Source organism: Dermacentor albipictus, chromosome 7 (assembly GCF_038994185.2).
Source record: "Dermacentor albipictus isolate Rhodes 1998 colony chromosome 7, USDA_Dalb.pri_finalv2, whole genome shotgun sequence".
Taxonomy (NCBI): domain Eukaryota; kingdom Metazoa; phylum Arthropoda; class Arachnida; order Ixodida; family Ixodidae; genus Dermacentor; species Dermacentor albipictus.
Window position 1 is genome coordinate 44879113 of NC_091827.1, and position 60948 is coordinate 44940060.

Sequence of the window (60948 nt, forward strand, 5' to 3'; positions counted from 1 at the left end):
AGGGACCCATGACCGCGTTTACAATCTCGTGTTTGCTGGCAGTAATTTCGCAAGTATGCTGTCGTCGACGATTGAGGAAGACTCTTATATCCACCCCACGGGATAGACAATGCAGAAATTTCACAGGGCCGCACATCGAGCAAAAGCGACGTGAAAAAAAATATATATATGCGTAATTCGACTGCCCTGCCAGGCTGTTTTTTTTTTTTCGTCCAGAACTTGTTACATTTATCCATCTTCCGTATTGCTTCGTCTTGCCGCTTTGCTTTCGAAATTACGAAAGGCTGTGTATGGTCGTTTATTATTAAAGGCCACCTTTATTTTACATACATATTTCCGGCCGACTTCTCTGCCTTTTCCAGTCAATGAATTTCTTCTTCCGGCCTTATAGTATATACGCATATCCTCCTCGGACCCGAAAACAGCTTGGGGGCATAGACGCTGTTCCAGTTGGTTTTTATAACCGACTGGCGTGTTACTAACGTGAAGAAAATTTTTTTTTTATAGGAGCTCCTACCTATATGCATGCCTGAGAACGGAGAAATCGATTTTTTTCTCGGCAACCACACCATGTTTGTTACGTTTAAGCGAAGTAGTTATTAATCCATTAACGGTAAGGAGTACGTTTTCAATTTATTTCATCGTTGTTTTGTTTTGTTCTTTTTAGCAATATTCCTGAAAACTGCAAAGCTTCTAAAAACAATATTAGCAAGTTTGCTGCTCTGCAACACATGAATAAATGAAGGCATCACAATGCTGTAAACTGCACCTCATAATAAATCTACAGCGGTAAAAAAAAATTATGCATTGCAAGCCGCTTTGAGGTATACCCCTAATTTGTGAGTAGGGTCTTTTGTGAAATTCTCTTAAACATTGTAACGCAAGCAGCATATTCATACATCACACTTGTCCATCTGAGATACTTTTACAGTTGAGGCTTATACAAAATTCCGGCATATGTTTTCAGTGCATATTTTCGGAGCAGTAAACTGCGTGGTCCTATTTTTATTTATTTTGCGACTTTCCTTCTTTCGAAAATTTTCGTAAAATATTCGAGGTTAAAAATTAAAATTATACTTCCTAGAGTCGCTGGAATTCCGCCATCTCTCTCAGGTGCAACAAGCTGCATTCAAATCGCTCAACCGGTTGTATCATGAACTGCGTTTTTACATCTACTTGAGTAGGTAAATCGGAGTTGACCTCGAGCTGGAGCTTCCTCCTAAATATCTAGGCTTGACGCTGAAGGGCTCATTCGCACCGGCGACTTGAGGAGGTCGCGCGACCGTTTGCGACTCGCAATCAAAAAGCGACCGAAGGCGACTGATGTTCACACCGGCAAGCCCGGCTGAGCGCGACCCGCAAATCCCAATCCCGGAGATTATCGTACTCAGCGAGAACTCTCGGAATCTACGCGGAATTTGAATGCGACGCCGGAGGAGGCCGGATGTACACACACGAAAGATCACTTCCGGTGCGCCGCTGATAGGTTTATCAGTTTTGCGACCACGGTCGCGCGACTGAAGAATCGCGCAGAAAGCGACTGGCCCAAAATGGTCGCTTTTCGAGAAAGGCGACCGTTTGCAACCATTTGCGACTGGTCGCAAAGCGACCAACTTGGTCGCGCGACCACTGTCAGTCGCCGGTGTGAATGAGCCCTTAGTGTCCATTAGCATCCTTCGTGATCTTTCGTGATCACAAAGTGATCCTTCGTGTGTCTACATCCGGCCTCCTCCGGCGTCGCGTTCAAATTCCGCGTAAGATTCCGAGAGTTCTCGCCGAGAACGATAATCTCCGGGATTGCGACTTGCGGGTCCCGCTCAGCCGGGCTTGCCGGTGTGAACATCAGTCGCCTTCGGTGGCTTTTTGATTGCGAGTCGCAAATGGTCGCGCGACCTCCTCAAGTCGCTGTGTGAATGTGCCCTAAGTGCCTGGCTAGCAGCTTCGCTGTAAAGAAGAAAACAGAGAGAGAGAAATTAGCATAATCAGTGACAATCGATGACGTGGATAGGCATTTTTGTGCATTCGATTGGGCGACATATATATTCTCCATATAGTTTCTGAAAAGTAAACAGCTGACAGCTCGCGCTCGGTGTCCCGTGTTCCTGTACTCGCTCCAGTCCGGTGTGGCTGATGCTCCAGTGCACGAACCCGGTATCATATTCGACTTGTTACACGAGAACTGACCTGAAGAACGGGCCGTAATATTCGAGCTCGTTTGCTAAAAAGACGATGCAAGTTAGAGGCGGACTGCAACACGTTATAGTCGAGTGCTCGTCCCCCATCAAAAGAATAATAAAAAGAAAGTTTAAATGTACCGTTTGTGTAGGGCATGGATTCTTCTTAACGTGCAATAGCATTATAAGCGTACTGCTCGCGCAAACTCTGGAGACATCCGTATGACGAAAGCTGCGGGCCGATCCCGAAGACAGTGCAGTCAAAGACGGCCTCTCAAAGCGCCAACTATCACGAGGGAAGAATGCGACCAACTGGCACGTGACGCTCCTGCCATCTTTCACTTCCCACTCCCTCTCCCCTGAGGACGCTTCGCCGCGCTCCCTCACGGGTTGCAGAATCAAACGTCTTTCCTTTCTTTAGATAGCTATCATCATCAGACGTTTCCAAGTTGGCGTGGGCACGAGAGAGAAGTGTGAGTGCGGCACTGGCCCAGTGTTTAGAGCGTCGGACGGGCAGTAATGGACGAGGAAAACAACTCAAATGGAGCAATTGCGCGACAGTGATTGAAACCAGACGCGTCGGCACTACGTGTGATCAACACGTCAGAGCGCGCGGTATGGTTTACAGAGCTCCCGCTCCGCAGGCAGAGCTACGACAGGTCGGCCCCCACGGAGGAAGGAAACTAAGGATAGGCCCTCACGTCACTCTTTGTGAAGCTAAAGTGAAGCCGGAAGTTGGCGTTGCTCATGGCGTTGCTCCGCCTATCGGGCTAGCTCCCCTCTCTTGTTTACATTTCTCGCGAAACCACGCCGCGCTGCGCGCAACCGTGGTGCTCGGACGCGCGCGCTCCGCAGCAATACTAAACAATCGTTAGCACGTTAGCATGATGCCGCGATAGAGGGCAACATTTCCCGCGGACATAATTCCTTCGTCCGTAGCCATTGCCGTGGCGCGGTACGTTGCGTACAGCGTTGCATGCGCGTTCATTTCACGAACCTTAGTTCCTCCTGTCCCACCTGGCCACAGCAACACCCGGTAGAGCACGGTCCAGATAACGCAGCGCAACAAAACACGGAGACCAACGCAAATCTGCCCGCACACCGCCTTTGCCACAGTACGAAACTTACGGAGCAACACGAGTGAGCGCACAGAACTCGCACATAACCATAACAAAGCCGCCATTGTGGCCCGAAAGGCGTGGTCGCTACAGCAAAGAAATAAAAAAAACAGCAAAAAAGAGTAGAACCTACTACGTCATTTCCTGCACACTTTTCTCTATATAGCGCGCGGAGGGGGTAGGGCCTCTCCTCAGTTTCCTTCCTCCATGGCTATGGTAGCCACCATATCCATGGCGGCCCCGAACAAGTGCGCATCGGTTAAACACTACCGGGAACCAAACATTCCTGGCCAATACGCTAAGTCTCTGAGGTCACGTGTTGGACTATCAACACAGCGAGGGTAAAAAAAACGAAGGGAATGGCTTAACACAGTGTTCGTTTACCGAGGCTGGTCTGGTCACAGAAGAACTTCAGTTTGGTCTAGTTGGTGTTTACTGCATATCATATTGACCGCAAATAAAGACCGTCCCCGCCGTTATTTGCGGTCAATATGATATGTGGTCTGGTTACGTTTAATGCTCTCTCGTTCCTATAGTTTATTTTCTTCCAGCATGGCTGCTGTCAGAGGTTAGATCCCACCGGCGGCCACGCGTTCCTTTTTGTCGAAGAGGTCCGACAGTAGCCTATGCCAATCCACATAACGCAAAGTGCCTGGAAAGAAGCGAAGAATGCTTCGCATTAAAGAAACAGTATCAGATTACTAGAAACCGCATAGATTGTGAGACATCCATGACGCGGACGAAACTGGTGTACCACTAATTTGTGGGAAGGGCTTTTGCGAAATCCGCGTAATCGATGTAACCAGTTGCAGGTATAAACTGGAAACGCGTTTCAAAGATTTTCCGCGTCAGATATTTATAATAGATGCAGTTTGCATAATTGCGATATCGATTTTCTTACGGTTTTGTAAACATTGTCGTCATTATTATTTTTATTATTATTATTGTTATTATTATTATTATTATTATTATTAGTAGTAGTAGTAGTAGTAGTAGTAGTAGTAGTAGTAGTAGTAGTAGTAGTAGTAGTAGTAGTAGTAGTAGTAGTAGTAGTAAATGTCTTGCTAGTCTTTGTATACATTTGGACATATTACAGAAGTACACAGAAAGATGCCCCAGACCGCATTACTGAAATGGGACCTCGATCTTGGTATTACTGTATAGGTGAAACCAGGGTGTCTACCAACCAGGAAAACCTGGAAAACCGGGAATTCTCAGGGAATTTGAACAGTCTGGAAAAACTCAGGGAAAACTCAGGGAATTTGTGCTTCTATCAGGGAAAATTAGCTGTAACTTTATTGAAAGGGAACGAAAGTCGTGTTAATGCTGGCTCCAGTAACAGAGGAATCGCAACGAATCGTCATTGACGCCGTGTCATCGGTACGATGTATTGCCAGAGTAGTTAACGACCGATTTTCTAGACGCCCGATTTTTCGGACCATGCCCGATATTTTGCACGGTTTTGCGGCACCACCACGTACTCCATATAGTCAATGTATATTGCCCTGACTGCAGGTATGAAATGGCATTTATCAATGCCGCCACCGCCGCTATATTGATTATCTCGCCGCCTCGAACCGGCACTCTCGCAGGCAGATCCGCTGGCAGCCGTAAACACCACCGCGGCAACGTTAGGCCTAGCTGCTTCTATGTTCGCTATGAAGCTTCTTGCCGTGCGGTGCCGTGTTTTTCATTGAAAGAATTCGCCGCTGTCACCAATGGCACCGACTCCGCCTTTGTAAACCTCGCGATTGGCTTTGAAGCTCGCAGAGCACAGCGCGTTGTGTAATGCCAGTCTCCGAAAGTTAGCTTCGCCTCAGTACAATATTGTTAGTCGGCGAAGCATAACAAGCGTTGGAAGGGGGCAATTGTCACGGGACTCAGTATGTATTCCTTAATTACACATGCGTGCACCCCGTCTCCTGTCACAGTACAAGCCCTGATATGCCTAGTAAGCGCACTGGCAGGCCTTCAGAGCTTTTTCAGACGTGCCTGTGGTAATTTTATCCCTTACAGACAGTTAAAGACATGCATTAATTTTTTTCAGACTGTCCGTTCTTTTTCAATTTCTTGCGGCCCCTCGGAAGGCCGAAAAATCAAATGTTGACTGTACAACTGACCAAGAGGATGCTTCAGATGATCCATGTGGTGAAAGCGTGGTAGAAGGAGGATGAGAACAGAAAGGTCCGACGCACTGAGGAATTAACGGGAAAGGAAGGGTGCCGCCGCCTTTTTGAAGGAGCTTGAGCTAAAAAAAACTAAGTGTTGACTGACGCTGAGACACAGGTGGCCCTCATCCAAACCAAAATAAATTGTTTAAGCAGTGAAACCCAACACTGAGATGTTTTGTACGGGCTGAGAGTATGTCAGGACAGTTGAGGTTGACTTCCCAGCTGCTGAGAGAGAACCTTAGTTGTGACAAAGTTCAGGACCTCATACAGATGAGCTTGCTATCAGTTGATAGAAATAGGTGATATTAAAAAATATTTACTTATGTATGCATCTCCTTTTCATTCGTATTTTAAAATGTTCGACTCAATTTGGAATGGGCTTTACCATTTCTTTCGCTGTGCATTTCACTAACACCTTCCTTCTGTTTTCTTTTTAAATAGAATAGATATTACTCCTTACTATACAAACTGGATTAAGTGATTTTTTGTTTCAGCATGCTTACTAGACAGTGACAGCATCGGGCAACATGGTGTCAGCCTGTCTTGACATAAAACAAAGTTCTGGCTCATTCAGGGAATTTCGCAAAGGTGCTCAGGGAAAACCTGGAAAACTCAGGGAATTTGGAAATGTTAACTTAGTAGACACCCTGTGAAACGTGTGAATATGATTAGCATGCGAGCAGTTGCACTAACATTGACAGAAAATTAGTTATAGATAAGTGTAGTGAAAGAAAGTCAGACCAGTGATGCGTAAGAACGTGTCGCTTATATATATGATATATCTATAAACGAAATACACTCGCAAAGCGGCGACATCCATTTAATATGTCCTCAGCTCCAATCCGGAAACACCGACAGGCTGCTCTCCAAAGCGGTTGTGGGCTATAGGAGATAACACATTCTAAATTAAAGCAAATCCTATATCATTTGCGTCGACTACGTATATATTCCGTCCAATAAAAGAACCGTAGACTAGGGTCATATGTCACGCAAGAAGTTATAGTAGAAATATTGTTTGTAAAAGAGTTATTTTATGGGTGTTGAAAACCAGGAAGCGGAGCCGAAGTAGAGAACGTCTTCTTTATTCGACGCTTGCTAAAAACAACTAAAAAAATGCAGGTGCGCGCTCGGCTCCACGCTCGCTTTTCACTTCGTCTTCTTCTCTTCTTTTTCGGAGCATAATATTTAACAGCTCCCGGCCGAACAATTAGCGAGTGCTTGTTTCTTTTCGAGATGGAGCTTATCCAGCAGATTCTAGGTGGTACAGCATCTGTACCGGTCTCCGCAACGTGTTGCCACTAGAAGTGCGCACTTTGCATGAGCGAACTTTGCCGTCGGCAAAGCCGTCGGCACCATGAGCACTTTGTGTTCGTGGTGGAACCATTGCTGGCATGTCTTCCTGATGGGCGTAGGTGCCGCAGTGGAAGTCGTCGCAGCCACCATTGCTGAAGTGCTGCTGCTGCATGCGTCGGGTGTTATGTGACTGGCCTGCCCTGGCCCCGGCCCAGACAGCATTCCTAGCCCTCCAGGGGTTAAAGGTGGTGGCTGCTGGGGTGAAGGTAATTCCTTTTCAAGGCCTGGCGAGGTGTTGCGGGCGGCCATGGCTTGAGGCTGTCGTGGAAGTCGCATTCGCTCCACCTGGACAACGGGGGCCAGCGTGTGGTCGTTGCGTTTTAGCCTTTCCACCGTACTGCTGTGCCTCCCTGACAGTGAGGACCCAGATGGAGCCTTTTCTGTTGACGACGGGCGCCAGGCAAGTCCGCTCGAGTGTCGCAGGGCGGAAGGCGATAACGTTGAAGGCGACGATGAGGACGACGATGACATGGAGCTGTGCCCCGAGGACTTCCTTCCACCGGCCGGTTGGAGCACGGACGTGTCAGCAGTGTCGTCACCCCTACCAAAGGTGTCGGTGCTCCCATGCCGCTGCTCCAAGTGATTTCGCAGAGCGTGTGGTTTTGTGACTTGGTTACATATTTCACACATAACTAAATAGAAATCATCCCACGCTAGACAAAATCCGAAAAGTCCCATATCCTCTTCTCTTAATTTCATGGCATCGCTTTCTCTTTCCTCTGTCTCTGCCTCTGTATCGGCTTCTTCGTTTTCTGGACTCCTGAAGCAGATAGGTTCGGCCCAAGAATTCCATGACTGCCCTTGAGAAGCCGACGCACTATTGGTGGCCGCCTTTCTGTGAAGACCTTTCAATAGTTGGGCAGTAGAAGGGTATTTGTCTTCTACCAGTTGCAAGTGGTGTCGCAGAGTTGCAGCCAGGAGAAATGGACTGCTGCAGGCAACAAAAGGAACCCTTGTCATGCGCAGTTCTTCAGTATTGGCAGACCCTTCTTCAAACCAGAAGTAACGAAACGCGTCTCGGTCGTATTCCGCCAGGCATACTTGAAGAAACGCTTTTTCGATGTCGGCATAAATTCCAATCTTGAAGCTGCGAAACTTCATCAGTAAGTCGAGGATGTTGGGGCTCGAATTCGGCCCTGCACACAAGACGTCGTTGAGTGAAGGTGACTCCGTAGCATGAGAAGAGGCGTCGTATACCACCCGTACGTCAGTCCTAGTTCTGCCGCGTCGCACTACTGCTCGGTGTGGCATATAATACGTGATATGTTCAGTCATACTGTCCATTGGGACCTTCTCAGCGCAGTCTTTGTTACAGTAGCTCCTAATGGCAGTGTCATATTCCTTCGGAAACTCTGGTTCTTGATGTAGTGTTCTCTGCACGGACTCCAGCCTCTTTAACGTGATATCCCGGTTATTTTTAGGCTGGGAACAATTGCTGCGCCAGGGCAGTTCAACTTTATCGCAACCATTGTGTCTAATAGTTGTTTCCACGACGTTCTTCAGGACGTGTTCGTCATCTTTCGAAAGTCTGTCTTCGTTAGTCAGCCGCAGATGTTCTATTTCCCAGGAAGACCTCAGTTGCTGGGAAACATTGTCTTCCGTTAGGCATATGTTGAAATTCCTTACGGTTTCCTGCTTGTAGAACTTAGGTGGACTTCTGGTATCTCCATGAAGTGTCCATCCTATGACAGTTTCGATGGCGGTCAAGGAGTCGTCCAGTCGATGAATTCTTCCGCTGACAAGCTTCCAGTAATAGTCGGTACCTATAAGGATGCTTATTCCAGGCTCAGGCGAGACCTGAACTGCGTTGACGTCAGCCAAACGTAGGTTCTTGCTTTTCAACCTTGAAAGTACATTTGTATCTGTCAATGCTGACAAGTCATTGCATATTTCTGGAACTTCTATCGCCTCAACTTCGAGTGAGTTTGAGTCGTACTGGCTATGCAGCGTGACTCGTACTCTTCGATAATATTTTCGTGGTGCTGAAACGTTTCCAAATCCCGAGATGATGAGCTGCTCTTCGGCTAACACAGTGGCTTTCAGCTTCCTAGATAATTCTTCCGTAATAAAGCTGCGTTGACTGCCACCATCGATCAACATTCTTACAAAGCATCTGCTTCCAGTGCCCACAGCCCAAACTTGTGCGGTCTGCAGAAGAACTCTGTACTTTAGCGAGTCCGTCGATGAGCTGGAAACAGTTGTCTGCGATTCTGTATTCTTCTGCTTCCATTTTGGGTCACACATCGTGGTGATATGTCGTCCTTTGCATTTCGCACAGCTTAGTCTCTTCCAGCTTCGGCATTCCTTAGCTTTGTGAAATTGTCTAGCGCAGCGGAAACAGCATCCTAATTTCTGTAGTTTCTGCTTTTTCTGGTCTAATGTCAGTTCTGTTGGGCAGACATCCACCGAGTGCTCTTTGTCTCCGCATAATATACAACTCTCTGTAGTCAGTTTCACGGTTAGCATAGATGCAGAACTTTGGAAATGCTCATTAGATTGTCGTTTTGCCGTTGAGGCTTGCTCTCTCTTGTCAGAAGTCATCATTATAGTCTGTTCCCTGCTTCTTACTTCAAGGCTCAAGAAGTCTAGAAGAACAGACATTTCATTTAGCCTGTCACTAGTAACTCCTGTATTTGTCGAAGACAAGATGCGCTGATTATAACGGAGTACCATTTGTTGCGGAAGATTTTGTATTATAGCAGTTTTCAGTAGCACTCCATATTCTTTTTCTTCGACACCAAGGTTATGCAGGGATCTCACGCGAGTCTGCACTTCTTCATGCAATCTTTGAAGCCCTTCGAAATCTTCGCAAGAACGAACTTTACGTAGGTTTAGAAGGCGACGCATGTGGTCGTTAACAATCAGTGACTTCTGACCGAATCTTTCTTTGAGAAGTTCTATAGCTGTGCTATAGCTCTCGTTAGTTGTCGACAGGCCGCTGATGACACCTTCCGCTTTACCCCTCAAGTAGCTCCGAAGATATTTCAATTTGTCAACGTCGGTAATATATCGGTTCTGGTGAATAGTAGACTCAAATTGATCCCAGAATTCCGGCCATTTAATGGGGTCACCATGAAACTTCGGCACATCGAGCTTCGGCAGCTTAACGTGTGTGCGTGCTTGACGAAAGTCATCGTGAGATTCGCGCGTAGTCGTTGTTTGCTGATCGGATAAAATGCGTTCAGCGCGGGACTTCGCGAGGACGATAGATTCTTGATACTGTCCGACGCTGAGAAGCTCGTCCTCAAGGTTATCATCGGTAACCTGCTCTTCTACTTGGTTATCAAGGTCCGTAAGCATAATTTCCTTTATCTTCAATAGGTTAAGATGGTCGGTCAGCTCCCCATATGGCGTTGGTTCCGTCTGCATAAGAGTTGTCATCTCGTTGATGATCCTGGTGACCGCCGCTCGAACGGTAGCACGCTTCCGTCGTATTCTTTCCATGTCGTCACGTCGGGAGTGGTAGGCCTCGTGATGACGTGGATCGTTCTTCGCTTCTGTCGCAGCGTGGTCGCGTTGATCGCGTCGGTAGGTCGTCCTCTTCAGGTAGGTCGCTTCATCGTTAGGGGTCTTCAACTGTAGGTCTGATATCCTGGTCACGGCACCATGTGTTGAAAACCAGGAAGCGGAGCCGAAGTAGAGAAAGTCTTCTTTATTCGACGCTTGCTAAAAACAACTAAAAAAATGCAGGTGCGCGCTCGGCTCCACGCTCGCTTTTCACTTCGTCTTCTTCTCTTCTTTTTCGGAGCATAATATTTAACAATGGGTAATATATATAAACTTGTAGAAAATTGGGCTCATGCGTGCATTAAAACAATAAACTGTAATAACATGAAATTCCCGATCTTGAACCAGCTGAAGAGGAGTTAATGATAACATTAGGTAAGGCCCCAAGACGATATGCTGTAAATAATGTGGCTCTGTAATGTGTGCTCCCTTAAAATATTAATGTCGCCTTTAACTGCTACGCTAAAATGACACCAAGGTGCACTCATTCGTAGTCAAATAGGAAACGAGGTAAAATATATTGGAGAAATGTTAGTTCTCTTCCTATAGCCCGGAGAAAACACCCTGCGCTTTGTTTTGCTGGGATTTCATCATTACATTATTTGCTTCGCACCATGAATATTAGAGTTCGACAATATTATCAATGAGCTCGTTTGTAAGTTTGCTTATGTCATAGGCGAAAGAGAACATGGTGGGGACGTTCGCTATTCTCGAAGTTGCGAGTTAGGCAAGACACTAAAGCAAATTGAAAACAATATCGAGCCGAGAATTCAACCTTTCTTAACGCCGATATATTGTTTGGTGTCAGACATTATTCCCGATATGCATGCCTGTTTCGAACGTAACTTCGTGTATTTATTTCTAAAGGGGTGGGGGGAGGGTGCGGCAATTTCGTAAAGGAGTACGTGAGCTTACTCATCACATGATTATTTGAGTCGAACACTTTAGTGAAATTAATAAAAACCGATTCAACTACAGAAGCGTACGCATTTGGGATGGTTGGTTCATGACTTGAGTTATTTGATTCAACTAATTTCCCATCTTCAATGTCAGTTTTAATGCTGTCATCACGGCGGTAGTTCTTGAGTGTTCATTACGAAAACCACGCTGTCTTGTCATTAGCGAATGGAAATTTTCCAAGTAATGTTAAAGATACGGGATTCAATAAGCTTTTATGCAACTTACTTTCTTTTTAATGAGAGGGTTATAAAGATGGGCCTATAGTTAGGCCTTTCATTCTCAGCAAGTATCTGTAAAGTAGTTATGCGTGTAAAAAATGCAAACAGTTTTTAGTGATTACTCCTTTCTTGTATGTTTCTCTTTTCCAAGAATATGTTCAATTCAATTCTGTTCACTACTCCCAACTTTTTTGAAGAATAGGATGCTATTGCTTCCTTCAAGTGGCCCTGCGGAAACAGCGCTCCTAAATATCAAATTAATTATGTAATCTATATACATATACCAAGTATTTCTGCTACCACTATAAGCATTTATTTTAAAGATCATCTGTAGTTGATAGCACAATTTTACTTCGTGAGATGGTCCTCTCGAAGAGGCAAACACTACTTGCATAATAAATAGGAATGCCTAATCGTCGAATTAAAAAGAAGTCACATAAGATTTTAACTGATTACCTCACGGCACACGTAGCAATTTACAATTTGTAGCCGGCTAGACCGCAAGGCATAACCACTCGAAAATAATTACGTTGGCGACACCATTTCGAGCTGTACACCATCATACTTGCGGTAAAAATGCAATGTCGTTTCAATTACTTTATTTAACAAAACAGCGTTCGATACATTGAAGCACAAAAGTAACTGAACCGCCAATGTATTTCTTCGCGAAGTTCGGGGATTTAGGTAATATCTAAAGACTAATGTCATCCTACGAATTCTTTGCAAGTGAATGACCCTTAAGAACTATCCGGCTACAATTTGTAAATTACGCTATGTGCCGCACGGTAGTTAAATCTGAATCAGTCATTGTTTGGTAATTATTGAATTATGCGTTTTGATTTTTTTTTCGTGCAAATAATGTCCGCCTGTTTGAGTAATCCAGTTCGAGGATTATAATCGTGCTATCTGCCACGTGTGATCTAAAAAAAAAAAAATTGGTTAAAGGTTTTCGCAGAAACGCCTAGTACCGACTTTAACTCAGTGCGTAATATCATCAGGACTCGCGCATTTGTGATCAGGAATTGTATTGTGCACCTTGCTTGGTGAAATAAGGACATTTTTGTCAATGACCAGTCATTGCTAGGCCTAATGCGGACGACTCAGGGAGAGGGCGACAGTGTTGAAAACCTCACTATTGTTCTGCTCCCACGTGACCATTTTCTCGGTAATTGCGTCACTGCACATACGCCTCCCGTAAGAATGCTATTACACCAAAATATTTGTGGCGCTCCGTGGCTTTCCAGCAATAGAGACATTTAGCTTCTACGCTATTCCGCTAAACGGGAGCGGTTTGGGCGGATTACCAGATGATCGGGGCGTAAACGTGAGCGGTGAAGCCGCCTGGTGTTGTAGAGCTCAACCAGGCAAACGCATAGCTAAAGCTGCAGTAGCTCACCATATCCTGCTTCGCCACTCGTGCAAATTTTTGGCAGCGGCGTAATTGTGAACACGATTACGCCACTGTCGAAAATTTACCCCAGCAGCTAAGCAGAATACAGTAATTAGCTGTGTGTTTGTGTGGTTGAGCTTTGCGCCACCAGCTGGCGCCACCAATCTGCCCGCTCACGTTGACGCCCCCGCTAAACCGGAAAACCGCCCGCGCTTGCCCGAATACCAGACACGCTAAAAGACTCTAATATTTCTTTGAGTGTTTCGGGAGCGTTTATTCAAAGCCCATACAAGTCGATGACGTCATGTCGGTACGGCTTTAGCGTATCGACGTACACCACGCCATCCCGTGGTTACGAGTGTAAACTAACCGGCGCCTCCCTCTCTCTCTCTCAGGTGGCTCACCCTTGCGACCTCTTGACAACCAACATGGCGTCTCCACCGGCAACAGCAGCAGCCGACGGAACGCGGGTGCCCCGGGCCAAGTACAGCCGCAGCCAGCTGGACAGACTGGAACAGGTGTTCGGCCGCCAGCAGTACATCGACTGTCAGGAGGTTGAGAAACTCGCCGACGAACTGGGCATCACCACCAAGCAGACCAGGGTAAGCGGCAGTTTGCGTCGAGTCGCGATGTCTATAGGAGAACTGACGTAACAGGATTCACAATAGGCAAACAGTTTCTATCGTTGCCTGAATCGAAGTATATCAGCGACATATTGCGGCACACTGTTCCGAGCAAGAAGCTCTCAATGCGATGACATTATCGGCGGGCCTCAAACGCCTTGAAGGTGTACGCCTGACGGAAAGAGGCCAGTCCCCTCAAGGCAGCGCAGTCTAACATGAAGTGCAAGTGATGACAAGTGATAACATGAAGTACAAGTGGAGTACAAGTACAAGTGCAACGCCGAGCTGCTGCCACCTGAGCTATGCCTCGCAGGTTCCGATATTGAGGGGCCGCCGACGCGAAGACCGCCAGGCTGCCAAGAACGAGCGCTTAGCGCCGCTGACACGTCAGCATGTACGTCACAAGCGGTTGCCGCCCATCCATTGGTCACACGCAGCACAACTGCGAGAACTCCCACCACGTGGGCCTGCGCAGCTGCCACACAGGACCGGTCTTTGGCTCACTGCTGCCTCGGCGAGTCACTCACTGCTGAGACGGTGAGCGGGTTCAGTGCCTGTGAGCAACTTGTTACGTCTCGACACCACCAAGGGTGTCAATTGAACGTGTGCCACGTATCAAACCGCCGCACCTCCTGATCAGAAGTCAGCGCAGCGTGGACAACGACTAAAAGCGCTCAGCCCACCATCGCCTGGAAACCGGAGAAAAGGATGAACGGGAGAGATCGAACCACGACAACGAATGGATAGGCGCAATTAATCAGACGAGTCAAATCACCACCCATCCCTCGGCACTTATCCAGCCGTCAAGACAGCGTGTAAACCGGCTGTTGCAGGGTTCCACGAAAGGTCCTCAGCCCGTCCTTCACCTTGCAGACTGAGCGAAGAACGGGGTGGGAAACGACGAACGAACCAGGTGTCGCCGGATGATTTCTTTCTACAGATTCCAAACCAGTTCCTTTGAAGCGGAGTAACTGCGAGTTATGGATAGCAAGAGCTTGGTTCACGACTGAGTCAACGATGGTAATTTGCTGCTGGACAGTTTTCAGGTTCCCCAGTCGGATCGCCTAGGGAAGACGATGGGATTAAAAGCAGATACTTTTCAAAAGTGAGGACACAGGGTCCTGATGTGAACTGAGACGTTAACTTGCTCCTGCATGGAGTGGGCTTTTGCACTAACTAAGTTAAATAAACCATTTTCCTTCCTTTTCTACAACTTGACGTCGTAGTCGATGGGCTGGGTGGGTTCCACGCGCTGAACGCCACCCTAACCGCAACAATCTCAAGATCAGGAAGAACGGGAAAACCATGCCGATCAAAAATTACAACGTCGTTGTGAAACCTGAGCTAATCCAAGAATACTTAGGAGGAAGCTTTAGCTCGGGCCCAACTCCGACGCGGCCTATTCAAATACATGTAAAACGCAAAAACGTTTTTATGAGATAACCCCTGGACCGATTTTGATGAACTTTGCTGCAGTTGAAAAAAAAACGTTAAATTCTAGTGACTGATGGAAGCGGAATTTCGATTTAAGGCTTGATTTTTCTTTTAACGATTTTCAAATATTTGACCATTTGAAAAAAATAGAAGCACGAAGTTTACAAATTCATAGCTCTGCATCAAGAACTGACATCGCGGTTCTGTAAACGGCGCCCATTAGATCATTCAAAGCGCACAAACTCAATATGTCAGTTTACATATTACGTGAATTTGTTACGTTGGTTACGACGGTTTTGCAAAAGTAGTATTTTCCGATGATTAATTTTTTTATACTCATGTGTAACATATCAATTTTGTCCGCTTTAGATGTACTATTAATGCAATTCACAGAATTGTATTATCACTTTTAGTGGTTGAGCTGCAGATCTCTAAGCTTGATAGTTTCGTTTTCTGAGAATTATCGATTTTTGCCACTTCTTAATAAAAATTCACGAGCTAACTCGAAAATTCGAAACCAACAGTCACTAGATATTAAGTTTGTCTTTTAAATTCAACAAACCTCGTCAAATTTGGTGCAGTGGTTGCCGAGAAAAACGAATTCTCCATTTACATGTATTTAGATAGGAGCACTCGAGCTAAAGCTTCCTCTTAAGCACTTGTTATGAGTTGTGAATGCGACAATATTAATGTCCAAATGAACGCTGTTTGCGCTGCGAACGATGTGCCATAGCGGTGCGTGCTGGCCGAGAAAGCAAGCAGCGGCAGCCTGCGTTGCCAACGCCGCATGCCGCCGACGTCCAGCGCGACGAGAGACAGAGGAAGCAGCAGCGGCCATCAAGGCCGGCAGGTACGCGCAGCAGCTAAGCTCAGCGCAGTGCCGGCTATCGAGAGCGAGGGTGACGTGGCGTCGCGGCGGTGCCCTCTCCCCTCGCGCGACACCTGGCGCTCTGCGGCTGCATAGGTGTTTCCGTTCGCCCGCTCTGCTCCGTCGAGGTGCGCTTACATTGTGACGTGGCGTCGCAGCCAATGGTAATTTAGGGGCCGCTTCGCTGCTACAGACGCCGGCTTTTTCGCTCCGTGGGCCATTTGCTGTTTTCGCATCAAAAACAAACTTCACTGTACGTAGATTGCACACAATCAAAAGCCGTTGACTGAAATGGCCGGTACAATATCGCACTGCCACTGTAACACTCGCTCTCTATTCGTATCTGCTTTCTTCTGTCGCCTTTGTACCCTTCGTACTCTCCTAACAACGCATCCACACCAAATCGCCCATTTTTTCTAATCTTTGCATCCCATTGCCCTCCTAACCCTAACGTGGCGGCGGCTATTGCAGACGTGGTTCCAGAACAAGCGTGCCATGCTCCGGCGGCGAGCAATCAGGATTATCGGTGACAGCTACGTACACAACCTACAGCCACCGCCAGGGTGCCCCAACACGCACCCGTCACCATTGGCTTCCCCACGAGACACAGGGGACAGCCGCCAGTGGGCATCGCCTGCGGTTGTGCCACCTGCGACCACGGTCGTCTGTCCCGGACTCCCGGTGCAGTCACAGACTCTCGCGGGAAACGAGACCCAACCGCAGCAGAGCCTGCCATCGCTTGGTTCTTTTCACACAGGACACGACTTCCTCGCGATTCCGCAGCCACGATGGGACGGCAGAGTGTAAGTACTGTATATTGCTACGAGGATGCTCCCGTATATATACAATCCTTCGCAATTTACAAGCAGCTGCACAGATTCAAGCAGAAGGCAAGACGGCATCTTATAACCCGAGCGAAGCCTTTTATACACTCCTCGACGCTGGAAGGCGCTCGATATTTAAACCCCAGAAAAAAATACAAACGAGCCTCAGAGGGCACTAAACAACTTAATAGCTTTTCTACAGCCAGTTCCGGCTTCGTTTACCAGGAGGTAACATCATGGGGTGGTCACGGGAGAGCAGGACATCGTGACGTTTACCTGTGCAGTAGGCGATCGCGCGAGACGGTTTGCGAGTGCTGTAACGTCGCTCCCACGTGACCCCCCTACGCGTCATGACGTCAGGACACAGTCATCTCCCGGCAAACGAAGCCGGAACTGGCTGTAGAAAAGCTATATAACTATAATATTTAGCGCGCTCTGAGGCCTGCCACTATATTCCCCAATGGTTTCGACGTCCCGCACTTTCATCGAACGCAAAAAAAAAGTGGCGAATCGAATGTATCATGTCAGTACTGCTTTAAACCAAGTTTTCAGAGTATATCAAACGTCTATGCAGACCTCAAGTATATGTTTCGTCACTTCCTTACAAACTTCACCTGTCTACAGGTAATGTGTGCAGTTGCCACACGGTACCAAGTGGCGTAGAGACACTGCTTGTTTCGAGCACTATATAGGGCGGCGGTATACTATATATCGAGCCACCGCGAATTATTGGCGCAACTAGAAGGGCCGCCAATGGCACGAATTCCGCGCTTGGCATGTGAAGTGTGTATAGACGACTCTCCATAGGACCGGCAACACGGGACCTTCGTTTGGCTACCGTCTTCTTCACAGGCTACGGACGATCGAGATCTCTCCCACAGGTGGCGCTGCTCAATGAAGCGCGGTATGAGAGTGCATGCGGGCTGGACCGCAGACTATACGAAAGGGGCTGTGTTTGGAACCTCTAATATTGAACAAAATATCTAAGGTCGCAGGCTTTTTGCAGACATGTTATAGGCTCCATATAACACATCTACGAACCTTCGTATAGTTTCTCTGAATCTGCTTTTATTTCGTGTAAGGGCACGATTCTTTGCACTGTCCATATATCGTCCTTCCCGACACAAGTCGCGTAAGACTGCCGCAATTCGATGCCACGGACTAGAAGAGAAACTTGCGCGACTTGGTGGTGGGGCGAAATGTGAGTCAGCGCCGGTGTTGTGTTCTTCTTTTCCTTCGTCCCTGCCTGTTTCGCGCCGTTAATTTCCGTTGCCACGGTGCAGGTCTCGCGCGGTACCGTCATCCGCGTTTCCCGCGCTGAGCAGCGGCGACGAGCGAGTCCTGTCCGCGTCGGTGCAACTTAGGCCTAACGTGGCGGCACCCTGGAACCGACAGTACGGCAGCTTCGAGTCGCTGTATCCGACCAGGCCGCCACCGCCTCCGCTCAACTCGTCCCTCAGCCACTCTGCGCCGTGCGTGTCATTCGGCGGGGGCCAATCAGACCGCGACTACGTCCAGTACCAACAGTCCGGCGTCGCTGCTCGTGAGTACATGCCACGTGTCCCTACGTAACTCGTGCCATAATTGAAAAAAAGAAATAATGCCGTTGCCACGTAGTTGGAGAGACTGTAACGTTGTTTGCCACCGCTTGGAGCAAGTCGGACTTTTTTGCGTTTCGCCTAATTACATTATTAGTCATTATTAATTGAGGCTTTTCTTTGGCTTCGTTCGTTGTTGCCTCTGGTCGAGATTCTAAAGAAATCGAGGCTCTCAGTTTCGCTTTTTATCGTTCACACACACACATGAGCGCGCGCCCGTGTGTGTGTGGGGGGGGGGGGGGGGGCAGCACTTCCTTTTGATTTAATATCTATAGTCTCTCTTAGCTGCGCCAAATTCTTAAAAACTGCCTGTGGCGAAAGCACAATTCTAACCCTTGATATAAATTATTTGATGAGGCGGCCATTGCTTGTACGAGAAATCAAAAGCCTTAGCTTTATAATTAACAAATTACGGTAACTAACTTTTCTTAACTTAATTACTTTGCGCATATATTTCTATCTACGAATTGTAGCCGGTGAGTTCACAAGGCATATCCACTTGGAACGAATTCTCAGGGCTACACCAATTTGGAGATAATAATTTTCAAAGTTTCCGACGAAATGCATTGGCGTACCAGTTACTTTTGTGCTTCAATGCACGAAACATATCTTTATCGCAACTTTGACGGCGCATGTCTCGAGACGTCAAGCTAAACCTACAGATCTAATCATTTCGTTGGGCGCTGACAAAACGCCGACGGCTCTCTTTCGGCATGCACCATCGAGTTTAGTTAATGCAGGTGCATTAGAGTTTAGTAAAGTCCATTATAGAGGGACCTTAGAGTTTAGACGTCTGCAACGCCACTGGCGGCGGTCGTCGTCACTAAGCCGCCGTTGTGAGACGCCCGGCATAGCTGCCGGGGCACTGTCTCTGCAGCGCAGACGCGTTTGCATCGCGTACTGCGTGCTGCGCCAACGCGTCAACCCCCCGTGTATCGGTACACGGAACACCGTCCGAGGAGTTCGAACCACGAACTTAAAAGCGTCGCTATCGCTTTCTACGCTTCGGACCTTCAGGGCGAAACTGCCAATTTCATCTTTTGTCTTCTTTTGTCTCGTTTGCATTTTAGCTGCGAGCACGTCGTGGCAAGGACAACCGCAGTGGCCGCAAGTGCAGCTTCCTCAGGGACCACCGGCGAGCGACGTCCAACAGCAGGACTGGTGGTCGCCGGCGACCGTTGCGGCAGGCGGGGCCTCGGCTGACGTCCATGGCGATGCCCGCGAGCCGTCATCTTGGCAGACGGGCGGCGCTGGTCCCAGCACGTCCTCCGGAGGGAGCGACGAGTCCGTGCCCAGCATGAGCAGCCTGATGTCTCTCGTGCTGGAGATGGAAGATCCAGACATCGAGATAGAGCGGTCCCGGCACTGGATGAACGCTGCGGACGCCTGACCAAACATCGTGACGTGCGATCGGACTTGCGAGTTGTCTCACAAAAGGCCGTCGTACGCGTGAACCCGGAAGCTTTACGGACAGACAGAGAAGCGCGACTGTACTTTTCCACAATCCAACGATCCCTGTGTAGGATGTCGTAACGTTTTGCAGCCCATATCCGGCATTGAGAAGCATACCTTCGATTCGTTGCCAAAAACTCCACTGTGATTTTAAAAAAGAGATTGATCCCTACATTTTGTCGTTCAGACACATGTAATACAACATTTTCACTGTATTTAATACATTTGGACAAGGAACGGATAAGGGCTCGTTAAAAAAAAAGAACTGTACCATAATAACTCATTTTTGTGCTCAATATAGTTAACATGGTTAGAACACAAAAAAAATGCATGTCTGGCAAGTAGTGTAGACACCGTAATTCGATAAAAGCGATAACAATAGAATGTCTACCGCTGCAGCCACACGCTGAAAAAGAAAGAAACGTCGTTTGCTGTGCACGAAAGAAGTTCAGCAATTGTCAAAGTAACAGTGACGAAATGCCAAAAAGTGACACTTGCTACTGACGAACTGAGGCTGTGCATGATGCCTTCAGGGATTAAACCGGCCGTGTAGAAAATACACGCAAAGATACACTGCGATGCTCTTATCTACCTCATGTCACACATTATTTGTGATGCATTGTCAATAAACGTGCCAGAGCTACACAATTTTGTTCCAAGACGTACGCAGACTCCACAAAAAGAAAGTCATGGTGATATGGCGACCTCTTGCAGTTGTTGTAGCGAATGGCCTTACTTACTGAGTATTTAAATGTCAATCTCCATCTGTACATTCTTGTCACCCTTCATTTTTTCATTTTGAATAAAGACATTTGATCACTCCCTCATTTGTTGCTCAGTTATTCGTGTCACGCTTTTTTTATTAAGAGACAAATCATCGGCTGAAAGGACACGCACAATAATTGACTGCATGCATTACAAGTAAAATGTATTGCCTTTTTCATTCAGTTAACCACGCTGCATTGCAAGCAGAATGATCGATTGCCAGCCAAGTCGCCTTAGTCCAGTTTTCCCTGAAAAGTATCTTACAGGGATTGCGCTCTTTCAAAGACGACTGCGAATGGCGCAGGAGTCAAATGGGAACACGCATTTTACAACTGTTTACATGTTTTACAACGAAGCAGCCTACGGCGAGTCGTGGATTCTGTCGTACCTCGGATTCTATTGTACTTCTTGTGATAAGCTATAGATGACCAGCCGTCGGATCGTCGTGAAAGCCTCCCAGAACCTGCAGAGAACGCGGTATGACGGTGACCCATTTGTTCTCCCCGATGAGATAAATGTAGCAATACGAAATTCCACTGCGGAGCTTGAGCTAAGCTGTCTACGAAGTATACGGCGTTCGGGAATAAAGGAGAATTTTCCAGGCATTCGACAACAGTGCGGCATGCAGCATGCGTCGGCACCTTGGTGGGAAACAAGGATAGATGGGCGGTCGGGGACTATAGTCCAATAGCCTTGCGACGGTTAAAGACAGTGGAGACGACTCAGTGTGTAAGCTGGCGCGGATAGGTGATGGTGAGTGATCGGGGATCGGGAGTGCGCAGCGAGAAAGGGCGTCTGCGTCCTGGTGCTTCTTTCCAGACCTGTAGGTGACATTGAAGTCGTATTCCTGCAAGCGAAGCCCCTGCATGCGGTGACCCGATAAGTTCTTCAGCGGTGAAAGCCAGCACAATGCAGGGTCGTCGTTTAAAGCGGCGGTCATGTAGTCATAACCACTGTTCAAGTTGGTTTTTGTTCCCGACTGGCGTGTGACTAAGGTCAACATAATTTTTTTTTGTCCGAACTCTTACTCTACAAACCCACAAGGAGAGGTCGTAAAACTCTGCGCGAAGAGGAACGGGAATATTCCAAAATACGCATTACATTGGCAGATGGTACTCCCGTACCGCACGTAGAGAAAATTAGAATCCTAGGGTTACACCTGCAGGCAAACGGCCATAACGGAGAGACGGTGCGAATACTTCGTCGTTCGGTAGATGACACGATCCGACTCTTGCTTCGCATCACGAATAGACGCAATGGTATGCGTGAAGAGTGCGCGATCCGTCTCGTGCAGGCGTACGCGATAAGCCGCATAACGTACGTTGCCCCCTACCTGAGCTGGATCGGGTCCGAAAAAAACAGTCGAATTCATGATCCGAAAGGCTTTCAAGAGGGCGGTCGGCGTTCCACTCAACGCGAGCACCGACAAGTTTCTAGAGCTCGGAGTTCACAACTCCCTTAACGAGTTAATCGAGGCGCACGGCATTGCACAATACGAACGATTATCGAGGTCAAAGGCAGGTCGATGCATCCTCGAGTCGCTCAGCATCGCGTACCACACCCAGCATGGAGAAAAGACGGCGGTTCCCGCCTCTGTTCGCGACCGCCTGGTCATCCCGCCGCTTCCCAAGAACATGCACCCTACGCACCACGCCGGGAGACGCAAGAAACGAGCAAGCGACCTACAGTAGAAGTTTGGTAACAGCAACGAGGCGGCATACGTAGACGCGGCTCCATATGGAGGAGGGAGAAGCGCACACGCGATAGCGGTTGTAGACCGCTCGGGTAAGTGCCTCGCGAGCGCCACGGTGACCACGGGACACACGGAGGCGGCCGAAGAAGCCGCGATAGCCCTAGCAATCGTCGCGGTGCCGAACGCTGCGATCGTGATCAGCGACTCGCAGGCGGCAATCCGCGGCTTCGCGCGCGGTCGTGTCTTCCGGGAAGCGGCCCGCATGCTCCAAATTTCTGACGACGGCGACTCGTCATCGCCCTCGCAACGCCAAAATTCTACGGTCTTCCTCCTCTGGACCCCGGCACATACCGATGTTCCGCTCGCGGGCAACGAGGCGGCCCACGCCACGGCTCGAGGTCTCACACGCCGAGCCGCCGCTGATTATGTGGCCGCCTCCGCCCCTGAGAACGGGGCATCGGATATGCCGGATAGGGACACTACAACAGAAACACAGCAACAAGAATCACAATGGGCGTGGGGCGTTCGCCTAACCACGTTCAGAGACCTCACCAACACTACAGACTCGAAAGACGCACATTCCCGCCACTGCACGACAAATTGAACAGGAACGAGGCCGTAACTTTGCGCTTGTTCCAGACACACACCTACCCTAGCCCCGCTATCTTACACCACTGCTATCCGCGTTTATATTCAACAGACGCATGTAAAACATGCGGATAGAGAGCAACGCTGCGACACATGCTCTGGGAGTGTGCCGGCAACAACGGTAATCAAACCAGCTCCGTTGGCGACGCGTCCATAATCGCGGCCGTGGCCAGCGTAGGAGAAGGCTCGAGCTCGCTTCTTCCCGACGCCGCCCCGGATTCGGGAGCCGCCGGGGACCTTCTCCGTAGGCGTCGCCGCCGCTGGGAGGCGGCTATCAGAAGTTCAGAGCTGGCAGACCAGCTCTGGGCCGTCCGGCAAGCCGAAGATGCCGCTCGAGTCTAAGGACTTCGAGCCGTCACCTGAGGCCACCACAGCAAGAACTGCCGGACTATTCTTTATTAAAGTTTCTTCTTCTTCTTTGCTATAGGGGGAAGCTAAATTTATGTCACTAGCTTCTACACACACACACACACACACATATATATGCATGAGAACGGAGAAATCGTTTTTTCCCGCCGACCACTGCACCGATGGTTTGTTACGTTTAAGCGAAGTAGTTATTAATCCATCAACGGTAAGAAGTATGTTTTGAATTTATGCCATCGGTTTTCTTTTACAGGAATATTCCTGAATATTGCAAAATTTCAAAAAGCAAGACGAGCAAGTTTGCTGCCCTGCAACACATCAATAAATAAAGGTATCACGATGCTGTAAACTGCACCTCATAATAAATCTAAAGCGGTAAAAAATTCTGCATTGCAAGCCGCTTTTAGGTATGCGGCTAAATTATGAGTAGGTCCTTCTGTGAGTGGGGCCTCCAAGCGACGGCAGACAACATTGCTTTAGTTCTGTCCAGCTACGTGCTCCATGGCACTTCCATATATATATATATATATATATATATATATATATATATATATATATATATATATATATATATATATATATATATAAGCTCCCTGCATGATAGTTGGCACACCCCGTATGTACTTGGCTGTTACTGATACTCTGTCTTTTGTATAGTTATTCTGTGACAGAATGACGTTTTCTCGTCTGATGAAATAACAAGCCAAGGCTATCATGACGTCGTGCACTTTACGTATTTCTTGCCGCAATTTACTTTGAAAACTTCAGCCTTGCCACTTAGGCCTAGCGGAAAGGCCTATTAGAAGAACGAGGCGCACATTGCAACAACGCGATCGCTCGCTCGCGTTTGCATTCGCGCGAATTTCGGTATTGTTGAAATAAAAACTGTTACAGCGCAAACACATGCAACCACAAGTATCAAGGACGGGACACAAGCGCTGACTGTCAACTAAATTTTATTGACAGAAGACGGATACCTTATATAAGGGGAAAGGCAGAAGTGAAGGGGGATGGGAGTGATACAATCGGGGATAATGACATTGCGCATGGATTCTGCATTCTACCCGAATTCAATCCGTGAAAAAGCGTCTGCTCCGAACGGGGCAAAATTAACTTCCCACGCAATTCATACGCAGCATGTCCCGATCATGTCCCCCATGTGTACATGCGAGGAATGTCCACGCTGGACACATTCAACGCATCCTTGTAATATCCATGTCTTGCCATGTGGATCTCCATCCGCGGTGGACGATCATTGCTGTCTCCGAGATGGTATTTTTGTGGTCCGCATCGTTTAACTTAACACTTGGCACTGTTAGCTTCCATGTTTGTCAACAAAAATCTGCGATGTCGCCTTTGGACGCACCCCGCAGCAGTTAATGGAAGGCAATCTCGAAGGACATGCTCCGTCGTATTGCAGAATTGGTACGGCAAACGCAAGATACAACGGGCATGTTTTGGACATTATCTGACTTCGAGGGGGTGCAGAGGAAAGCAAAATTGCCGTTTTTTTTTCTTCTTTTCTTTTCTTTTCGTTTTTTTTTAACAAATGGGACGAGAGAGAACGCGCCGTGTGCTGTATTTAACAGTACAGATTGTATACGATCAGATGTGATGTTGCTGCAAAATTTGGACGAGAACAGAGTAGCGACAAGCGCAAAATAATTTGTTTGATGATTTTAAGGGGAGGTGGGAAAGAACGCTGTTTTCAGTATGTGCGTGTAAGCACAACCCGACGAAAGAAAAAAAAGAAATTTCGGATCGTTCGGCAGTCTTCGGTGCATGTCTTTTACGGAAATCGCACTCGTATTCGTCGAAACGCCTTCTGTCGTCTGCCCACCGCCGCCTTATTGAGCAGAAGGCACTGAGATAAAATGCATTTTTTAAAGAGGAAGCTTTAGCTCGGGTGCTCCTATCTAAATACACGCGAAAGCAGAGTTCGGCTTTCTCAGCAACCGCTGCACCAAATTTGGCGAGGTTTGTTGCATTTAAAAGAAAAACCTTAAAATCTAGTGACTGTTGGTGCCGAGTTTTTTATTTATGTTGTTAATGTGTTCATTAAAATTTGGCGAAAATCTAACGTTCTCAAGAAAATAAACTATCATGTTTACAACTCTGCAACACAGCAATGAAAAATGATATCACAGTTCTGTGAATTGCATCTAACAGTGCATCTGAAGCCAAAAAACTTTATTTGTTACACATGAGTCTAAAAAAATTTAGCAATACGAAGTAATAGCGTTTGCAGAACACGTGTACACACGTAACAAATTCATGTAAGATATAATATTGCATATGGAATTTGTACACTTTCAGTGATCTCATGGGCGCGGTTTACAGAACCGCGATACCTGTTCTCGATACAGAGTTATTAACTTGTAAACTTCGTGCTTCTATGTTATTCGAGCTCTCGAATTTTCGAAAATCTTTTTAATAAAACTCAAACCCTAACCGGAAATTCCGCTTCCAACAGTCACTAGTGTTTTACTCTCTCTCTCTTTCTCAGATGCAACAAAATTTCATTAAAATCGGTCCAGGGGTTATCTCGGGAAAAAGCATTTTTGCGTTTTACACGTATTTGAATAGGCCGCGTCGGAGTTGGGCCCGAGCTAAAGCTTCCCTCTTAAGGCAGACACATGCCCCATTATACTCGGTGAAAACGGGACTAGGGCGAGGGCGGGCGGGGGGGTCAGCTGCCGCGCACAATCTGTTCTCTCTCAAATTCGGCGTGCAAAACGCGGTGTCTGACTTTCAAGCTGCTACCGAGAAAGCAGGGGGGTAATCCCCACCCCTGGACCACCGCCGTAAGGACAACGCGAGTCGTGCTAAACAGTGACAGTCGCGAAACGCCTCGAGGTTATACCGGGCGCTACCGCAGAGGAATTCGCCTTTGTTGAAGAACTCGCCCCCTTTCTTTCTTTCTTTCTTTCTTTCTTTCTTTCTTTCTTTCTTTCTTTCTTTCTTTCTTTCTTTCTTTCTTTCTTATTTTTTTTTCAAGTCACCTGTTCTAGTTCGCGAGGTATGGCGATTCGGAGGCGTTCCGAAGTGTTTGGGGCTGGTAGGATAACAAGGGTGGCAGTTTGATTGGTGAGCACTGCCGCTTGACGAAGTTGGTGCCGCATATCACGTGTTCAAACGGCGCGAAAATAAAGAAGAAGGAAGAGAAGGATGGCAACGAGGACAAAGATTAACGTGCGCGCACGATACAGTGCCGTTCCTGCGTGCATCTTTGTCCTCCTCTTTTCGCGCCGTTCAGGTTTGTCACGTGCAGTTTGGGCGCGTCGGTATACTGCATAAGGAAGAATGACGGAATGGAGACCAGACACCGAAGAGAATCGTGCTAGCTACGGGTGGGGGTCTGTAATCGCGTTAAAGAGGGGCCCCGGCATTGGCCCCGCAAAAGCGGCTCCTTTTCACTTGCGTGGGTGGCTAAAGAGAGAGAGAGAGAAAACAAGGGTAGGAAAGGCAGGGAGGTCAACCAGAACAGCATCCAGTTTGCTGCCCTATACTGGGGGTGGGGGATAGGGGAATCGAAAGAGGAAGAAAGGGAGAGAGTAAGCACTGAGTACGTGTGGGAGGGACACCGTACACAAGGACACTATAAACGGTCTGTTAAGCCCGTGCACTTCAAGTACCGCACAAGTGCACGAATCGCTTTTCGAGCCAGTGACGGGTGTGGCCACGGTCCGAGTATCTTTGACTCGGTGAAAGGTCTTGAGTCCAGTCTACGTAAAGTTGCCCGCAGAGAGAGGCGTTGGACATCGTAGCGAGGGCAGGTACACAGTAGGTGCCCGATGGTCTCCTCGCACCCACAGGAGCGCTGTTCGCTTCCAAATCGTTTACCAACCAGCTAACCCAGGTCCCCTTCTGGACTTTGTCAGATTCTGTAGTGGTGGCATTTTGAGCCAATCTGAGAGGCCCAGAGTTTTGCTTATGGCCTCTTATGATGCCTCCAATAACAAATTTGTCAATATGGCGGAATTCGACACCGTTCAAAATATCACCTTCAATTGCGTTACTTTCTCGTATTTGGGCCGTTGTGTCCCCACGAAAAGTTCGTTGAAAATAACTAGTCGAGTTAAATCCTTTGCGTATCTTCACTGCCCGCGTGAGATTCCCCCTCTCCTCGGCTCCCCTGCCCCCCTTCCCACTCCCCTTACTTTCCAAGTATCCCTCGGCGGTGCCTATTGTGTACCTCCTAGGCCTCTTGGATTTTTTCTTTTTGCCGCCTGAGGGGGGAGAGTGCACGATAGTTCGATACCCGGAAGAGAAAGGAATAAAAGAACAAGAGGAACCAAGGGGGAAAGAAGGAAAAATACCCACGTGGTTATCTGAATTGTCGAAGCTCGTGTCCTTTTTCGGCTCATTCGCATAGTTCAGTGTCGCCTGCGACAGTAGTTCATCGTGCGTCTGCCCACGTGGTCCACAGTATACCGTCTGCTTACGGGGTCACTGAGCGCATATCGTGCGAGAATATAAGCCACTCCACGCAGGACATCGCCGGAGACTGTGCGCCTGATTACGGACCTGCGAAGTTTGTGCATCGAATGTGTGCGGCTTTGTGTTTTTCTTTTGTTTTTTCATAACGTTTTGGGTGTTACCGCTTTCGAGGATAATTGCGATTCGGCTCCCTTCGATTTTGCGCTTCCGCGTTGCTGGCCTCCAACCCTGCATAGACCCGAAGAAGCCGTTCGGAGTCCCGTGAATTACAAGTAGAACATCGCCGACACTCAGGCAAGTTTCAAGTTTGGTTAATTTTTTTTTTCGTTACTTCATACATCGGTATCGTGATATCTTTACGGAATCATTATCTCTCAACAGCAAGCAGGTATCGGGCCTCTCTTACAAAGGCCTCTTGTGTACATGTTTTTTTCATCATCGCGATTCTTTGTTAAGATGCTTACGAATCTAATAATAACCATGAATGGGAATTGTATATGTCCTAAATATATTATCTATACTAAGCTCAAGTAAGAAATACGGATATAGTACTCGTGCCATAATATATTCGGAAAGAAGTTTATCAGTGTCTGTATTTGCGATACAATAACTAGGGTGTAGTGTTAGAATGCGAGGTACTCCACCGCAATATCCACTGAGACGCTTATTCGCTGTAAATATATACATATTAAACAACAAAATGAAAAGTGTTTTTTGCCGGCACAAACCGCCATTCACAGCGACTTTTAGTTGCTCGCATGCGAAGTATAACATGCGTAATAGCGTCCAATAGCCAAATATCATCCTTGTGTTGGCACTCATGCTTTTCGAAAACAAGATCCTCTTTGTTGCCTTCGGGTAGGTTTGGCGTATCTGGAATCTGGCTACTCTGTAACCATTTCAGAAAAAAAAAGACGGTTGGTTAGGCAACTTGTAGATGTCGTATAAACGTGAAAATTGTATCAAGTGATACCTTTCCACGCAGAGAACACGTAGCAATAGTCAGCGACTTCGGATATAATAAAGAGGGAGTATAATTAGCCGCAAACACTGTAAGCTATTTGAGCGAGCGATATTTTGCCACTAGCGCCATCTGCTGCGTATGTGCGCCAACTAAGATGCAGGCGCGGGGTATCCCGGATGTTCCCGCTCTCTCCACGCTTCGCCGTGCGCGTAAATTGGTGTGCATTTTAAGAACAAGGTCTTATTTGCTGAATTCACACGGGTATGGCGTATCTGGGATCTGGCTATCTCGTAACCACTTCCAGAAAAAGAAAGGAAGGTTTAGCCAAGTGTCGACGCTACAGAAGGCAATATACGATACGACATGAAATTAATGAATAATCAACATGAAAAGGAAACAGGAAGAGACAGAATAGAGGCATATAATCAACGCTTAATAATCGAATCAGTTGAACTAAGGGTGTAGGATTGGGCTTGTTGGTAAAACGTGCTTTAAAGTTTCAATAATAGCGCAAGAACAGCAGAGGGGAGAGAAGAGAGAACAGAGCGCTAACTTCCGACATTTAATTTTCCTTTTAGACAGCATAGCAAGTTTTATACTCCATAATAATATATAATATAACAGCAAGTTAATACTCCATAATAAAACTTGCTATGCTTTCTGAAAAGAAAATGAACTGTTGGAAGTTAGCGCTCTGTTCTCTCTGCTGCCCTTGCGCTATTATTCAAACTTTAAAGCAGTTGAACGAACCACCACATAACTTTGACGTTGTCTGCTTCAGCGTGGACACTTGGTTGACCCTTTCGTTTTCTTTTATTTTAATGATTAATGAAGCTCCATTTAAATTTTGACCACCTGAGGTGCTTTAACGACCATGTGAAATACGCGAGGGTTTCTTCTTTACCGTCAACTTTTTTTCTTTAACTTATTTAGGAACTAAGGTCCCTAGATGCGTTTCATTCTTCCTTTGTTCTCCTCCTCTAATCCTTCTCCTACATCGAACGCTGCCAGCGCCCCAAAAAATGTTGCGAATCTCTCAACACACGTGCAAATATAACAAATAGCTTCTATACCTTGCGTCGCACTACACATCCGTTTTCGATACTCGTTTTGAAACGTGTATTTCATGCAGTAAATCCTTATTCATGCGCACGTTATCGTAAACCATGCTGCGTGAAAAAAAAAATGGCACTTTTCTTTTCGTGCCACGTGACCGCGCTCTGCCAATCACGCACCTGCAATGGCTGGAGGCGGCAATGGCGAAATAATGGCGCTACCTTGAAATTCATTTGTCTAGGCACCTTCTGGCGAACATATAGTTAAGGTCTCCAGTTTGTCTTTTATATTTAGGACCTCTTAAAGGCGCATTCAAGGTATAGGAAACTGTTGCCTGCCTTTCCCTGCCGCCGCAATGCCTCCACCGCATCCGTGAACCGAATTCGCGACCACATCGGACCTGCCGACGTTTAGGTCGTTGACCGCCAACTTCCGCGGCTGTTTTTCGTATAAACGGATCAGCGGCATAGTTGGCATTGACCACTCTTGCCAGCTGTGGCCGGTCGAAGCCACGTGGGCTACAGACTCCTGACCTCGTTCCACGCATGTTTAACTAAGTAAGTAGAACGTACGTGTATACGTGCGAATATGTTCCACTTGCTTAGTTTACTGGCATTGCCGTGTATCATTCTTAATCGCGTACGTTTTGGCTGTGTGTGTGGAACATCTTAATCTCGGTCTATACTTAGGTTCCACAAAGTACAGGAGGAACTAGTAGAAGCTTGATGTGGGTGAGTTGGTTATGCATACTTGATGAAATGAGCGCTACGAATACGCGGACGAAAGAACACATGTACGACAGACAAGGCGCTTGTCTGTCGTACATGTGTTCTTTCGTCCGCGTATTCGTAGCGCTCATTTCATCAAGTACAGGAGGAACAAATTTGTAAATGATCTTCTCACATGCACACATGGCGAAACTTGTGTGGTGAAGACAAGAAAAAGAAAAGTGTGGGTTAGCCAAGTGTGGCTCCCTCAATAATACGCGTAATGCGGCGATCGTTTCCACGGGTCTCAGTAACCGTGAGCCGTTTGTTCTTTTCGCTGATATGCAAATGTGGCGCCATTAAGTCACGCGCTGTTGGCAACCGCGCGTATGTTTCTTCCACGCAGTTGCGCCGGTTACTCGGGCCTGCTTTTGTGCAGCTCGCGTTTTCTGTATTCGTCTCCGCTATAACGCTGTAACAACGTATATTTTCTTTCTTCATTTTATTTTTTATTTTTTATTCATTTATTACATACGTGCGCGCCACAACAAGGCCCAGGCAGGACAGGTACAGTCGCGTGCATTATGAACTGCAACGCCGTCGCCATGATGAAAGGTGCCCCCTGGGTGCGTGGAAGCGCCGACACACAGAAAAAAAAATGTGCCTTTATTAAGTATGCCAGTAATTGACACGGTGTTCTGCGATTTTTCCTACGTGGTTGCCCTCGCGCTGTCACGGGGCCTTTTCGACCACGGGCACTGTGTTGCAGCTAGTATTGCACGCGACAGTAGACACATCACAGTAAAAAACAGTAGCCAACTGTAGCCCAACGTTCAGCATTAGTAACGATACACTCTGGTGTTGTGTCCACCCTCTGTGCTGGTTCAGTGCCCTTTTCCGTGTTCATGCAGGGGAGGGGGTATTTTGTAAGAGTCCACCTAGTGGACTGTGCATTTCGCCCGCTGCTAATTGGATGCAGCTGTACGAGGGAGGAGGAGACGAGCGGCCCTAGCCAGTGAGCAGCGACCGAAATGGACAGTCCACTAGTTAGACTCTTACAGAATGCCCCCCACCCCTCAGAACTGACCCGCGGCTTCTGCAAGAGAGTGGGGAAGGTTTCGGAACTCGCGCTCAGCAAGAATCTTGTACGTGTGAGCACCGGCGCGAAACGAATGACGACATATATGTGCAGACGGCGCTGCACCTTCCACAGCTGTTGCATCAAACAGCGAAGCCCGGCAGATCCTTAACACTGAAATGCCCAATATGTCGTCTAAGCTTCGCCGAGTTTGACGACTCGCAATTCTGATGTAGGCGGCAAGAATGGTGTGGCGCGAAGCAAGACAGGAGGACGATTAAAAATCATTGTACTCGTCCTCCTGTCTTTTTTTTTGCACAGCGCCATTTGTCACTATTAAAAAAAAAATCCACCTGCACTCCACCCTCCAGAAGTGGATTTGCCGCGAAGTTGTACACCCACGTTAGAAAGGCACGACCGACGTTAGACAAGCATTCCCACCACAAGCGACGTACACTTGTGAGCAAAAGTATACGGACAAGGGATTGCGCGATAAAGCCGATTTTTTCCTCTGCCTGTGAATACATCTTCAAATTGAGGACTGCAGCCCAAACTTGACATTGGGAACTTTCTAGTGTACTCGTCAATTTCAGTTTATGCGTGTCAATAACAAAGAAATCTAGTTTTATCGACGACCCTGTGGTCCGTATACTTTTGCTCACGACTGTACGTCACGCGCGCGTGCGGGAGCGCAGCCTACGTGCTCATTCCTCTAGGCCCTCCGCCAAGCGCAAGTGACTTATTGAAGTAACTGAATTTCTAGAAGTAGATTGCGTTAGGAAAATTCGTAAAGCACGACTTCCGCGCAAGCTGCAGATGCGACAACTTCGGATTGTAATTCGAATGTACGTGAGAATAACGCCATCGCCGCGTAACGTTGTCGCCTGGTGACGTCATCGCTTCAAGCGCGACGTCAGACGATGACGTCTTCGTCAATTGATGATGCCACCTGATGACGTCTTGTGATGCCTCTTGGAGCACGCTGTGCGCCTTTCGCCTTTGCACTGCCTGCGAGATCGGCCCACATTTTATTTTGCGAGCACGCGGACACGAAAAAAATCCCGACCCACTAGAGGCTAACACCTTCGCTGTAAAACAACCTATAACCCAACCCGTCCCCCTTCTGATTTAAGCTCGAGAGACTTAATGCAGAGCATACTTGGCTGTTTTGATACACTGGAGCTAAGTATAAGTTGCGGATAGTGCAACGAAGCAATTACTATTTAAGTACGGCACAAATTAAGTCATAACTCAAATAACATTTCATTGTTTTTCTGCGCATATGTATGCTCTTCGTGGCCCGAAATAAAGGTGAACAATTTGGCGTCAATAGTCCTTGCTGTGAAACTGTGGAGATTATACAAGGTTAGAGGAATACTGAATAGAAAATATTTACCTATTTCTCCCATATTTTTTTTCTCTCTCTCTTTTAATTGCTGACTCCATCATTATTAATTAATCAGTAATTTCCAATTACCAAGCGCCACAAGTAACTAATTACGGCGTCTTTTGTGTGACCCGTTGGAGACGCGCGCTAAGCGTATCGCGGCTTCCGACGTGACGAAAGGAGGCTATTGACGTCACCGTGACGGCGGTCACGTGGTATATATAAAAAAAACGAAAACTGCAGAGCGCGTCGCTAATCCCGGTGCCACTGGTCGAAGCCCGTATTCAACGAACTTGAGAATGGACGACTTGCGAAATTCGCAGCGACTTCCAACTCCGGAATCGCAAACGTCGCGCTTCGTCCCGGGGTTGGAAAACAAGTCTTCCCAGCGGTATACGTGCGCTGATCAGGCTACATCGAGGGTCCCACGGTTGCGTTTACATTCCTGTTCGAGAGTGTTTGCTGGCAGTAATTTCGCAAGTATTGGCCTCGAGCTCCACCACTGGAAAAGCTGGCGCCACCGTCGGCGTGACGTGCTAGGAGGGATCACGTGGACATAGCGGCCGCGTCGGCTGCTTCGGGAGCGCCGAAGCGAGCTGAAAACGAGAGTTTCAATTCCCTCGTACGCTGCGGTTTTCATTTAGTGGTGAAATTTTCCCGCTTCGAGTGTCTCCTTTACAACGCTTGAAAGCACTACAATAAGTAGTGGCTGCCTTTGAAGGCGCGCAACATGGTAGGCTGCTGCTCGTAGGGCATGGTAGGGCCGGAAGCACGTAACGGAGGCCGGTGTCAGCCTTATTCACACGTAGCCGCAGGACAAGAAGCTGTGTGAAGCTTGGCTCGCGAAACATAAAACCGGCAAACAGTCATCGGCTACAACTCGGGTATGCAGCAAGCATAGACGCGAGGAAGATTTATGCCCCGGCACCCGGTCTGCGATGTTCTGAAAACGCGCACTGAGACGCTCGCCCGAGTCCGCTGCCAGACTAATGTCATGACGGTTTGGTCTATGAACTTGTCGATGCTATAGATACTGGCAAGTTCAGTGGAGTGGAAAGGCAGCGGTAAGAAGCACATTTAAAGAAGCATGGTATGTGGTAATGTTTGTATTATGAATTAATGCACTGGATTACAAAAAAGGAGCAGCGGGAAATTGCACGCTGAGAACGCCGATAAACATACAGTGCGACCCAACTCGAGAAATGGTATTGAAAGGTCAAAGAATTTAGAAGAAAAAAAAGATTGAATCGTCGCGATGGCACATTACAGTCCCCGTAGGCGTCGAAGTCTCTACAATGAAATTATTTTTGAACAGCTCTGATAGCGCCCACGCAACAATGGTTGCTTGTACATTGTCAAATGCTCATCGGTGCGAAAACGCGCGCGCGCTGAAAGCGAAACAGTGCGCGGACAAGCATGCTAACGCGCAGTCGGTCGCTGCGAATCTGCGCGATCACTGCATTGAGGCTTCATTCTATTACGCTCCATTTAGTTATAGAAACACTATAAGAACATATTTCACATAATTTGCTCTCAGCGTTTACCTACCTTTCACGCGAGAAGCCGTTTCGGGAGACTCCATCGCGGCGACCGCGCGCAGTAGCGTTCACTGTACGTATTCGGTAAAGAGATAGCGGCTGTAAACGATTGTGTGCTTTCAGTTTGCCCAAGATCATTATTTAGACAGTAAGAAACTTCTCTCGTTTCGAAAGTGGTTATAGAAATGTCCGGGAGAGCTCGCGCGTGGTGTCTTTAGTGAGCGCCGACAGCAAAACCTATGAGCGCGCCACGTGATCCCTCATACTACGCCAGCGAGGCGCTTCCGATAGAGGGCGACTCCGTAACTCCTCGCCGCCAATACTGTCGTCGACGATTGAGGAAGACTCTTATATCCCCCCCCCCCCCCACGGGATAGACAATACAGAACTTTCACAGGGCCGCACATCGAGGAAAACCACTTGAAAAAAAAAAAGAGAGAAAGAAAGAAAGAAGGAAAGATGGAAGTCGACTTCCCCGCAAGGCTGTTTTTTCGTCCAAAATTTGTCACATTTCTCCCTCTTCCGTATCGCCTCGTTTTGTCGCATTGCTTTCAAAATTACAGCCGGCTGACCATGCACGCTTATTATTCAGGGCCACATTTATTTTCCGTATATATTTCCCCCCGACCACTCTGCCTTTTCCAGTCAATAAACTTCTTCCGGCCATATTGTATATACGCATGTCCTCTTCGTACCCGAAAACGGCTTAGCGGCATAACCGCTGTTCAAGTTGGTTTTTATACCCGACTGGCGTGTTACTAACATCAACAAATTTGTTTTTTTCGTTAGGGGGAAGCTAAATTTATGTCACTAGCTTCTACACACACACACGCACACACGCACACACACACACACACACACACACACACACGTACACACACACACACACACACACACACATATATATATATATATATATACACACACACACACACACACACACACATATATATATATATATATATATATGTGTGTGTGTGTGTGTGTGTGTGTGTGTGTGTGTGTGCATGAGAACGGAGAAATCGTTTTTTCTCGCCAACCACTGCAGCGATGGTTTGTTACGTTTAAGCGAAGTAGTTATTAATCCATCAACGGTAAGAAGAATGTTTTGAATTTATGCCATCGGTTTTTTTAAGGAATATTCCTGAAATTTGCAAAATTTCAATAAGCAAAATTAGCAAGTCTGCTGCCCTGCAACACATCAATCAACGAAGGTATCACGATTCTGTAAACTGCGCCTCATAATAAATCTAAAGCGGTAAAAATTTCTGCATTAATTGCAACCCACTTTTAAGTATACGGCTAAATTGTGAGTACGGCCTCCAAGCGACGGCAGACAACAGTATACTTTAGTTCTGTGCAGCTACGTGCACCATGGCATTTGCATATATATATACATATAATCTCTGTGCATGATAGTTGGGACACCCCGTATACAGTTGACTGTTGCTGATACTGTGTCTTTTGTATAGTTTTTCTGTGACAGAATGACGTTTTATCGTCTGATGAAATTACAAGCCAAGGCTATCATGACATCGTGTACTTTACGTATTTCTTGACGCAATTTACTTTGAAAGCTTCAGCCTTGTTACTTAGGCCTAGCGGAAAGGCCTAGTAGAAGAACGGGTAGCAGCACATTGAAATAACGCGCTCGCTCGCTTGCATTTGCATTCGTGCGAATTTCTGCATTCTGCCCGAATTCAATCTATGAAACAGCGTCTGCTGCGAACGGGGCAAAATGCCTTCCCACGCAATTCATACGCGGCTTGTCCCGATCATGTCGCCCATGTGTACATGCGAGGAATGTCCGCGCTGGGCACATTCAACGCATCCCTGTAATACCCATGTCTTGCCATGTGGATCTCCATCCAATGGACGATCATTGCTGTCTCAGAAATGGTATTGTTATAGTCCGCATCGTTTAGCGTAATACTTGGCACTGTTAACTGCCATGTTTGTCAACAAATATGTGCGAAGTCGCCTTTGGACGCACGGCGTAGCAGTTAATGCAAGGCAATCTCGAAGTAAATGCTTCGTCGTATTGCAGACCTGGTACGGCAAACGCAAGATATAACGGGCATGTTTCGAACTTTACCTGACTTCGAGGGGGCGCAGACGAAGGCAGATATGCATTTTTTTTCTTCTTGGCAAATCGGGCAAGTGACTATATATTCCGTCTGGTATATATTGAACAATCCAGATTATACCATAAGATGTGATGTTGCTGCAAAATTTGGACGAGAACAGAGTATACCGACAAGTGCCAGATAATTCGTTTAATGATATTAATGGGAGGGCGAAGAAAACGAGGTTTTCAGTAAATGCGTGTAAGCACAACCCGACGAAAGTAAATAAATAAAGAACGTCGGATCGTTCGGCAGCTTTCGGTGCATGTCTTTTATGGAAATCGCCCTCGTATTCGTCGAAACGCGTTCTGTCGTCTGCCCACCGCCGCCTTATTGCGCAGAAGGCAGTGAGATAAAACGCATTTTTTTTAGGAGGAAGCTTAAGCTCGGGTGCTCCTATCTAAATACACGCAAAAGCAGAATTCGTCTTTCTCGGCAACCACTGCACCAAATTTGGCGAGGTTTGTTGCATTTAAAAGAAAAACCTTAAAATCTAGTGACTGTTGGTGTCGAGTTTTTTATTTATGTTGTCAACGATTTTATTAAAAATTGGCGAAAATCTAAAATTATCAAAAAAAGAAACTATCATGTTTACAACTCTGCAAAACAACAATGAAAAATGATATCGCAGTTCTGTGCATTGCGTGTAACAGTGCATCTAAAGCGGACAAAATTGATTTGTCGGACACGAATCTAAAAAAAAATTTAGCAATAAGAAATAACAGCGTTTTCAGAAACCTTGTACACACGTAACAAATTCACGTAAGAGATAAGATGCCATATTGAATTTGTCCGCTTCCAGTGATCTAATGGGTGCGGTTTACAGAACCGCGATACCTGTTGTCGATGCAAAGTTGTATTATGAAGTTGTAAACTTCGTGCTTCTACTCCATTCGAGCTCTCGAATTTATGAAAATTTTAAAAATAAAATTCAGGCCCTAAATCGATTTTCCGCTCCCAACAGTCACTAGAGTTTAACCTTTCCCTCTCAAATGCAACACATTTCATCAAAATCGGTACAGGGGTGGGAAAAAAACGTTTTTCGCATTTTACACGTATTTGAATAGGCCGCGTCGGAGTTGGGCCCGAGGTAAAGCTTCCAACGTAACAAATTCACGTAACAAGCCCGAGCTAAAGCTTCCTGGAAGCCCGAGCTAAAGCTTCCAACGTAACAAATTCACGTACGATGTAAAATGACATATTGAATTTGTCCGCTTTCAATGATCTAATGGATGCCGTTTACAGAACCGCCATATCGGTTCTTGATGCAGAGCTATAAATTTGTAAACTTCGTGCTTCTATTTTTTTCAAACGTTGAAATATTTGAAAATCGTTTTAGGAAATTCAAGCCCTAAATCGATTTTCCGCTCCCAACAGTCACTAGAGTTTAACCTCTCTCTCTCAAGTGGAACAAATTTCATTAAAATTGGTCCAGGGGTTATCTGTTAAAAACATTTTTGCGTTTTACACGCATTTCAATAGGCCGCGTCGGAGTTGGGCCCGAGGTAAAGCTTCCCTCTTAACACAGACACATGCCCAATTATGCTCGGTGCCAATGAGACGCGGGCGAGGGGGGTTGGGTTTAGCTGCAGCGCACAATCTGTTCTCTCTAATAATCGGCGTGCAAAACGCGGTGTCTGACTTTCAAGCTGCTACCGAGAAAGCAGGGGGGTAATCCCCACCCCTGGACCACCGCCGGGAGGAGAATGCGAGTCGTGCTAAACGGTGACAGTCGCGAAACCCCTCGAGGTTATTTATACTGGTCGCTACCGCAGAGGAATTCGCCTTTGTTGAAGATATCGCCCCCTTTCTTTCGTTCTTTCTTTTTTTTTTTTCAAGTCGCCTGTCTAGTTCGCGGGATATGGCGATTCGGAGGCGTTCTGAAGTGTTTGGGGCTGGTAGGATGACAAGGGTGGCAGTTCCATTGGTGAGCACTGCCGTTTGACGAAGTTGGTGCCGCGTATCACGAGTTCAAACGGCACGAAAATTATAAAAGAAGGAAGAGAAGGATGGAAACTAGGACAAAGATTGACGTGCGCGCACGATCCAGTGCAGTTCCTGCGTGCATCCTTGTCCCCCTCTTTTCGCGCCGTTCAGGTTTGTCACGTGCAGTTTGGGCGCGTGCAGAAGGAAGAACGACGGAGCGAAGACCAGACACCGAAGATAATTGTGTTAGCTACGGGCGGGGGTCTGTTATCGTGTTAAAGAGGGGCACCGGCATTGGCCCCGCAAAAGCGGCTCCTTTTCACTTGCGTGGGTAGCTAAACATGCCACAGAGTTAAAGGTGGCGGCCGCGTATCACTTGTCACGCTGTTGAAGGAGCTTTGGGTGCTTATTTTTCGCGGTTGTAGAAACACGATAGCAGTTTTTCTTATTTATTTTTTTATCGCATGCGAAAGAATGGCACTCGGCAAACAACGAAGGTTAGGAAAATTAAAGTATGGGGTTTTACGTGCCAAAACCACTTTGTTATTATGAGGAACGCCGTAGTAGAGGACTCCGGAAATTCAGACCACCTGGGGCTCCTTAACGTGCGCCTAAATCTAAGCACCACGGGTGTTTTCGCATTTCGCCGCCATAGAAATGCGGCCGCGCGGCCGGGATTCGATGCTGCGACCTCGGGCTGAGCAGCCCAACACCATAGCCTCTGAGCAACCACGGCGGGTAAAAAGGTTAGGAAATGCTTGTCTGACATTTTCATTTGATCCATGTAAAGAGTTGGTTTACAATTGCCGGAAGTGGCGTCACGGCACAGCAAAATGAACTCACATTGTGCAGCGCGAAACCTACACGCTGATGGTGCTGGGAATACTAAACAAAAATAATGAATTATTTGATTAAATAACACATGAACGTTTCTGCAGGCTACGCTACCGCGTCGCCGCCGTAGCCAGTGTAGTGAAGGGGGTCGCACTACAACATGGCTGATCAAGGCTTTTCGGCTGATCAAGTACTATTTCAAAAACTGTATTTAATTTGGTTTCGATGTAACACGATGAACTTTACGAGAAAATAAACGTGGAAGTTCCTTTCATTTTCTTCCTCTCTTTTTTCCTAATGTCGCGCCGAATCTCCCGGAAAAGGAACGTCAGTGTGAAGCCAACAGCTCTAAATCGGGACGAAACAAGAACTCGCCTTACAAATATAGTAAGGCACAAGAACAGCGCACAAGACAGTTCCGCCTTCCTGTTTTGTAAAACAATGCCTTGTTTCGCCCCGCTTTTAGCGCGGTTCGCTTCCAAATCGTTTACCAACCAGCTATAACCCGGGTCCCTTTCTGGACTTTGTCAGATTCTGTAGTGGTGGCATATTGAGCCAATCTGAGAGGCCCAGAGTTTTGCTTGTGGCCTCTTATGATGCCTCCAATACCAAATTTGTCAATATGGCGGAATTCGACAGCGTTCAAAATATCACCTTCAATTGCGTTGCTTTCTCGTATTTGGGCCGTTGTGTCCCCACGGAAAGTTCGTTGAAAATAACTAGTCGAGTTAAATCCTTTGCGTATCTTCACTGACCGCGTGAGATTCCCCCTCTCCTCGCCTCCCCTGTCCCCCTTCCCACTGTCCCTACGTTCCAAGTATCCCTCCGGCGGTGCCTATTGTGTACTTCCTCGGCCTCTTGGATTTTTTTCTTTTTGCCGCCTGAGGGGGGAGAGTGCACGATGGTTTGATACCCGGAAGAGAAGGAATAAAAGAACAAGAGGAACCAAGGGGAAAAGAAGGAAGAATACACACGTGGTTCATACCACGTGACACTCATCCCACGTGACACTCATCCGCATGGTTGAGTGTCGTCTGCTGGAGTAGTTCATCGTGCGTTTGCCGACGTGGTCGTCCACAGTATACCGTCTGCTTACCGGGTCAGTGAGCGCATATCGTGCGAGAATATAAGCCATCCACGCAGGATATCGCCGGAAACTGTGCGCCTGAATACGGACCTGCGAAGTTTGTGCATCGAATGTGTGCGGCTTTGTGTTTTTCTTTTGTTTTTTAATAACGTTTTGGGTGTTACCGCTTTCGAGGATAATTGCGATTCGGCTCCCTTCGATTTTGCGCTTGCGCGTTGCTGGCCTCCAACCCTGCATAGACCCGAAGAAGCCGTTCGGAGTCCCGTGAATTACAAGTAGAACATCGCCGACAACTAAGGCAAGTTTCAAGTTTGGTTAATTTTTTTTTTCGTTACTTAATACATCAGTCTCGTGATATCTTGACGGAATCATTATCTCTCAACAGGAAGCAGGTATTGAGCCTCTCTTACAGAGGCCTCTTGTGTACATGTTTTTTTCATCATCGCGATTCTTTGTTAAGATGCTTACGAATCTAATAATAACCATGAATGGGAATTGTATATGTCCTAAATATATTATCTATACTATGCTCAAGTAAGAAATACGGATATAGTACTCGTGCCATGATATATTCGGAAAGAAGTTTATCAGTGTCTGTATTTGCGATACAATGACTAGGGTATAGTGTTAGAATGCGAGGTACTCCACCGCAATATCCACTGAGACGCTTAGTCGCTGTAAATATAAATATATTAAACGACAAAATAAAAAGTGTTTTTTGCCGGCACAAACCGCCATTCACAGCGACTTTTAGTTGCTCGCATGCGAAGTATAACATGCGCGCAACATCCTCGTGTTGGCACTCATGCTTTTCGAAAACAAGGTCCTCTTTGTTGCCTTCGGGCGGGTTTTGCGTATCTGGAATCTGGCTACTCTGTAACCATTTCCAGAAAAAAAAAAGACGGTTGGTTAGGCAACTTGTAGATGTCGTATAAACGTGAAAATTGTATCAAGTGATACCTTTCCACGCAGAGAACACGTAGCAATAGTCAGCGACTTCGGATATAATAAAGAGCGAGTACAATTAGCCGCAAACACTGTAAGCTCTTTGAGCGAGCGATATTTTGCCACTAGCGCCATCTGCTGCGTATGTGCGCCAACTAACATGCAGGCGCGGGGTATCCCGGATGTTCCCGCTCTCTCCACGCTTCGCCGTGCGCGTCAAGTTGGCGTGCATTTTAAAAACAAGGTCTTATTTGCTGACTTCACACGGGTATGGCGTATCTGGGATCTGGCTATCTCGTAACCACTTCCAGAAAAAGCAAGGAAGGGTTAGCCAAGTGTCGACGCTGCAGAAGGCAATATACGATACGACATGAAATTAATGAATAATCAACATGAAAAGGAAACAGGAAGAGACAGAATAGAGGCATATAATCAACGCTTAATAATCGAATCAGTTGAACGAAGGGTGTAGGATTGGGCTTGTTGGTAAAACGTGCTTTAAAGTTTCAATAATAGCGCAAGAACAGCAGAGGGGAGAGAAGAGAGAACAGAGCGCTAACTTCCGACAGTTAATTTTCCTTTTAGACAGCATAGCAAGTTTTATACTCCATAATAATATATAATATAACAGCAAGTTAATACTCCATAATCAAACTTGTTATGCTTTCTGAAAAGAAAATGAACTGTTGGAAGTTAGTGCTCTGTTCTCTCTGCTCTCCATGCTCTATTGTGCAAACTTTAAAGCAGTTGAACGAACCACCATATAACTTTGACGTTGTCTGCTTTAGCGTGGACACTTGGTTGACCATTTCGTTTTCTTTTTTTTAATGATTAATGAAGCTCCATTTAAATTTTGACCACCTGAGGTGCTTTAACGACCATGTTAAATACGCGAGGGTTTCTTCTTTAACTTTCTTTTTCTTTAAATTATCTAACAACTAAGGTCCCTAGATATGTTTCATTCTCCCTTCGTTCTCCTCCTCTAATCCTTCTCCTACACGGAACGCTGCCAGCGCCCCCACAAATGTTTCAAATCTATAAACACACGTGCAAATATAACAAATAGCTTCTAGCTTGCGTCGCCCTACGCATCGGTTATCGATACTCGTTTTGAAGCGTGTATTCCATGCAGTAAATCCTTGTTCATGCGCGTGTTGGCGTAAACCATGCTGCGTGAAAAAAAAGGCACTTTTTTTTGCCGTGCCACGTGACCGCACTCTGCCAATCACGCACCGGCAATGGCGGGAGAGCGCGATGATGAGGAGGTCGTCGGCGAGGTGAAATAATGGCGCTACATTGAAATTCATTTATCTAGGCACCTTCTGGCGAACATAGTTAAGGTCTCCAGTTTGTCTTTTATATTTAGAACCTCTTAAATGCGCATTCAAGGTACAGCAAACTGTTGCCTGCCTTTCTCTGCCGCCGAAATGCCTCCACCGCATCCGTGAACCGAATTCGCGACCACATCGGACCTGCCGACGTTTAGGTCGTTGACCGCGAAATTCCGCGGCTGTTTTTTCGTATAAACGGAGCAGCGGCATAGTTGGCATTGACCACTCTTGCCAGCTGTGGTCGGTCGAAGTCACGTGGGCTACAGGCTCCTGACCTCGTTCCACGCATGTTTAACTAAGTAAGTAGAACGTACGTCTATACGTGCGAATATGTTCCACTTGCTTGGTTTACTGGCATTGCCATGTATCATTCTTAATCGCGTACGTTTTGGCTGTGTGTGTGGAACATATTAATCTCGGTCTATACTTAGGTTCCACAAAGTACAGGAGGAACAAATTTGTGAACGATCTTCTTGCATGCACACATAGCGAAACTTGTGTGGTGCAGACACGAAAGAATAAAAATAAAGTGTAGGTTAGCCAAGCGTGCTCCCTCAAGAATACGCGTAAAGCGGCGATCGTTTCCACGGGTCTCAGTAAACGTTAGCCGTTTGTTCTTTTCGCTTATATGCAAATGTGACGCCATTGAGAGGCGCTGTTGCCAACCGCGCGTATATTTCTTCCACGCAGTTGCGGCGGTTACACGCGCCTCTCTTTGTGCAGTTTAATGTATTCGTCTCCTCTGTAACGCTGTAACAACGTATATTTTCTTTCTTCATTTTTTTAAATTATTACATACGTGCACGCTACAACATGGCCCGTGCAGGATAGGTACAGTCGCGTGCATTATGACCTGCAACGCGGTCGCCATGACGAAAGGTGCCCCCTGGGTGCGTGGCAGCGCCGACACACAGAAAAAAAAAATGTGCCTTTATTAAGTATACCAGTAATTGACACGGTGTTCTGCGATTTTTTGTACGTGGTTGCCCCCGCGCTTTCACGGGGCCCCTTCGACCACGGGCACCGGGTTGCAGCTAGTATTGCACGCGACAGTAGACACATCATACTGAAAAACAGTAGCCAACTATAGCCCACGTTCAGCATTAGTAATGATACACTTTGGTGTCGTGTCCACTCTCTGCCACTGGTTCAGTGCCCTATTCTGTGTTCATGCAGACGGGGGGGGGGGGGGGGGGTGCGAGAGCGGTGTCGGCTTTTCCTGGAAAGCCACCGCTAGGGTGCCTCAGATGCGCCCGCTTCCCTAAAGCTTCAGCGCTCCCCTCCGCCGCCGTGCGACAGGGGGCGCGCATCGAAGCACCCCAGCCACCCTCTGGCCACACGGGGTCACTAAGTCTACTGTGTGCGGAGAACAATACGCCGCGCCCTCGACCTTTCAACCCCCGGTGCCACACTGGTCGAAGCCCGTATTGAGAAGGGACAATTTGAGAAATTCGCAGCGCGACTTCCAGCTCTGGAATCGGAAACGTCGCCCTTCGTCACGGAGTTGGAAAACAAGTTTTCCCAGCGGTATATATACGTGCGCTCATTAGGCTACATCGAGGGACCCATGACCGCGTTTACATTCTCGTGTTTGCTTGCAGTAATTTCGCAAGTATGCTGCCGTCGACGATTGAGGAAGACTCTTATATCCCCCCACGGGATAGACAATGCAGAAATTTCACAGGGCCGCACATCGAGCAAAAGCCACTTGGAAAAAAATATATATGCGTAATTCGCCTGCCCTGCCAGGCTGTTTTTTTTTTCGTCCAGAACTTGTTACATTTATCCATCTTCCGTATTGCTTCGTCTTGCCGCTTTGCTTTCGAAATTACGAAAGGCTGTGTATGGTCCTATATTATTAAAGGCCACCTTTATTTTACGTACATATTTCCGGCCGACTTCTCTGCCTTTTCCAGTCAATGAACTTTTTCTTCCGGCCTTATAGTATATACGCATATCCTCCTCGGACCCGAAAACAGCTTGGGGGCATAGACACTGTTCCAGTTGGTTTTTTATAACCGACTGGCGTGTTACTAATGTGAAGAACATTTTTTTTTCCTTTATGGGGAAGCTTTATGTCAGGAGCTCCTACCTACATGCATGCCTGGGAACGGAGAAATCCATTTTGTTTCTCGGCAACCACACCATGTTTGTTACGTTTAAGCGAAGTAGTTATTAATCCATTAACGATAAGGAGTACGTTTTCAATTTATGTCATCGCTGTTTTGTTTTGTTTATTTAGCAATATTCCTGAAAACTGCAAAGCTTCTAAAAACAATATTACCAAGTTTGCTGCTCTGCAACACATGAATAAACGAAGGCATCACAATGCTGTAAACAGCACCTCATAATAAATCTAAAGCGGTAAAAAAAATTATGCATTGCAAGCCGCTTTGAGGTATACCCCTAATTTGTGAGTAGGGCCTTTTGTGAAATTCTGTTAAACATTGTAACGCAAGCAGCATAATAGAGGCCTTTCATATAAGAAAAGAAGGCGATAAATGTGTGAGCACTCCCTCTCTTGCCTTTTCGGGAAAAGAAATAACATTTTTGGTAGAAAGATTAAAATGATGATTTGCAGATGTTTTTGTGAATGATGTGCGCATGCCTATGCTGATGAAGCTATAAATATCCGGTGATTTTCAAATAAACTTCCAGTTGGCAGTCAGCGCTTGTCTGTGGTATTTGTTTCCTTGTGTCCTCGTCTTTTTCGCGCTGTTTCACCTCGGTTCTCAGCATACTCATACATCACACTTGTCCAGCTGAGATACTTTTACAGTTGAGGCTTATACACAATTCCGGCATATGTTTTCAGTGCATAGCTTCGGAGCTGTAAACTGCGTGCTCCTATTTTTATTTATTTTGCGACTTTCCGTCTTTCGAAAATTTTCGTTAAATATTCGAGGTTAAAAATTAAAATTCTACTTCCTAGAGTGGCTGGAATTCCGCCATCTCTCTCAGGTGCAACAAGCTTCATTCAAATCGCTCAACCGGTTGTATCATGAACTGCGTTTTTACATCTACTTGAATAGGTAAATCGGAGTTGACCTCGAGCTGGAGCTTCCTCCTAAATATCTAGGCTTGACGCTGAAGCTAGCACATTCGTGGAAGAAGTAACCCTCTCCTCATATTCCAAGCGGTAAAAAAACAGTTCTATTTGCCTGAACACATAGTGAAGGCTTAACACTGCGTGGCAGGTTGGCTTGTTGACGCTGCATCCTGAATTTTAATAGATAGTTTTAGACTATAGGGACGCAAGCCGCTTGCGTTTCCTAACCTAAAACTCTTTAATGTCAACTCACCGTATTCGGAAGGGCACTTAATCACGGGTACTTTTTTGTCGCCTGTGACGACGCATATATATAAAGTCGGTGGCACTTTTCACGACAACCAACCTCAAGTACCCTTCTGTATATCCGGGATGAATATTTTACGAAATCACTTCCGAGTTAGGGCACATTCACACCGGCGACTTGAGGAGGTCGCGCGACCATTTGCGACTCGCAATCAAAAAGCGACCGAAGGCGACTGATGTTCACACCGGCAAGCCCGGCTGAGCGCGACCCGCAAGTCGCAATCCCGGAGATTATCGTACTCAGCGAGAACTCTCGGAATCTACGCGGAATTTGAATGCGACGCCGGAGGAGGCCGGATGTAGACACACGAAAGATCACTTCCGGTGCACCGCTAATTGGTTTATCAGTTTTGCGACCACGGTCGCGCGACTGAAAAATCGCTCAGAGTGCGACTCGCCCAAAATGGTCGCTTTTCGAGAAAGGCGACCGTTTGCGACCATTTGCGACTGGTCGCAAAGCGACCAACTTGGTCGCGCGACCTCCTCAAGTCGCCGGTGTGAATGTGCCCTTAGCTTTGAAAAGTATTGAAGACGACGCGCATAATACATAATATGCAAGGTCTCGCTCGATGATATACCATCAGTGGCGGCCCCGAGGCGCTAACGCGAACAAACCGCGCGAAACCAATTTCCGTCCTCTGATATAGTTTCCGCTTGGTTCAAGCCTCGTTTGCAGAACGTGCACGCAGTACTGACGTCAATGTGCTGTGTTATGTTCATCATCATCATCAGCCTGGTTACGCCCACTGCAGGGCAAAGGCCTCTCCCATACTTCTCCAACAACCCCGGTCATGTACTAATTGTGGCCATGCCGTCCCTGAAAACTTCTTAATCTCATCCGCCCACCTAACTTTCTGCCGCCCCCTGCTACGCTTCCCTTCCCTTGGAATCCAGTCCGTAACCCTTAATGACCATCGGTTATCTTGCCTCCTCATTACATGTCCTGCCCATGCCCATTTCTTTATCTTGATTTCAACTAAGATGTCATTAACTCGCGTTTGTTCCCTCACCCAATTTGCTCTTTTCTTATCCCTTAACGTTACACCTATCATTCTTCTTTCCATAGCTCGTTGCGTCGTCCTCAATTTGAGTAGAACCCTTTTCGTAAGCCGCCAGGTTTCTGCCCCGTAGGGGAGTACTGGTAAGACGCAGCTATTATACACTTTCCTCTTGAGGGATAATGGCAACCTGCTGTTCATGATCTGAGAATGCCTGCCAAACGCACCCCAGCCCATTCTTATTCTTCTGATTATTTCTGTCTCATGATCCGGATCTGCCGTCACTACCTGCCCTAAGTAGATGTATTCCCTTACTCCTTCCAGTGCCTCGCTGCCTATTGTAAATTGCTGTTCTCTTCCGAGACTGTTAAACATTACTTTAGTTTTCTACAGATTAATTTTTAAACCCACTCTTCTGCTTTGCCTCTCCAGGTCAGTAAGCATGCATTGCAATTGGTCCCCTGAGTTACTAAGCAAGGCAATATCATCAGCGAATCGCAAGTTGCTAAGGCGTTCTCCATCAACTTTTATCCCCAATTCTTCCTACTCCAGGTCTTTGAATACCTCCTGTAAACACGGTGTGAATAGCATTGGAGAGATCGTATCTCCCTGTCTGACGCCTTTCTTTATTGGGATTTTGTTGCTTTCTTCATGGAGGACTACGGTGGCTGTGGAGCCGCTATAGATATCTTTCAGTATTTTTACATACTGCTCGTCTACACCCTGATTCCGTAATGCCTCCATGACTGCTGAGGTTTCGACAGAATCAAACGCTTTGTCATAATCAATGAAAGCTATATATAAGGGTTGGTTATATTCCGCACATTTCTCTATCACCTGATTGATAGTGTGAATATGATCTATTGTTGAGTAGCCTTTACGGAATCCTGCCTGGTTCTTTGCTTGACAGAAGTCTAAGGTGTTCCTGATTCTATTTGCGATTACCTTAGTGAATAGTTTGTAGGCAACGGACAGTAAGCTGATTGGTCTATAATTTTTCAAGTCTTTGCGTCCCCTTTCTTATGGATTAGGATTATGTTAGCGTTCTTCCAAGATTCCGGTACGCTCGAGGTCATGAGGCATTGCGTATACAGGGTGGCCAGTTTCTCTAGAACAATCTGCCCACCATCCTTCAACAAATCTGCTGTTACCTGATCCTCCCAAGCTGCCTTCCCCCTTTGCATATCTCCCAAGGCTTTCTTTACTTCTTCCGGCGTTACCTTTGGGATTTCGAATTCCTCTAGACTACTTTCTCTTCCATTATCGTCGTGGGTGCCACTGGTACTGTATAAATCTCTATAGAACTCCTCAGCCACTTGAACTATCTCATCCATATTAGTTATGATATTGCCGGCTTTGTCTCTTAACGCATACATCTGATTCTTGCCAATTCCTAGTTTCTTCTTCACTGTTTTTAGGCTTCTTCAGTTCCTGAGAGCATGTTCAATTCTATCCATATTATACTTCCTGATGTCAGCTGTCTTACGCTTGTTGATTAACTTCGAAAGTTCTGCCAGTTCTATTCTAGCTGTAGGGTTAGAAGTTTTCATACATTGGCGTTTCTTGATCATGTTATGTTCATTGGCTTCTATTTTTTTTCGTTAGCTTGCTATTCCGCGTAAATTGTGGCCGCTTCCGAGGCAAGCGAGGAAATGAGCGGAGATACGCGTTCCTGATAGTTTGTTTATCCCTCTTCTCCTCGTACGCTATATCGTGTTCCTGTGTCGTCTTGAGGCGCCAAAACATGGTCCATTCGCTCCCACGGAATGCTTCTCTTTTCCCTTGTGACACGCGTATAGACGGCGACAAAATGAAACGCGAGAAACAAGACAGTTTTTCCAAATTCCGCCTCCACCGCCCAGCGGCGCCAAGACTGGGAATCGTTGCCGTCTGCTTCCATAACTGTGCTCGTGTGAAATAGTCTGCTCGTGACGCCGTCTGCATGGAATACCAGCTCGCCTCGTCTGCGCATTTTAAGTCGTCGTCTGCTTCACGCGTCGTTTGTTGCACCTTCGCGTAAGTCAGGCAGCTCCTTATTTCTTTATTTTTTTTCTGTTGCCCTATATTTCCTTAAAGAACTTACCTAATCTGCGTTTTATATTTCTTTTATTTAATTTATTTTTGAAGTTCTGCGCGATTTCTGTCCATCTGTTGGAGCTGCCGCTAGCGTGATACAGTGTGCGAGATGTTGTTCTGAAGTTAATTAACTGTTTCGAAGTGATGACGGTGGAAAACGAGGTCCTATATCTAAGTACACGGGAAAGGAGAAATTTTTGTTCCAGCATAACTGTCCTGCCTACCAAACCAAAATAAGCATGATTTCTTAAGAGTTCTCGTATTACGTAAGTCCTTATGAAAATATGGGCCGGAGTTTATGTCTACATTTTAGAAATGTTTTCGAAGGAATGATAGCATCCGCTATTCTAGTTATGGCTCAGAAGAAAGCCAAGTGTAACTAAAATAAGTAGAACATATTTCAGCTGTGTGCCGAAAAAAGCTTCTCAAAAGTGTTTTTTAACCAAAGCAAAAAACACACTCGTAATTGATATCCTAATACAATAAACATATTTAAGTTATTCTGCATAATATTCAAGAAAAATGTGGCAGTGGAGTAGTTGGTTAAACATATACCAGAGTTCGTGCACTAAAAACAACGAAAGGGCCAGACCTGAGCGAGTACACAAACACAGGACACCGAGCACTGAGACAAAAAAAAAATTGACTCGCCATCCCGGCCCTGCGAAAGTGGATGTATAGCGACGCCGTCCAAAACCGTACCACTACAATTGATGAGGTAGGGTATGCAACGCTTTATTGCTTTAGAGTAATGGTAGTAATTGTGATTTGGACAGCACGCCGCTGGACATAGCGGTGCTGCAACAACATTGAAATCAGTTGCGATGCTTGTAATCTCATATACGAAAGGGGACGTCACACCCCACCTCGCAATCTGCCGTCGCCGGGGCAGCTTGAGCAGCAGTAATCTTTTACCGTGAGAACATTGTTGCGTCTCAACACCACCAAGGGCGTTGATTGAAAGTTTGCCACGGGTCAAACCAACGCACCTCCTAACCGCGTGGCGTGGACAACGAATAAAAGCGCTCACCCCGTTATTGCCTTGAAACCGGAGAAAAGGATGAATGGGAGGGAACCGCGATAACGAATGGATAAGTGCAGTTAATTAGACGCCCTTCAGCCCGCCTTTCACCTGGCAGACTGAGCGAAGAACGGGGTGGGCAACGACGAACGAACCAGGTGTCGCCGGATTCTTTCTTTCTTCCACAAATTCCAAACCTGTTTCTTCGAGGCGGAGTTACTGCGGGTTATGAGTAGCATGAGCGCAGTGGAGTCGACTATAGCGATTTGCTGCTGGACAGTCTTCAGATTCCCCAGTCGACTCGCCTAGGGAAGACGACGGGATAAAAAGCAGAGGCTCTTTAGAGAGTGAGGACAGAGGGTCCTGATGTGAACTGAGACGTTTAACTTGCTCCCGCATGGAGTGAGCTTCCGCACTGGAGCCGTGTAACTAAGCCAATAAACCCTTTCTACAACCTGACGTAGTAGTCGATGGGCTTGGTGGATTCCATGCCGTGACCACCACCGTAACCGCAACAACGTATGCGGAGAGCGCTACGTGTTCCGCGTTGCTAGCACTAGCGGCTTCAATCAATTATCAATTAATCATCAATTATGTGGTTCGGATGCTTGTTTTGTACGTGTTCTTTATTGAAACGTATGGTGTTCTGTATGTTGTATGCGTGATTCCGAAGAATGTATGCGCTGTTCGCTTCACTGGGCTGAGTGCTTGAAGCCTCTGCAGCTCCTGGCCCTGTACTGCCGCCGGTGTCGGCCCACGTACACTTTTGCTGACGAACGCGGACGCTAAAAATGTCGGACACTAATGGACACGAAGTGCCTGGCTAACAGCTTCGCTGTAAAGAAACAAATGAAAGAGAGAGATAGATCAGCTTAATCGGTGACAATCGATGACGTGGATAGGCCCGGGAGGGCATTTTTGTGCATGCGATTGGGCGACATATACATTCGCCACAGTTTCTGAAAAATAAACAGACAGTTCGCGCTCGGCGCCCTGGGTTCCTTTACTCACTCCAGCCTGTACTTTTTGATGCTTCTGCGCACGAACTCTGTGTCATACTCAGTTTGTTACACGAGAATTGACTTAAAGAACAGCTGGTGAAATTTGAGCTCGTTTGCTAAAACACGTTGCCAGTTAATTAGAGGCGGACTGCAAGACGTTGTAGTCGACTGCTCGCCCTCCATTGAAAGAAAAAAAAACGAAAGTTTGAACGTACGGTTTGTGTAGGGCGGGGATTCTTTTTAATGCAATAAGCGTACTGCAGGCGCAAACTGTGTAGACATCCGTATGACGAAAACTGCGGGCCGATCCCGAAGACAGTGCAGTCAAAGACGGCGTCTCAAAGCGCTATCACGAGGGAAGAATGCGACGAACTGGCACGTGACAGTCGCGCCATCTTTCACTTCCCACTCCCTCTCTCCTGACCAAACTTCGCCGCGCTCTCTCACGGGTTGCAGAATCAAGCGTCTTTCCTTTCTTGAGATCGCTATCATCATCAGACGTTTCCAAGTTGGCGTGGGCACGAGAGAGAAGTATACTCGTGCGACAGTGGCCTAGTTGCTTTGAGAGTCGGGCTGCTGTCATGGACGAGGAAAATAACTCAAAGGGGGCGATTGCGCGACAGTAGACAATTACAGTTACGTGGAAGCTTTGCGTACGTAGTGCTTCTACGTGTCAACAGTGCGCATGCGTAGAACGTAGCGGGCGCGCGCGCGTCTCACGGTCGTACGTGGGATTCAATTCATTGCGTGCGTTTCTTGCGCACGTAGACAGCTTCGCGCGGGAGTTCCGCGAGATCACAAACAAGCGATAGCGGGCCGCGCGCGCGCAGACGGCTTGCATCCAAACACGGCGACAGGATTGAATTGGCTATCGCCATGTTCACATTTCCCGATAGATGGAGCTACGGGGTCCCTCTTGGCATGCGTCGCGTACGTGTAGCTAAAAGCGTTTCAGATGGCGTGCCCGTAAGGTACGTAGGCTTTTCACGTTTGCGTATGTGAAGCCTCTACGTACGTGTAACTAAAACTGTCTAGTGATTGAAGCCAGACGCGTAGGCCCAGCGTGTGATCAACACGTCATAGCGCGCGCGGTATGGTTTACAGCGCTCCCGCTCCGCAGGCAGAGCTACGGCAGGGCGGCCCCGAACAAGTGCCGCATCGGTTAAACACTACCGGGAACCAAACACTCCCGGCCAATACGCTAAGTCTCTGAGGTCACGTGTTGGACTATCAACACAGCGAGGGGGGAAAAACACGAAGGGAATGGCTTAACGCAGTGTTCGTTTACCGAGGCTGGTCTGGTTACAGAAGAACTTCAGTTTGGTCTTGTTGGTGTTTACTGCATATCATATTGACCGCAGTTTGAGTAGAACCCTCAAATTGTGGATGAGATTAAGAAGTTTGCAGGGACGGCTTGGCCACAATTAGTACATTACCGGGGTTGTTGGAGAAATATGGGAGAGGCTTTGCCCTGCAGTGGGCGTAACCAGGCTGATGATGATGATGATGATATTGACCGTAAATAAAGACCGTCCCCGCCTTTATTTGCGGTCAGTATGATATGTGGTCTGGTTACGTTTAATGCTCTCTCCTTCCTGCAGTTTATTTTCTTCCTGCATGGCTGCTGTCAGGTGTTAGATCCCACCGCCGGCCATGCGTTCCTTTTTGTCGAAGAGGTCCGACAGTAGCCCATGCCAATCCACATACCGCAAAGTGCCTGGAAGGAAGCGAAGAACGCTTTGCATTAAAGAAACGGTATCGGATTACTCGAAACCGCACATATAGTGAGACATCCATGACGCGGACGAAACTGGTGCACCACTAATTTGTGAGAAGGGCTTTTGCGAAATCCGCGTAATCGCCGTAACTAGTTAGAGGTATAAACTGGAAACGCGTTTCAAAAATTTCCCGCTTCAGATATTTATAACAGATGCAGATTGCACAACTGCAATATCGTTTTTGTGGGTTTGTAAACATTGTAGTTATTATTATTGTTGTTGTTGTTGTCGTCGTCGTCGTTGTTGTTGTTGTTGTTGTTAGTAATAGTATTAGTAGTAGAAGTAGTAGTAGTAAATGTTTTGCTAGTCTTTGTATACATCAGAACAAATTACAGAAGTACACAGAAAGATATCTCAGACCACATTACTAAAATGGGACCTCTTGTTATTACTGAATACTGAATGTAAGCAGTTGCACAAACATTTGCAGAAAATTAGTAATAGATAAGTGTAGTGAAACAAAGTGACACCAGTGATGCATAAGAACGTGTCGCTTATATATTTTATATATCTATAAATGAAACACACTCGCAAAGCGATGACATCCATTTAGCATGTCCTCAGTTCCAATCCGGAAACATCGACAGACTGCTCTCCGAAGCGGTTGTGGGCTATAGGAGATAACACATTATAAATTAAAGCTAATCCTATATCATTTGCGTCGACTTCGTATATATTCCGCCCAGTAAAAGAACCGTAGACTAGGGTCATATGCCATGCAAGAAGTTATAGTGGAAATATTGTTTGTAAATGAGTTATTTTATGGGTAATATATATGAACTTGTAGAAAATTGGACTCATGTGTGCATTAAAACAATAAATTGTAATAACACGAAATTCCCGATCTTGAACCAGCTGAAGAGGAGTTAATGATAACATTAGGTAAGGCCCCAAGACGATATGCTGTAAATAATGTGGCTTTGTAATGTGTGCTCCCTTAAAATATTAATGTCGCCTTTAACTGCTACGCTAAAATGACACCAAGGTGCACTCATTCGTAGTCAAATAGGAAACGAGGTAAAATATATTGGAGAAATGTTAGTTGTCTTCCTATGGCCTGGAGAAAACACCCTGTGCTTTGTTTTGCTGGGATTTCATCATTACATTATTTGCTTCGCACCATGAATATTAGAGTTGGATAATATTTTCAATGAGCCCGTTTGTAAGTTCGCTTATGTCATAGGCGAAAGAGAATATGGTGGGGACGTTCGCTACAGGCGAAGTTGCGAGTTTGGCAAGACGCTAAAGTAAATTGAACACAATATCGAGCCAAGAATTCAACCTTGCTTAACGCCGATATCTTGTTTGGTGTCAGACATCATTCTCTATATGCAGACCTGTTGCGAACGTAACTGCGCAATATTGTATCGTTTCGAAAGGGGGGGGGGGGGGGAGGGCTTTCGTAAAGAAGTTCGTGAGCTTACTCACCGCACTGCAATGCGTGAGCTTAATCATCGCACTGTAATGATTATTTGAGTCGAAGGCTTTAGTGAAATCAATGAAAACCGATTCAACTACAGAAGCGTACGCATTTGGGATGGCCGGTTCATGACTTGAGTTATTTGATTCAACTAATTTCCCATCATCAATATCAGTTTTAATGCTTCCATCACGGCGGTATTTCTTGAGTGTTCATTACGAAAACCACGCTGTCTTGTCATTAGGGAACGGAAATTTTCCAAGTAATAGAGACGTTTAGCTTGTACGCTATTCCGGTAAACGGGAGCGGTTTGGGCGGATTACCGGATGGTCGGGGCGTAAACGTGAGCGGTGAAGCCGCCTGGTGTTGTAGAGCTCAACTAGACAAACGCAGAGCTAAACCTGCAGTAACTCGCCATATCCTGCTTCGCCACCCGTGCAAATTTTTGGCATCGGCGTAATTGTGAACACGATTACGCCACTATCGAAAATTTACGCCAGCAGCTAAGCAGTATATAGTAATTAGCTCTGTGCTTGTGTGGTTAAGCTTTGCGCCACCAGCTGGCGCCACCAATCTGGCCGCTCAGGTTGGCGCCTCCGTTAAACCGGAAAACCGCCCGCGCTTGCCCGAATACCGGACACGCTAAAAGTCTCTAATGGGAAAGATACGGGATTCAATAAGCTTTTATGCAACCTATATATTTTTAATGAGAGGGTATAAAGATAAGCTTATAGTTAGGCCTTTCATTCTCCTTAAATATCTGTAAAGTAGTTATGCCTGTAAAAAGTGCAAACTGTTTTTAAGGATTACTCCTTTCTTGTATGTTTCTTTTTTCCAAGAATGTGTTCAATTCAATTCTGTTCACTACTCCCAACTTTTTTGAAAAATAGGATGCTATTGCTTTCTTCAAGTGCCCCTGCGGAAAGAGCTCCCCTAAATATCAAATTAATAATGCAATCTATGTACATATACCAAGTATTTCTGCGACCACAATAAGCATTTATTTTAAAGATCATTTGTAGATGATGGCACAATTTTAGTTCGTGAGATGGTCCCCTCGAAGAGGCGAACACTACTTGCATAATAAATAGAAATGCCTAATCGTCGAATTAAAAAAAGTCACATGGGATTTTAACTGATTACCTTACGGCACACGCTGCAATTTATAATTTGTAGCCTGCTAGACTGCAAGGCATAACCACTTGAAAATAATTATGTTGGCGACACCATCTTCGAGCTGTACACCATCATACTTGCGGTAAAAATGCAACGTCGTTTCACTTACTTTATTTAACAAAACACCGTTTTACACTCCGAAGCACAGAAGTAACTGAACCACCAATGTATTTCTTCGCGAAGTTCGGGGATTTAGGTAATATCTAAAGACTAATGCCATCCTGCGTATTCTTTGCAAGTGAATCAGCCTTGAGAACTCCCCAGCTGCAATTTGTAAATTACGTTATGTGCCGCACAGTAGTTAAATCTTCATTAGTAATTGTTTGTTAATTATTGAATTATGCGTTTTGATTTTTTTTTCGTGCAAATAATGTCCGCCTGTTTGAGTAATCCAGTTCGAGGATTATAATTGTGCTATCTGCCACATGTGATATTTTAAAAAATATTGGTTAAAGGTCTTCGCAGAAACGCCTAGTACCGACTTTAACTCAGTGTGTAATATCATCAGGACTCGCGCATTTGTGATCAGGAATTGTATTGTGCACCTTGCTTGGTGAAATAAGGACATTTTTGTCGATGACCAGTCATTGCTAGGCCTAATGCGGACGACTCAGGGAGAGGGCGACAGTGCTGAAAACCTCACTATTGTTCTGCTCCCACGTGACCATTTTCTCGGTAATTGCGTCACTGCACATACGCCTCCCGTAAGAATGCTATTACACCAAAATATTTGTGCCGTTCCGTGGCTTTCCAGCAATAGAGACATTTAGCTTGTACGCTATTCCGGTAAACGGGAGCGGTTTGGGCGGATTACCGGATGGTCGGGGCGTAAACGTGAGCGGTGAAGCCGCCTGGTGTTGTAGAGCTCAACCAGACAAACGCATAGCTAAAACTGCAGTAACTCACCATATCCTGCTTCGCCACCCGCGCAAATTTTTGGCAGCGGCGTAATTGTGAACACGATTACGCCACTTTCGAAAATTTACGCCAGCAGCTGAGCAGAATATAGCAGTTAGCTCTGTGTGTGTGTGGTTGAGCTTTGCGCCACCAGCTGGCGCCACCAATCTGGCAGCTCACGTTGACGCCCCCGCTAAACCGGAAAACCGCCCGCGCTTGCCCGAATGCCGGACACGCTAAAAGTCTCTAATATTTCTTTGAGTGTTTCGGGAGCGTTCATTCAAAGCCCATACAAGTCGATGACGTCATGTCGGTACGGCTTTAGCGTATCGACGTACACCACGCCATCCCGTGGTTACGAGTGTAAACTAACTGGCGCCTCCCTCTCTCTCTCTCTCTCAGGTGGCTCCCCCTTGCGACCTCCTGACAACCAACATGGCGTCTCCACCGGCAACAGCAGCAGCCGACGGAACTCGGGTGCCCCGGGCCAATTACAGCCGCAGCCAGCTGGACAGGCTGGAAGAGGTGTTCGGCCGCAAGCAGTTCATCGAACGTCAGGAGGTTGAGCAACTCGCCGGTGAACTGGGCATCACCACCAAGCAGACCAGGGTAAGCGGCAGTTTGCGTCGAGTCGCGATGTCTATAGGAGAACTGACGTAACAGGATTCACAATAGGCAAATAGTTTCTATCGTTGCCTGAATCGAAGTATATCAGCAACATCTTGCGGCACACTGTTCCGAGCAAGAGGCTCTCAATGCGATGACATTATCGGCGGGCATCAAACGCCTTGAAGGTGTACGCCTGACGGAAAGTAAGAGGCCAGTCCCCCAAGGCAGCGCAGTCTAACATGAAGTACAAGTGACGACAAGTGATAACATGAAGTACAAGTGGAGTACAAGTGCAACGCCGAGCTGCTGCCACCTGAGCTATGCCTCGCAGGTTCCGATATTGAGGGGCCGCCGACGCGAAGACCGTCAGGCTGCCAAGAACGAGCGCTTAGCGCCGCTGACACGTCAGCATGTACGTCACAAGCGGTTGCCGCCCATTCATTGGTCACACGCAGCACAACTGCGAGAACTCCCACCACGTGGGCCTGCGCAGCTGCCACGCAGGACCGGTATTTGGTTCACTGCTGTCTCGGCGAGTCACTCACTGCTGAGACGGTGAGTGGGTTCACTGCCTGTGAGCAACTTGTTACGTCTCGACACCACCAAGGGTGTCAATTCAATATGTGCCACGTATCAAACCGCCGCACCTCCTGATCAGAAGTCAGCGCAGCGTGGACAACAACTAAAAGCGCTCAGCCCACCATCGCCTGGAAACCGGAGAAAAGGATGAACGGGAGAGATCGAACCACGACAACGAATGGATAGGCGCAATTAATCAGACGAGTCAAATCACCACCCATCCCTCGGCACTTATCCAGCCGTCAAGACAGCGTGTAAACCGGCTGTCGCAGGGTTCCACGAAAGGTCCCCAGCCCGCCCTTCACCTTGCAGACTGAGCGAATAACGGGGTGGGCAACGACGAACGAACCAGGTGTCGCCGGATGATTTCTTTCCACAGATTCCAAACCAGTTCCTTTGAGGCGGAGTAACTGCGAGTTGTGGATAGCAAAAGCGTGGTTCACAACTGAGTCAACGATGGTGATTTGCTGCTGGACAGTCTTCAGATTCCCCAGTCGACTCGCCTAGGGAAGACGACGGGATTAAAAGCAGATACTTTTCAAGAGTGAGGACAGAGGGTCCTGATGTGAACTGAGACGTTAACTTGCTCCTGCATGGAGTGGGCTTTTGCACTAAGTTAAATAAACCATTTTCCTTCCTTTTCTACACCTTGACGTCGTAGTCGATGGGCTGGGTGGGTTCCACGCACTGAACGCCACCCTAACCGCAACAATCTCAAGATCAGGAAGAACGGGAAAACCATGCCGATCAAAAATTACAACGTCGTTATGAAACCTGAGCTAATCCAAGAATACTTAGGAGGTAGCTTTAGCTCCGGCCCAACTCCGACGCGGCCTATTCACATACATGTAAAACGCAAAAACTTTTTTATGAGATAACCCCTGGACCGATTTTGATGAAATTGGTTGCATTTGAAAGAGAACGTTAAATTCTAGTGACTGTTGGAATTGGAATTTCGATTTAGGGCTTGATTTTTCTTAGAACGATTTTCAAATATTTGACCGTTTGAAAAAAATAGAAGCACGAAGTTTACAAATTCATAGCTCTGCATCAAGAACTGATTTCGCGGTTCTGTAAACGGCGTCCATTAGATCATTCAAAGCGGACAAATTCAATTTGTCATTTTGCATCTTACGTGAATTTGTTACGTTGGTTACTACGGTTTTGCAAAAGTACTATTTTCCTATGATTAATTTTTTTATACTCGTGTGTAACATATCAATTTTGTCCGCTTTAGATGTACTATTAGATGCAATTCACAGAATTGTATTATCACTTTTAGTGGTTGAGCTACAGAGCTCTAAGCTTGATAGTTTCGTTTTCTGAGAATTTTCGATTTTTGCCAATTCTTAATAAAAAATTCACGAGCTAACTCAAGAATTCGAAACCAACAGTCACTAGATTTTAAGTTTGTCTTTTCAATGCAACAAACCTCGTCAAATTTAGTGCAGCGGTTCCCGAAAAAAACGAATTCTCCTTTTACATGTATTTAGATAGGAGCACTCGAGCTAAAGCTTCCTCTTAAGCACTTGATACGAGTTGTGAATGCGACAACATTAATGTCCAAATGAACGCTGTTTGCGCTGCGAATGATGTGCCATAGCGGTGCGTGCTGGCCGAGAAAGCAAGCAGCGGGAGCCTGCGTTGCCAACGCCGCATGCCGCCGACGTCCAGCGCGACGAGAGACAGAGGAAGCAGCAGCAGCCACCAAGGCCGGCAGGTACGCGCAGCAGCTAAGCCCAGCGCAGTGCCGGCTATCGAGAGCGAGGGTGACGTGGCGTCGCGGCGCTGCCCTCTCCCCTCGCGCAACACCTGGCGCTCTGCGGCTGCATAGGTGTTTCCGTTCGCCCGCTCTGCTCCGTCTAGGCGCGCTTACATTGTGACGTAGCGTCGCAGCCAATGGTAATTTAGGGGCCGCTTCGCTGCTACAGACGCCGGCTTTTTCGCTCCATGGGCCATTTGCTGTTTTCGCATCAAAAACAAACTTCACTGTACGTAGATTGCACACAATCAAAAGCCGTTGACTGAAATGGCCGGTACAATATCGTACTGCGACTGTCACTCGCTCTCTATTCGTATCTGCTTTCTTCTGTCGCCTTTGTACCCTTCGCGCTCTCCTAACAACGCACCCACACCAAATCGCCCATTTTTTCTAATCTTTGCATCCCATTGCCCTCCTAACCCTAACGTGGCGGCGGCTATTGCAGACGTGGTTCCAGAACAAGCGTGCCATGCTCCGGCGGCGAGCAATCAGGATTATCGGTGACAGCTACGTGCACAACCTACAGCCACCGCCAGGGTGCCCCAACGCGCACCCGTCACCATTGGCTTCCCCACGAGACACAGGGGACAGCCGCCAGTTGGCATCGCCTGCGGTTGTGCCACCTGCGACCATGGTCGTCTGTCCCGGACTCCCGGTGCAGTCACACACTCTCGCGGGAAACGAGACCCGACCGCAGCAGAGCCTGCCATCGCTTGGTTCTTTTCACACAGGACACGACTTCCTCGCGATTCCGCAGCCACGATGGGACGGCAGAGTGTAAGTACTGTATATTGCTACGAGGATGCTCCCGTACATATACAATCCTTCGCAATTTACAAGCAGCTGCACAGATTCAAGCAGAAGGCAAGACGGCATCTTATAACCCGAGCGAAGCCTTTTATACACTCCTCGACGCTGGAAGGTGCTCGATATTTAAACCCCAGAAAAAAATACAAACGAGCCTCAGAGGGCACTAAACAACTTAATAGCTTTTCTACAGCCAGTTCCGGCTTCGTTTACCAGGAGGTGACATCATGGGGTGGTCACGGGAGAGCAGGACATCGTGACGTTTACCTGTGTAGTAGGCGATCGCGCGAGACGGTTTGCGAGTGCTGTAACGTCGCTCCCACGTGACCCACCTACGCGTCATGACGTCAGGACACAGTAATCTCCCGGCAAACGAAGCCGGAACTGACTGTAGAAAAGCTATATAACTATAATATTTAGCGCGCTCTGAGGCCTGCCACTATATTCCCCAATGGTTTCGACGTCCCGCACTTTCATCTAACACACAAAAAAAGTGGCGAATCGAAAATATCATGGCAGTACTGCTTTAAATGAAGTTTTCGGAGTCTATCAAACGTCTATGCAGACCTCAAGTAGGTTTCGTCACTTCATTACAAACATCGTCTGCCTACAGGTAATGTGTGCAGTCGCCACACGGCACCAGGTAGCGTAGAGACACTGCATGTTTCGAGCACTATATAGGGCGGCGGTATACTATATATCGAGCCACCGCGAATTATTGGCGCAACTAGAAGGGCCGCCAATGGCACGAATTCCGCGCTTGGCATGTGAAGTGTATATAGACGACTCTCCATAGGAGTGATGGCCGCCTTTATGAAAGAAGCTTGATAATCTGTCGAATTTCTCCACAATTCAAGCAAATTGCTATACCTCCTTGTTGACTTATCT

General features: G+C 46.9%; 2 protein-coding genes across 2 annotated transcripts; both read left to right on the forward strand.

Moving 5' to 3' along the window:
• Window positions 1–13172: 13172 nt before the first annotated feature.
• On the forward strand, window positions 13173–20460 carry LOC139047942 (homeobox protein Mix.1-like). Its single transcript, XM_070522130.1, has 4 exons — window positions 13173–13493; window positions 16288–16619; window positions 17924–18183; window positions 19309–20460. The coding sequence occupies exons 1-4, from the start codon at window positions 13188–13190 to the stop codon at window positions 19626–19628; spliced, it is 1218 nt and encodes a 405-aa protein (XP_070378231.1). The 5' UTR covers window positions 13173–13187; the 3' UTR covers window positions 19629–20460.
• Window positions 20461–27591: 7131 nt separating this feature from the next.
• Window positions 27592–60034, forward strand: LOC139047406 (homeobox protein prophet of Pit-1-like). Its single transcript, XM_070521235.1, has 3 exons — window positions 27592–27896; window positions 56706–56912; window positions 59699–60034. Exons 2-3 carry the CDS (start codon window positions 56739–56741, stop codon window positions 60032–60034), a joined length of 510 nt encoding a protein of 169 aa, XP_070377336.1. The 5' UTR covers window positions 27592–27896; window positions 56706–56738.
• The last annotated feature ends 914 nt before the right edge of the window (window positions 60035–60948 follow it).

What these genes read in the sequence shown, in the direction of transcription:
- LOC139047942 (XM_070522130.1), top strand. Translation starts at nt 13,188, where the DNA reads ATGACGTCATGTCGGTACGGCTTTAGCGTATCGACGTACACCACGCCA. An exon ending in TCACCACCAAGCAGACCAGG is followed by an intron (nt 13,494 to 16,287) that starts GTAAGCGGCAGT and finishes CGGCTATTGCAG; the next exon opens with ACGTGGTTCCAGAACAAGCG. An exon ending in ACAGTCCGGCGTCGCTGCTC is followed by an intron (nt 18,184 to 19,308) that starts GTGAGTACATGC and finishes TTTGCATTTTAG; the next exon opens with CTGCGAGCACGTCGTGGCAA.
- LOC139047406 (XM_070521235.1), top strand. Translation starts at nt 56,739, where the DNA reads ATGGCGTCTCCACCGGCAACAGCAGCAGCCGACGGAACTCGGGTGCCC. An exon ending in TCACCACCAAGCAGACCAGG is followed by an intron (nt 56,913 to 59,698) that starts GTAAGCGGCAGT and finishes CGGCTATTGCAG; the next exon opens with ACGTGGTTCCAGAACAAGCG.